Here is a 72089-nt window from a genome sequence, read left to right as displayed (position 1 = left end):
CTCAATAAGACAGATTTGAAACAAGTAAGTAAAGGGGATTGGGGTTTTGACGAATTTAAAGTAAAAACAGGTAATGTAAAAACTCAAATAAAGTTTGGACAAATTTGGGAATATGGATGGGTGATTAGCTACCTAGAGGATTCTTTTCCACACATGATACATTTGAACACAAATTGATTTCCAGTTGCTTTCTCAATAAACCATGAACCTCAACACCCCAGATTAACCGTGACATCACTAATTAACCCTCAGATTTTCCTTTAGTTATTGGATTGGATGACATCATTTGACAAGCAAAAACATTCTTCAAAAGTCCCCTACATGACATCATAATAGAGATACAATCAAAGATCATTACGTTCTATGAAAATCATAAGTATTGACAAAACACTTATAACTATGACATCATGATACTAATGCTAGGAATTTACTTAACATGAATGTGAAAACAACCTTAACTACTTGTGAATATAAGTTTGTGACGATTATGTGAAACTCCCTTATATTCTAGCACCAAATTCAAGCATGCAAATTAAGTAGACCTCCCTAATCAACATACAAGAATAAGTTATCCATCAAACGGTTAAGTAAATTGAATTCACAATTTATGAAATCACAATTGGACTTAATCAATTCATATCATAAACATAATCATGGTTTCAAAGCCTCCCCTAGCTAAAACGAGTTTAGCCTCTCATGTTCACAACAAAACAATGGAAAATTAAGTTAAACATTGAAAACAAAAGATAGATTACACCTAAAAATGCTTCAACACTCCAACTTGAATGCACAAACGTCCAAGGCTTCCTCTTCATCTCTTCTTCCTTGCAAAGTTGTGGCACAAGAGGTCTAGGGTGATTTGTGGATGGATTTCTGGGTTGTGAATGGGTTTAGAATGGTAGGGTGGTGCGGCAAAGGTTGAGGATGGTGTATGGATGTTTAGGTGAAGGTATGGAAGTGTATGAATGGTGGAAGGATGGGTTAAAGGCTGCGGCAAAGGACTTTGGTTCTGTGAATGATGGCAGATTGTGTGTAAGAGTGATTAGGGTTGAATGAAGGGTGCGGCTTAGGTATTGAGAGAAAGAATCCCTAGAGTTTATTACATAGTTTAAGAAAGGATTTAGACCCCAAATCCATCAGGAAAAGGAGTCATAAAGTCAGAAATTAAAAGGGAAAAGGAAGGAAACTTGCGGCCAATAAAGAATAGGAAAAGGGAATGTGGTTTTATGACATAGAATAGGAAACAAGGGCCTCCCTTGCACGGCAAGGAATGCTAGGTTGCAAAGAAGACTTGATTTGTGTCATAGAATGCATAAAAGTCTTCAATGTTGCTGAAACATGGAGTCTTTAAGGATTAGGAAAGGTTAAACCAAAATAGGAAACCTTGGCTTAACTTTCCTACTTCAAGTAGGGAACCTTCTTTGACTCGGATTCCTCTTGTGATTAGGAATCCTCTTGTGATTAGGAATCCTAACACCTTTAGGTCTTCTATTTCGTCTATTCCTTTTGCTCCAAGCATATGCTATCCATTCCAAGTCCAACTTTGCTCCAAAATGCACCTTTTTGCTTCCTTAGCCATATGAACCAATAAACACACGAAAATAGCTTAAACTACTAAAATAACTATGAACTAACAACATAAATGCATGAAAACAAGCTAACTAAGTTGCCTAAATATGCTCCTATCAGTCAGGGTCGGCCGAATCCTATTGTTAGGAGGATTGGTTTAGATAAGGGTGAGGTAGTCGAACCCTAGTGCAACAAGGAGTCTTAAAGCTGAAGATGCTTAGAATTAGGGGATGAATTTGGCTCATTAAGGAGCTTGGTTCAAAGTGCTATAGAGGTTAGGATTGGCTGAAACCTGATCAGATTGAATTGAGGAGTTCTAATCCGAGTACATTTCTAGTTTGGCCATGAGGGGGGTTCGCTGCTATAAATAGAGAATGGAACACATCATTTAAGGCCCCTTCAAATCAACACACAAATTGCCCTGCGCAATGCTTCTCAATAACCTTGAGATTTTTTCCTTTCCCTTTTTCTTCCCGCCAACACATCTTCAGTTTGGATAAACATTACTGGAGTCGTATAATTAGCTGACCGATGAGCACCTTCAGTTTGGATAAACAACGCTGCTTTGAGATCGACTGGTTATTATCCAAGTCTCGATCGATAAGGATTTCCCAGTCCTTGTTGGTAGAAGTCATCTTATCAGCCTTTTCGACAAAGTGAGGTGTTACCAGGTTACTAGACTCGGCACATTGGTAACCGAGTTTTATTTTATGATTAGATATTCACAAGTACATTTTAGAGTTCGGCATTCTGACTACCGAACCACTTTTACAATCAAGATATTTATCTCTTTTGAGTATTTGTGTCCGTACATTTTGGTGCCAGTTCGACATACTTATACTCTCATGAATATAATTACCAAGACCAAACCTAGTGCCGACAAGTTGTGAACTTTGAAGAGATTAGCAGCCTTGTCTTCATGCATTAGAACCCAAAGGCCAAAACGTGTTCCTTCCTCGGCCACAGTCCCATGATCAAGAAGTCAACAGTACGCCAGATGCCACATCAACATATTTTACTCATTGGCCAAACTCAGCTGATGAGTTGGTACGCCCCACACACAGCCGAAGGACGTAGTTAGCTTATTAGTTACTTGACATGCACGCCACATAAGCTTGGTAGTTTTTAGGGTCAACACATACATCAACTAAACACTTAAGGCATCCATACCTTATATTGCCATCTAAACAGGCGCTGAATTGCCTTTGTGAGTCTTCCCAGCCTCTAGAAGAGGTGGATAACCGTGGCTTGCCACCAGTTGTTCCCCTTAAAAAAATAAAAATTAAAAAAATAAAAATAAACAGGCGCTGAATTACCATCTAAATAGGCCTTATAGTGCAACCTACTAACTACTAAGGTGCCACTAAAATAAAATGAGACTTATCAAATTTCAAAGACCAAGAGTCATGTATTGGGCAATGGACATAAGTTCCACGGACCATGCTACCTAGCAGTTGGCATTTACCTAAGGTGGACATCGTTTGTCAAAACAGTGCCACATCCGTGAAGTGAAAAGGAAAAACACTTTGCAAGCTGTCAAGAGGGGTGTAGGAAGGATGTGGAGTGTTGTTTTGGTATCGTCCAAGCTCGTTGGGCGATTGTTAGGGGTACTGTTAGAATGTTTGATTTAGAGTCGCTTTGATCCATCATGATGACATGCATCATTCTTCAGAACATGATTGTGGAAGATGAGTATGATTATGATGCCGTTGATGAATATCAGCCAGACACGATGAACAATTCTAGAACACAAATATATTGTGCTCATGACGTCACCGAAGAACTCGTGCAACACGAGCCATTACAAAGGTATGGACGTTACAATGAAAAGCTCATTCAATGATATACTTCACTTCAGGACTCATACATTCACAATGCCTGGCAAATTAACTTGATAAAGCATCAGTGGGAATTGAAACAAGCTTAAGAAACTTAAGTTCATTTAGTGTGTTTGTGTTTATTTGGTGTGTTTATTTAATTTTATTTGGTGTGTTTTTTAAGTTCATTTAGTGAGTTTTTATTTTTTTTTCATTTGGTGTGTTTGTAATTTTATGTCATTTGAATAAAGATTCTCTTAGTTTAAATAAAGTACCAAATTAAATAAATATACTCTCAGTTTAAATAAAGTACTAAATTCAATAAATTGGAAACAACATGAAGTACTCTATTCAATAAATAAGAAATTACAACCCAACGGACGAGAAGGTGCCACGCGCCCAAGGAAACAGTAACATTTCAAACCTCTGGACCGCGAGCCCTACCGACTGAAGAGCTGCTGGTGACGTGCCCTCGCACACACGTATGTGACACGCGCCTGATGCAATTTTTTTAAAAACGTGGCTGACGTCAGCCTTACATCATCCGGCCTTAGGCGCTTGGGCCTGCGATTTAAAGGCCCTCCCTCAGCCCTATCGTCCGCATGGACTGGAGCAATGAGCTAGGGCAATTAGATTGAAATGGATGCCAGTCCACCAGGTTATCACATACGGTGGACTTGCTCTAAACCGCCAAAACCATGCGATTTAATTTACAAATACAACTAGAGAAAGACCTATTACCCTGACACCATTTGCCGGAATGTCGACCCCACCGATTTACTGCTACCTCCAGGCTACAGGTTCAATCCAATGGACGAGGAACTTGTGAACCACTATCTCTGTCGAAAATGCCAGTCGACGTTGACTTCTTTCTCGATGATTGCCATAATCGAACTTTACCATTACGAACCTTGGGATCTCCCTGGTAAAATTTCCCTCAATTTTTTGTCAAAATCTAATTTGGAAATTAAAATTTGGGGTTGTATAGATTTCTTCATTTCTATGTATTTGTAAGCGATTTCTTGTAATTAAGTTGTTTTAACTGATTAATTAATTTATATATTTCTTACGTTTCTTTCTCATTTCTTAATGTTTTAAGGATCTCTTGTCTATTTAATTATGTTAAATTATTTACGGTGCAAGTTTGGAGCGGGACGGAGCGAAAAAGTGGTATTTCTTTACGCAAAGGAACCGGAGGTACAAGAATGGTTTGATGTCGAACAGGGTGGCTGGAAGTGGTTAGTAGTACGCGAGCGGATGCAAAGAGTTGATTGGGCATCCGAAATCGGTAGGGTCCAAGAGGCCTTTGGTGTTCAAAATCAAAAAATGATCGGGAGGCAAAAAAACCAACTAGCTTATGGATGAGTATCGCCTCGCCGTCGGGAACCGCCCAATTGAGAAGAAGAAAGGCCAATGGGTACACTAACCTCTCTCTCTTTCTCTCTCTTTGTGTCCAAACAATTAGTCCGTTGCAATTGCATTGCTATGAGAGTTCGATTGGCATGGCACCACTGGAAAATTGATTTAACTTTTGCAACGGGGACAAAGGGTATTAGCATAATTTAGCATTGATTGATCAAGATTTAATTCGCATTAGCATAGTTTAAGGATTGATTAATCAAGATTTATAATTAGGTAAATTACACTTTACCACATCAAGTTTGGGGTCGATTTCAATTTCTTACAACATCTTTAAAACATTTCAATTTCGTACCTCAAGTACTATTTTATTTCAATATAATACATCCGTTACATTTTCCATCCATTGATCCGTTAAGAGCTGACATGGCTGCTACTTTTGTGCCATGTGGTTGCCAAATGTGTGCCACGTGGCAAAAAAAAATTTTTTTTAATTTTTTTTAAACCTGAACCTTCTCAACAAAAAAATAAATAAATAAAATAAATAAAAAGAAATGAAAAACGCAGAACCTACCCTCACCTCCCCCGCAACCCCTCCCCACCCTTCTTCTCCATCCCAAGCCTCCTAACCACCTCCCTTTCCTCACCTCCCTCAACCTCACACTCCACCTCACCAACTCCCAAATCCTTCGCACCCGATCCTCCCCCTTCGCCTTCACCCACCTCCTCCACAGCTGCTACTGCTCCAAAGACGACCTTAGCGTTTATACTGTGTACCCAGGGCACATGAGCGTGGTGAAAGAATCGGTCTTCCCCATCTGTGATGACATCATGGCCGTCGACTGGGTTGCCAACGACCTCCAAGGGCCTACAATCCCGCCATTGGGATTTGCAATCTGCCTAACGTTTTTGAAATTGAATGAGGGTTTGGGGGAGAAGTCAAAATCGGGGATGAAGAGAATGGAGGAAAGGGAGGTGGTTGGGAGGCTCGGGAAGGAGAATAGGGGTGGGGAGGGGTTGTGGGGGAGGTGGGGGTGAGAGGTATGGGAGGCTCGGAAGGGAGAAGAGGGGTGGGGAGGGGTTGCGGGGGAAGGTGGGGGTGGGTTCTGCTTTTTTTTTTTTTTGAGAAGATTCAAGTTTTTTTAAAAGGAAAAAAAATTAAAAATTATTTTTTTTGCCACGTGGCACACATTTGGCAGTCACATGACACAAATGTGGTAGCCACATCAGCTTTTAACTGATCGATGAATGAAAAATGTAATATATGTATTATATTGAAATAAAATAGTACTTGAGGTATGAAATTAAAATGTTTTAAAGATGTTGTAAGAAATTGAAATTTACCCTAAACTTGAGGTGGTAAAGTGTAATTTACCCTTTATAATTTCATATTGATGAGCACTTATTTTCCTAATTTAACATGGATGGATAGTCTAGATTTAGTAATTTATTCGAATTAGTAGTGATTGTTTAATTTGATATGGCCGGACGGTGTGGATTTACTTAATTTTCTTAAGAGTAATGTTACTTTTACCATCTATTTGTAACATCTCTCCAATAGAAGTGAAGCCGCCAACGCATGTGGGTCTTGTTTGGGTTAATATTTAAACTTTGGACTTAAGGGAAGGAAAGGCCAAAAGAACTAACATGAGAAGACTTACCCAAGGCCCAACACCAAGCCTATCCATCCATCTCAAGACAATATGATGGCTCCTCATTAATGCAAAGGCTATGTGCTTACAAGAAAAGTGACAACCGATGAAAATCAACCTACTCTCAGCCCGAAAGCACTAGCACTTTCTAAATGGCAGAACATGTAAAAAGATGATGACTCACTGAAGTGCTTTCGGGCAAGGCCTGAAACAGCCAAGACAGAAATGCTTATAAAAGATAAGACAGGGCCCAGAGATAAGGACACTTAACCAATCAAACAAACAAACATACAAACTCTGCTGTCAAGCTAGATTTGCATCTAAAAGTTGTAATTAGCCCGGATCTCAATCATTTTCAGGATTATTCCCCACAAAAGCCATCTTTTGTCTAGTTTAGAAGCTCTGTTATCACCCCTAGTGATGTAGTATCAATTTCCTCATGTAAACTTGTTTAATATCCATCACTTCTTAGTATATAAACCCTGTAAACTAAAAAAAGAAGTGATTGCAAGAAGTTAAACCTTGCATGACAAGGTGAAATCTTGCTCAAAGCTCTTTGTTTGTTTAATAAGTTAATAGATCTACTGCTTAATGTATTATCCAACATGTATTCAAGTCATATCCATCTTTTTTCCTACTTTAAGAGTCTCATTTGTGCCTGAATCTGGTCACCTAAGTGAATATGCCTCCATTTAAAACCAATCAAGAATTGAGTAGATGACTTCAAAGGATCTAGACTCCCCTCACTCGAACATACAAGACTATGAATTAAAAGTCCTTAGTCACAAGGCAAGAAAACAAACTTAATGTGGAGTTAACCTATCCACGACAATCATTTGATAACAAGAAGTCCGAGTAACTTGGGGCGCAAGTAATCGACTAAAACACATATTGTTTTACATCTGTTATATTGAGATAGCAGTAGCATGCCTAGCACTCAGTTAGTTTTGATTGTGAGCCTCAAGGCTTACACCTAAGGCCCTACAAAGGCACATTTTAAAACTAACTCTATCCTCTTCTTGTAGTACATCAGCAAGTAAGAGCTCGACTACACGCCTGGTGGGACCATATTAGTCTTGTATGCCAAGAAGAATAAGGAAGGAGAAAACCTTCAGGTGGAACACAGAGTACAAGCTACCCCAGTTTCTACAAAAATGAAACATGGTAGACTACACAGAGAACGTTTCCCTCTTACAAAGACTATCTGTTTTAAGAAGCTCGACCTGATCTGAGAAGTCGGGGGGAATGGTCACCAATAAGGACTTGCAAGCCACCATGGTGCAAATGTTGAGGAGTATGGAGAAGATTTCCCTGGAAACCAGGGAAGAATTCAGCAGACTTTATTCTTTGACAGGGAGTTTGCAGAGAATATTAGATTTGGAGTATTCTACTCCAAAAATGGTTATGCCAGGGGAGTAACGAAGGAAGCCAGCCCGGAAAAAGAACCAGTTATTCTATTCTTTCCTTTGCTTGAGGAGAAGAATGGTAAAGATAAAAACAACGAAGAATTTGGCACCAGTGGACTAGTGTTGGAGGAAATCCTAGAAGCAGAGTTGCCCGACCCTTTATTATTTCCACTTAATAGTAGGGGCAGAGCGGGCAAGAAAGAATGAAGTATAGGATACCCAGTTGATCGGGGAATCTAGTGGAAAAGGCGCGCTTACTAAGCCAGACAAGCTTCTTCCTTATAAGCCCCCATCATTGGCTAGTAAGGGAGGGGATGCCAGGTGGAGAAAGCCCGAGCCAAGAAAAGAGACGCTATCGGGCAATGATCGTAGCCCGAAATGGGAACTTCCTCATACTCTTCTTGATAATATAGCTCAGGGATGAGTTAGCTGAATTGAGGAGGATGGTGGCCTGGAATGCTTAGCCACAAGCTCGCCTGCTGTCTAGGATTACTTATCAGAAGCCTTATCTTGAGTACGTTGATGAGCAGAACCCTCTTCCAGTCAACTTCAAGATGCCCGCATTCCCAACATTCAGCAGAGAAGATGGCAATATGTCTTCCAGAGATCATATTTTCAAGTTCTCTAATCACTGTGTGGCATTTGAAGACAATCCCAACTATAAGTTGAGATTGTTTGGGAACTCCTTGGTGGGTTTAGCATCTCAGTGGTATTCTTTGTTACCCCTTAATTTTATTGCCAACTGGGGGCAAATAGAGATGGCATTCCATGAGGCAGTTTTACAGGGTCAAGCCTGAGATGTCTATCAATGACCTTGTAGAGGTGAATCAATACGAGAATGAGTCTACAAAAGACTTCATGATGAGGTTCAAAAGAACTAGGATGACGTGCCAGTTCCCTATAAATCATGCATAGCTCATATCCATCGCTCAGAAGGCGTTGAGATTGCCTTTGAGGAAGAAGTTTTATGACGTGCAGTTCAATGAGCTGCATGAGTTAGTAATTGCGGCCACCAAGCATGAAAAGTTGTTGCTGGAGAAGCAGCAAGTAAAACACTCATCTAAGGTGCCTCCTTTATACAAAAGCAAAGCTGCCATTCACCAAGTAGAGTTTGAATGAGGGCCAGAACAGAGTAATGGCCATGAAGGAGAAAAAATGAATGTATGTGCGGTGGAGATGACTACCCCCTTCAAACTGTTAAGTATAAAGGGGCTAGTACAGCTAGTTAAAGACCAGAAATGGTCATGAATGACGGTGCATTTGTATCAATGAAACCCCTTAAGTATCAAAGCTATTCTTTCGATCTAACCAAGGCAGCAGTAATCTATGAAGAATTGGTTCAGGCAAGGGTTATCGTGCCCGACAGCACCAAAAAGATGCCCAAGCCTGAAGAATTGAGAGGGAAAAAGTATTGCAAGTTACATTACACTTTCAATCACTCCATAACCAACTATGTCCAGTTCAGGGACTGAATACAAGGCCTTATAGTAAAGGGAAAATTGTTGCTGGAGAAACCGTAGACTAACATGATGATTGACACTGAACCTATCCCAGAAGTCCCAATAAATACGATCAACCTGACGTGGGCTGAAAAGGGGAAATGAAAAGCTACCTGGGAGGTGAAAGCAGAATAAAGGCAATTTGATAGGCCAACTGAAGGAGCCATCAAGTTGCTTAAGAAACCCAATGCGACCATAATCAAGGGAGTGGTATTGTGCAATAGATGCCAATGTGAGTGTGAGGTGAAAGTTCTAGTGTCAGGAGCCATTATTGATCAGGAGTTGATCAAGAGAAAAGAGAAAGAAAAGTAGGAAGCTCGTAGGAATGTCATGCGGGAAACTCAGAAAGAGACCTCTAGGAATGTTTTCTAAAGGTTGGGAGAAGACTCCCAACCAAAGGGTTTATCAGAAGTGTTTATACGAAGCTTCTCAAAAGGTAGAGGATAGAAAGGCTAAGGTGCCAAGATGGGTGGATGTGATGCCACCTCAACCAAGCTATGCCGGTGGAGATGTAAGAGTTAAGGGAATGACCGTGAATCCAGTCACAAAGAAGAATCATGCCCGACTCGGGCGGAAATGGTATGTGGTCGGAAATGATGGAAGACCCATTAAAGAAATGAGAGCTTGCATGATTAGGATAGTCCAAGGGCAACATAAAGCCCACATGAACTCATTAATGGTCGCCACTGCCTCAAAAACCTTTGGGAATGTAAAGTTTGAGAATGTACCCGATGGGGGAAGAAATCAACTTCATTGGAAAACCAAGAAGGAGGTGGAAATGGCTAATAGGAAGACTGAATGGGAAGGAGACAATGTGCCGCATAACCCCCATCCTAGGAAATACAGAATCTTGAGGAGAGCTCAAGAGGATATGGTGATGATGCCAACCCTAAGATGGAGCCCAAAACCAATATGCTTAGGAACTATCTTTCCTAAGAAGCATTGCCTGCACCATTATTGGTTGATACTCTCTGCGAGGTTCTAGGACATATGCCAAACTTTGGCATAAGCCGGGAAGAAAGGGTGCCCGAGCTGATGTTGCAAGAAGAAGCACATGCCTGGTTAGATAAGTTCATGAACCATATTGGGGGCAGGAAAGACTTATCTGGACCTAGCAACTTCCACGTAAACATGACATATGTTTTATCCGCCATGTTTTGTGTTGAACATGATCAACCTGCCATAATGGAGGATGACTACTTAGCAACAAAATATATGATGGCACATGTTAGTGTTGAAGATGTGGGAGAAGAGGAGTCGAGCAGAATATATGTGCCCAAGCCCACAAAGAGAGAGTCGGAAAGAGTGTACACAGACATGATGGTCTTCAGTCGTCTGAGTTTGACCCTAGCTAACCATCTCAAGCCCATTTATGTAACTGCTCATTTGGAGGGAGTGCCCTTCAAGAGGGTTTTGATTAATGGACGAGGCGCAGTCAATGTGTTGCCTTTCAAGCAGATGAAGCGGGTATGTAGAAATGAGAATGACTTCATCCCCACGGACTTAACAGTTTCCAGTTTCTCTGGAGTCATCACTAAAACCCATGGGATATTGCCCTAGGAGGTTGACTTGGGTTCCAAGCAGATCATGTTAGTTTTCTTCGTTGTGGATAGTACTTCCACATATGGAGCTTTACTGGGCCGGGATTGGATTCCTCAGAGTCTTTCGGTGCTATCCACCTTACATCAACAAGTGGCAGTTTATCACGAGGAATGAGCACAAGTTTCAACGGTTGCTTTAAAATGGCATGAGTTCCAAGTAAAAGCATGCGACGGTTGTTTAAATATGCGAAGATTATTTAATCATTATTAGCACCTAGGATTACAGCCTCAACAATGATTAAAGGGGGCATTGTTTGGATTAATATTTGAACTTTGGACTTAAGGGAAGGAAAGCTCAAAAGAACTAACATGAGGAGACTTACCCAAGGCCCAATACCAAGCCCAACCATCCATCTCAAGACAATATGATGGCTCCTCATTAATGCAAATGCTATGTGCTTACAAGAGAAGTGACAATAGATGGAAATCAAACTACTTTCAGCCCGAAAACACTTTCTAAATGGCAGAACATGTAAAAAAGATGATGACTCACTGAACTGCTTTCGGGCAAAGCCTACAATAGCCAAGACAGAAATGCCTATAAAAGAGAAGACAGGGCCCAGAGATAAGGACGCTCAACCAATAAAACAAACAAACATACAAACTCTGTTCTCAAGCCAGATTTGCATCTAAAAGCTATAATCAGCCTGGATCTCAATCCTTTTTAGGATCATTCCCCACAAAAGCCATCTTTTGTCTAGTTTAGAAGCTCTGCTATCACCCCTAGTGGCGTAGTATCGATTCCCTCGTGTAAACTTGTTTACTATCCATCCCTTTTTAGCATACAAACCCTGTAAACTCAAAAGAGAAGTGATTGCAAGAAGTTCAACCTTACCCGACAAGGTGAAATCTTGTTCAAAGCTCTTTGTTTATTTTATAAGTTAATAGATCTATTGCTTAATGTATTCTCTAGCATGTATTCAAGTCATATTCATCTGTTGTCCTACTTTAAAAGTCTCATTTGTGCTTGGATCTGGTCACTAAAGTGAATATGCCTCCATTTAAAACCAATTAAGAACCAAGTAGATAGCTTGGGGTGCAAGTAATCGACTAAAACACACTTGTTCTACATTTGCTATACTGAGATAACAGTGGCATGCCTAACACTCAGTTAGTTTTGATTGCGAGCCTCAAGGCCTACACCTAAGGCCCTACAAAGGCACATTTCAAAACTAACTTTATCATATTCTTGCAGTACATCAGCAAGCAAGAGCCCAACTACACGTCCAAAGTGCTAACCCTTGGGGAGCTATGCTAAAAGCCGATGAGCCTTTTTCGGAGAAATCTTCGCCAGAATAGGTCTCATCTCTATTAGAAAGATGGTACATGTACATGATAAGAATAAAATTTTTGTTTTCTTAATTAGCAAACGGAAATGGTCCGGAATTTTTTCATTTATAATAGAATCAATCAATATTATATTGATGAACGGTCTGGATTCATTTAATTTTTTTAATGAACAGTTGGCTGATCAAATTGATATTATTGGATGGTTTGGATTTTGCAGCAGGACGATTGGGTCCTTTGCCGTGTGCACAACAAGAAGGGCCATGTGGGTGTGGAGCTTCGGCTGCGGCAGCAACAAACGACGAGTCATAACATGAGCAGGGGCTCGGAATTCCAGCAGTGGAATCCGCAGAATCTGACGTGTCCTTTCTATCCGGTGGCATCGAGCTTCTCGTAGAAGGTGGTGTTGCCGGAGTGCACGGGGGAGGTGGAGAACGAGGACTTGTGGGATGAGTTGGAGAAGGGCCCGGGACTGCCATATGATAATTACATGGATGGGAACAGGGTGCCGGAGAATCTGACATGTCCTTCCCCTCCGTTTACCTAAAATAGCTCATAGCCTTTGTATAAATCAATACTTTCTAAGTTAGTTTGACAGTTCACATATCAATGAAATATACAATTCCACAAATTTTCAGTAGCCACTAAACTCCTAACATATGCTAAATTAGTAAATTTCAGCACCCAAACCAACACGTACAATCCCTTCAAAGGGAAAGTTAAGTCAAATTCTACAGGATTCAGTGCTTCACCTGGGAAGGTAAGATCTAACCTTGGTTAAGATATAATTAAGTCAAGGAGTAATCATTAAAGCAAGGGGATAAAAGATAATCCCACAACACAAACAAGCCTAGAAGGGCAGCTTTCCACATAAACCTGCGATTGTCTAAATTTTCCCGGAATCATATCATTCACCACCAGTCACAAAAAAAATGAATGAATGATGCTGCCTTTTTAGTGCTTTTAATGGCGTTCACTTCCATCATTACTTCAGCATATTTCTGGTTTTTAGTGGTATTAATCAACTGATCATTCCACTAATTGGGACTTTGCTCCCACTCAACATATAAAAATTCATCCACACTAGTCAACCTTTTTCTTCTTCTTAAAATTACGACGCTCATGAAATTACCACTCATTTAGTACTATGATTTGGTGGTATTCTTCTCCACTTGTAAGTGAGAGGTCTTAGGCTCGAATATCGTAGATGGCGAATTCGATAACAAATTTCGTTGTCTATTGTGTGGCTTAACCGAACTCCCCCTCCTCTTAGTGTAAAATATATCGTTGTACTAAAAAAAATTACGACCCTCATAAAATTATTCGACTTTTGTATTTTTAGTTTAAAGTTTAGCATAAATAAGCTTATAACTCCTTTTTTTTTTTATACGTGTGGCATTTTATTTTAAATTAATTTTCTCATTTTCTCTCCCTACACTACACACTTTTGCTAAGTTTTGGCATTGAACCGAATGAATCAAAAGAAAACCTACATACAAATGTGTGTGCAAAATAGAGATAAGATGTGTGAAAAACACTTTTCTTTCATCATATGATTAAACTACTATAAAAATGCAAGATAAAAACATGAGAGCTTCAACAGTGTATCACTACCATCGCATTTTATTCAAAACGAGAGTCATCTTAATCGCTAATTTATCTCATTTAATCATTCAACCACAAATTATACATCTACAAAAATTGTGCACCTTAAAGGCTACCATGGGCTATAGCCCAAGTAGCTTTCGGTGAAAAATAAATTTTATATGCAATTTTTGTGATTTCGAAAATAACTTGTCATATATTTAGTCATTAATTCTAATATTTTTAGTTTAATTATATAAAATTATATAATATAGTTTACAAACCATATCTTTTTCTTAAATCATTTTTCTCATCGCTTCTTGTACATATATATTTCAAGTTTGGATTTGTTTGAATTTTAACACCTATTTGTTTAGTAATGAAAGTTATTGGTTCAACTTGTAAAAATTTTCTTAAGCTAGCCGATACTATGAAAAATACATTATCAAGTTTATTTGGTTATAAAGAGTTAAACATTTAGGGAGGTGTATTCAATTGGGAATTTGAGAGATTTTAATGGATTTATAAATCTATAGATTTTTTACGGAGTTTAACTGATTTGTAGAGATTCTATGTAAAATTTTGATTTAATTCCCTCGAAATCTCATGGGAAGAGGTGAGATTTGTGGATGCTTAAAATACACTACAAAATCTCTCCAATTCCCTCTAATTCCTCAATTTTTCCAAATTCTCTAAATTCTAATTGAATATACTTGGAATGTTATAAACTTCTTTAAAATTATAATTGAATACATCCGGATTTTTAAGGATTTTAATAAACTATTTTAAAATCTTGATTGAATACACATTGAATTTTAGAGAATCACTTAAAATCCCGATTGAATACACCTAAATTCATTAAAAGAATTAAAATTCCTCAAAATCCCAATTGAATACACCTCTCTTAAGCTAGCTCACTCAATGAAAAATTCTTAACTCGGCTCTTATGTCTGTGGAGATCAAATAATTACATGAACGACAAATGGAACTTTTTATTCTTTTACCTTAACGACTGTTTGATCACGATGTTTCAAGAGATAGCAAGATTTGGCTGTTGAATAAACAAATTGTTTTGGTGACAGTTAACTAATAATTATATTATATATATTGGAAGATCTGTGGTCAGCTTCCTTCCAACAACAACGTGTAATACTTTGTTGTATCAGGTTAATTAACTTTCCCTAGTAATTAACCATTAATTAACATGCAAAGCATGTCTGTTATGTCTTGTATTCCAGACTGATCTACCAGTCCACTCATAAATCCAAATTCCAATTAAGGTCGATGCAAACTATGCATTATAACAACTCGTCAATAACAGAAAAGCAATTTTGTTGCGCGCGAGTAGGGCAATTTTCAGCTGTTGACACGGAGCCAACAATTAATTAATGCAACTGCTTGCGCATCAATGATTGTCTCTAACTTAAGTGTAATTCTATCGTTTTAAGTGGAAATAAAATAGCCTACGATAGTAACTCAACGAAAGTATCACAAAATATTGGTCATTCGTGGCAACATGAGAGTAAGACTACCTAGTTCAACAACCAAACTTTTGAAGATTGCTTTTTTAACTAAAATAAATCTAATGGTAAATAATATCTATCTTATTGAAAAATTTAACATGTTATCAAATTTTTCATCTAAAGCATTGAAGAGGTACATTTTCATTTATTAAATTATATAGTGTTATTGTTGGAGATTGTAGCTCATGGGATGGTTGTTCAAGATTGTATTCTCCTTGGGTCTACCTAATGCTTGAACAAATGGGTGATTAATATATCTACATTATTTTATATATTTTATTTATTAATTTATTTATTCTTAACGAATGTTGCATTTTCTAAATAGAATTTTTTTGAGCGCCAAGTATTTTATTTATTGCGTCATATTTATAATTATAATTATGTGTTGGAGTGTTTTCTTAAGATGGGATCAAGAAAAAATGTAACTTACTATAATATAGAGTTTATTTCAATACACAGCTGGTTCTAAGTTGAGACCAAATTTTTTTATAATTTTTAAAAAGTTATTTCATTATAGAATATTATTTTAAAAGAGTTTTACTGTAATATATTATGTCACATATAATATCTAATACATAGACATTGTTTTCAATACACATCACCAAGATTCATTTTGTAAATTGAGGATTTTGTTTGTGACACACATTATATATATATATATATATATATATATATATATAGGGGAAACTGTTATTAACATTATAAAAATCTCAATTTACATTCCTTATAAATGTATTTTTCTTTCTAATTATTAAACGTTTGGAGTGCAAAATAAGAGTTTTGAAGTGGCAATAACATTTCCCTATACATAACAATTACATATTTATAATATTAGATATTATTTTAGTAATTTTTATTAATCATATAGTAGATTCCAGACAATTTTATTATAGTTATCATTGATCTCCAGGATCAGATTTGATCTTGGCGTGCTTAATGAAGGTTTAAGGCACTTGGCTAATACTATTAAACACGAATTAATTTGTTGTAAAGTGGAAAAGGAAACCTTTATTAATCAACACTAACCTTTACTTGGACTAGCAATAACTTCCATCACACACATGAAAACTAGACAACTCACAAACCATCCATCAAAATGTTTTTATATAAACAAACGATAATATCTCCACTAAGGAGGTGGAAGAGTGGTACAATAGGTTTGCCATAATAATGTATTTCAACTTTGTTTTTAGTGAAAATCGAACTTAAAACCTCTCACCAAGTGAATAAGAATATCACTAGACTACAGTACTAAATGGCTCCATCAAAGTATTCTCAAGCTTCTAACCACGTCAAGTAATCTAGTGATAAGAACACAGACTGCGACTCCCCAATAAACAAAAAAATAAAAAAATCATGATTTACCAGCAATTATTCTCTTTTCAAAAAGAAAAAGAAAAAAGTATTCTCAAACCCCTTACGTTTACCATTTTATCCTTGTCCCACGTAGGGAACATTTTACCATACCGGTAACTCAAAACAAAATTTCACTAGACGACGACAACATGGCAACTGAAAACAAAAGTATCCCCATCAGAATTAAAAAAAAAAAAAAAAAATACAAACAAATTATTTAATTAGAAAAATCCAAGCTAGCACAAATTCCGAACAGCAAACAATTGGCTTAACTGACCGGCCGAGCCATTCATCCAATTGCCTTCTTCCTCTTCTAACCAACCTTCCTTTTGTTTTTCAAAAACTTCTAACCAACCTTCCTATTACCAAAAGATGAAAGGGAATTTTAATGAAAAGTTTCCGGTATTATTTACTTTAACGAAAAATCATAATTTTACATTAAAAAGTTAATCATGCTACTATTTACTTTACCCTTTATTTTGTCCTTATCGTTAAAACTCAAAATTTTTAAACCATTTTTATTAGTTTTCCTAAAATCAAAACTTTAGTATGCACCCTTCTATAATATACATTAATATTCAAGTGCCACATAATTATTTTTTTTCTCAAATAAAATTGTCAAATAAGTCCTTAAATTTAAAAGATAACTGTTATTAGTACTTTATAATTCTTATTTTGCACTCTTTTGAATTATATTTTCTTTTTCTTTTTTTTTTTAAAAAAAAAAAGAGGACAAGTGGTGTCAAGCCACTATTATTATTCACCCATTTGGGTTCCAGAGAGGTTATGGGGAATTTTAGCCTGTTTTTTAGCAGCAGTTAATGTGACATCCCACATCGCCCAGGGGAATGATCCTTAAATGTATATTCTCATCCCTACCTAGCACGAGGCCTTTTGGGAGCTCACTGGCTTCGGGTTCCATGGGAACTCCGAAGTTAAGCGAGTAGCGCGCGAGAGCATTCCCAGGATGGGTGACCCATCGGGAAGTTCTTGTGTGAGTTCCCAGAAACAAAACCGTGAGGGCGTGGTCGGGGCCCAAAGCGGACAATATTGTGCTACGGTGGTGGAGCGGGCCGAGGAAGTGATCCGCCCCGGGGCGGGATGTGACAATATGGTATCAGAGCCTAACCCTGGTCGCGTGTGTGCCGACGAGGACGTCGAGCCCCTAAGGGGGGTGGATTGTGACATCCCACATCACCCAGGGGAATGATCCTTAAATGTATATTCCCATCCCTACCTAGCACGAGGCCTTTTGGGAGCTCATTGGCTTCGGGTTCCATGGGAACTCCGAAGGTAAGCGAGTAGCGCGCGAGAGCATTCCCAGGATGGGTGACTCATCGGGAAGTTCTGTTGTGAGTTCCCAGAAACAAAACCGTGAGGGTGTGGTTGGGGCCCAAAGCGGACAATATCGTGCTACGGTGGTGGAGCGGGCCCGGGAAGTGATCCGCCTCGGGCCGAGATGTGACAATTATTACCTTCGTATAATTATTGTGAATGCTTGAAGTACCTATATGAACTACGAATGGCTTGATCCTTGTCCAGAGTACGTAGGCAGTCTAACGAGACGTTAGATGCAGCCATAAAATATTTGAGACAAAAGTCTTGCTTGGGAAATTGAGTAATGTGAAGGAAATTGGTAAAGGCAAGTTTTAGTTTTATGAATTAGTTTGTTAAATTAGTGTTAATTGGGTTGTCATGGATAATTATCCTTGAAAATAAGTAGTTTGGGAGTAGGGCGTTATTGATTGTACACTTCTCACTGTATTATTTATAATTGAAAATGCTACGACATGGTTGAGTATTAGATTGCATCATGGTATATCCATATGTATATTACTTGCATATAATTATTGGGAATGCTTTTAAGTGCTAAGGTGAACTCAGGACACCCAGGTAAGTTCAGGTGAGTTTATGGTATTAGTTGAATCGATTGATTTATAGCATGACTACAGTTATGTATTAGGCAACTTCAATACTGTCATACTAGTTGCCATGAGTTCCACATGTTATATTGAGATGCATTGAGAACTCATAAACCTGCACCCCGGTGTTAGTGCTCTCGCCCGTGGCCAGGGCACAGTCCTTCACGTGATGTTCACCTCCTGCACCTTACGCTCACCTTGGATTCAAGGTAGGTGCACAGTCCTGTCGTACAGACCACTTTAGGTGGTTCCGACTCGTAGGTGACCCGCGATTATTCGTCCAGTCTTCACGTGATCGTAGCACTTGAGCGTATTTATTTACACCCAGTCCTGTCGTACAAACCACTTTAGGTGGTTCCGACTCGTGTGCAGGTATACTTATTGAGCTATTGGCTAGCCAGGATTGATGAGATATGGATAAGTCGTACAGGTCACTATAGGTGACTCCGACTTATATGCTAGCCATGATTGATGAGATATGGATAAGTTGTACATGTCATTTTAGATGACTCTGACTGATATATCACTTTGTATTGATTTAGTTCATTTGGCCTACCTATTAATGTATGGTGGAGTTGATGACAAACTGTGGTTTTGGTCATTTTTTAGTATGGTTTGGATATATGTATATATGTTGTACTGTCTTATGGAAAACGATACGGGTTTTACATTTAGGGGCTTTACTTTTAGAGAGGTAATAACTTTGGGAAGCTTGGTTTTATTGCTTACTCACACCTTCTGTTTGGTGCCCTCCAGGTTTTAGCTGCTGAGTTTGTATCGACAAGAATATGTGGCGAATCTTAGTATTGATGGATATTTCTGAGGGTATGATTCTTACCCACACTACTGTACCTTACTTATGCTCTGACATCGCGTGTGAAATGGGTTCGCTCCCACTCGTAGCGCACTCTGGTACTCAGACACTTTTAGATTCAAATTTATTCACTTTTTATACACTATCACATTTTATGACTTCGTCACCTTCCAGGTGTCGGCCAGCACAGCTCGATTCAGGGTCCAAGTGAACTTTCTGGGTCGAGGTGTGTCAGTTAAGCAGACTCACTAACTCAGAGTATCGAACCCGGACCTCCCACATTTTTTTGTTTATTGAAGACCTCCCACATTTTTTTAAAGTATATTTTATTTCTAAATATAAAAAGTTTAAAATGCGAAATGAAAATTTTAGAGTACTAATAATAAATTCACATTAAAAAATCGTAACACTATAAATTTAGAGACACACTGTCTCACTTCTTTTTATTATCACTAGCATAGGGGCACATATAAAGTGTGTGAGAAAATTTTTTATTTTTGTTTTTGAAATAGAAGGAGAGAGGAACAGAGTGATAGAGAATGTGGGAGTAAGAATTTTTTTTTAATTAGATATATGTTAGGATTACATGTAGGTGAGTCTTTGAAAAAAAAAAAATTTGGTTGTGTGAAATTACATTTCTGCCCCATATTTCTTATTCATGTTCTGTTTTAATTAAAGGGTTAAACTGGTAATTTCATAAGATTTTTGTTGATAATGAATGTTTTATTAATTAGTAAAGATAATTAGTCTTTCTCTGTCACATCCCGGCCCGGGGCGGATCACTTCCCGGGCCCGCTCCACTACCGTAGCACGATATTGTCCGCTTTGGGTTTACCATTCCCTCACGGTTTTGCTTTTGGGAACTCACGAGCAACTTCCCAGTGGGTCACCCATCATGGGATTGCTCTAACCCCCTTCTCGCTTAACTTCGGAGTTCTTACGGAACCCGAAGCCAGTGAGCTCCCAAAAGGCCTCGTGCTAGGTAGGGATGGGAATATACATTTAAGAATCACTTCCCTGGGCGATGTGGGATGTCACAATCCACCCCCCTTAGGGGCCCGACGTCATCGTCGGCACATTTCCGGCCAGGGATAGGCTCTGATACCAAATTGTCACATCCCGGCCCGGGGCGGATCACTTCCCGGGCCCGCTCCACTACCGTAGCACGATATTGTCCGCTTTGGGCTTACCATTCCCTCACCGTTTTGCTTTTGGGAACTCACGAGCAACTTCCCAGTAGGTCACCCATCATGGGATTGCTCTAGCCCCCGTCTCGCTTAACTTCGGAGTTCCTACGGAACCCAAAACCAGTGAGCTCCCAAAAGGCCTCGTGCTAGGTAGGGATAGAAATATACATTTAAGGATCACTTCCCTGGGCGATGTGGGATGTCACATTCTCAACTTTTTTTTTTCAAAGTTAAAATATTAAAAAAAGCTCACATAATAGAAAATAGTAAAAAAATACTAAGATTTGTTGAATATGTTGGAGCAAAATTGTAACAAATTTTAGTTTTCAAATTGAAATTGCCATATGGTCCAACAAATTTGTATTTGTAGAAACTGTTGAAGATGATATAAAGGCTCGTTTACATATTAGTTATGAAAATAACCCAATTTCAAGAATTTGATTAACTAGAGGGAGGTGTTTATCCAATTCCCTTGCTTTACTTTTTCTCATTTCGAAAATATTTGATTTGTTAACTTCCCATTACTAATAAGTAAACGGGCCTTAAATTTTTAGGAGTTAAATATTCTTTGATTGCTAAATGTTAACAAATTTATAATAAAATGTATTGCACATTGACATGGATTTATTGGGCATCGAGTTCCATATATATTTTAGAAGACGATATATAAGTTTCAGGGAAAAAAAATCCACAAGTCAAAGTTAAACAAATTTTAAATTTCAGAAAATAAAATAATAATTTTTGAGTTTAATTAAAAAAATTTCAAAGAGCGTAATTAAAAATAATCTATCTACAAATCGAAAAAAATTGGGTAAAAAGACAGACAGGACAAAGAAAAAAAAGAAAAAACCAAAAATGCACAAACATGGAAAGGAAACGAAAAGACTCAACACTCTCTCTCTGTCACTCTGTGCTCCCTCCATTTCCACACTCACTTTCTCTCCGTCGGCTTCTTCTTCCTTCTTCGCGTAGCTCCCGCGTCCAGGTCGTTTGAGGGCACTGAATCTATTTCCAGGTATTTTTGTTTCGGGAATCACAATTTTACGCATTTTTGTTTCGAACAATTTGTGTAAAATTTGATTTGCAAATGGACAATTTTATTGCCCTAGATTCTGTGATGCTGCTGTGATCTGATCTTGGAACTTGTCCTTAATTGTATTTAATGCTTGTGTTTCTGTAAATTTGCTATTAGTTACGTTGTTTGTACTGAATTTTAGTTAATCCAATTAGTAAATTTTGCTAACTGTGATTTGTGGGCATGAAGATCTGATCATTTGGTTCAATTTTGGATTGTTTTTTGGTGTGCAGAGTGTTGGGTTCGATTTGGAGTGGGAAGTGAGTTTGCATTGTGTGGGGTTGCACTGTAGCATTGTACCTTTTTGAACAGTGTTAGTGTGTTTGTAAAGTATATGTGTTTGTGTTGAAGGAAAGCTGGGATCGGATGGTGAGGTGATGATGTGATGCTACTTAAGCAGAGAAACTGGGTTTTAGGATAGTCGGAAGGAGGGGAGTTCTTTGACATTTGCATTATTGGTAGACTGAGGTATTTTTCTTTGATCTCCGTAAGTTGTATTTGATTCGTATTTATCTGGTTTTTGAAAATTTTCTTGTTGGGCAGAGTACCTTTTTTATAATTTGGTTGTGATCTTTAAGGGCCATGATGATTTTCTTTTTCGTGCTTTTCAATAGGGATAAAAATCAAACAGAGGGAATAGAGATGAAAGGAAGGAGAGGAGAGGGAAGAAGAGAGCAAAAATATATATAGAATGAAACTAAAAACCTTATAGTTGTTTTTAGGTTGTGTTAAAAGTCATTAGATGTATTTTTCCGTATTAAAAAAACAAACCATTACCATAGTTTTGATGAAATAGTGTCAAGTATTTGCAGCTTCAGGTCACCCAATTTTAAGGTTGTTTCATTTGATGAACAATTAAAATATTTTAATTTTCAGGTGGGCAAGGAGAAATATGAAGGTGGCATACGGTGCAAATATCAAAGTCTCCCTCCCCTGAACTGCGATCCATATCTTCTTCTACTTCACAGTCTAGGTTAGACATGTTCTATTTGCTTGGTCTCTTTAACTGTGGTGACAAATTGGTCTTTGATAGTTCAGAAAATGAATGAAGCACTGATAAATTTTACTTGAGTGCTCTTGAAGTTTTGTATTTTTTTATTTTTATCCCAGTTTTTATAAATAAGCTGGAGAAACAAAATCGAATCATCTTTAAACTCTTTAGTTGCACAATTGTTGATTATTCCTTTGCAATATATTCAAATGGTTCATGTTTCACCCAGGGTTTTAAAGGAACCAGCAATGGATGATGAAGAAGGTACAATGGCAAGAGTTGCTCAATTTGTCGAGCAACTACATGCCAGCATGTCTACACCGAAAGAAAAAGAACTTATTACAGCACGTTTGCTAGGTATTTCCAAAGCAAGAAAGGATGCAAGAACAATTATTGGTTCGCATTCCCAGGCAATGCCATTGTTCATAAGCATTCTCAGGAACGGCACCCCTGCAGCAAAAGTTAACGTGGCTGCAACTTTGAGTGTCCTGTGTAAAGATGAAGACTTGCGTCTTAAAGTACTTCTAGGCGGATGCATCCCCGCTTTACTCTCACTTTTGAAGTCTGAATCAATTGAGGCTAGGAAGGCAGCAGCAGAAGCTATATACGAAGTTTCCTCTGGTGGGCTTTCAGATGATCATGTAGGCATAAAAATATTTATTACAGAAGGTGTAGTACCAAACTTGTGGAATCAACTCAATCCGAAGAGCAAGCAGGACAAAGTGGTTGAAGGTTTTGTGACAGGGGCTTTGAGAAATCTTTGTGGTGACAAGGATGGTTACTGGAGAGCAACACTTGAGGCTGGTGGAGTAGATATCATTGTGGGTCTTCTGTCTTCTGACAATGCTGCTGCCCAGTCCAATGCTGCCTCCCTTTTGGCCCGTCTTATGTTGGCTTTCAGTGATAGCATCCCCAAAGTAATAGATTCTGGAGCTGTCAAAGCTTTGCTTTGGCTTGTGGGTCAGGAAAATGATGTTTCTGTTCGTGCTAGTGCTGCTGATGCTCTGGAAGCCCTTTCTTCAAAGTCAACTGGGGCTAAAAAAGCTATTGTGAATGCAGATGGTCTTCCAGTTCTAATTGGGGCTATAGTTGCTCCATCTAAAGAGTGCATGCAGGGTGAGTGTGGGCAGGCTCTTCAAGACCATGCCACACGGGCTTTAGCAAATATTTGTGGCGGGATGTCTGCTTTAATTTTGTATCTTGGAGAACTTTCACAATCACCTCGCCTAGCTGCCCCGGTTGCTGATATTATTGGAGCTCTTGCATACGCACTGATGGTCTTTGAGCACAATTCTGGTGCGGATCAGGAATCTGTTAATGTAACAAAGATAGAGGATATTCTTGTAAAGCTGCTAAAGCCTCGGGACAATAAACTTGTTCAAGAGCGTGTCCTTGAGGCCATGGCTAGTCTATACGGCAACAACTATCTCTCCAGTTGGCTCAATCATGCACAAGCAAAGAAGGTGCTCATTGGACTTATAACAATGGCTGCTGTTGACGTGCAAGAGTATCTTATACCCTCTTTGACAAGCTTATGCTGTGATGGTGTTGGCATATGGGAGTCCATTGGCAAAAGAGAAGGAATTCAGTTACTTATTTCACTGTTGGGGTTATCCAGTGAGCAGCATCAAGAATATGCTGTTCAGTTGCTGGCCATCTTAACTGACCAAGTTGATGACAGCAAGTGGGCTATTACTGCTGCCGGTGGGATTCCTCCTCTGGTACAGTTATTAGAGACGGGTTCTCAGAAGGCAAAAGAGGATGCCGCTCATGTGTTGTGGAATTTGTGCTGTCACAGTGAAGATATTCGTGCATGTGTTGAAAGTGCAGGAGCCATCCCAGCATTTTTATGGCTTCTAAAGAGTGGTGGGTCAAGAGGACAAGAAGCATCAGCCGAGGCACTCACAAAGCTTGTCCGGACAGCTGATTCTGCCACCATTAATCAGTTGTTAGCTTTGCTCCTCGGTGACTCTCCAAGCTCAAAGGCCCACACTATCAGGGTATTGGGTCATGCTCTCATAATGGCCTCACACAAGGATCTTGTGCATAAAGGTTCAGCAGCTAATAAAGGGCTGAGGTCTCTTGTCCAGGTTCTCAATTCATCAAATGAAGAAACTCAAGAGTATGCTGCTTCTGTCCTAGCTGATCTATTCAGCACAAGACAAGATATTTGTGATACTCTTGCAACTGATGAGATCGTGCATCCTTGCATGAAGCTATTGACCAGCAACACACAAGGTGTTGCAACACAATCAGCTCGAGCATTGGGTGCTCTGTCCCGTCCTACGAAGACCAAACCAAGAAGCAAGATGTCTTATATTGCAGAAGGTGATGTCAAACCCCTTATCAGACTTGCTAAAACTTCTTCCATTGATGCTGTTGAAATTGCAGTTGCCGCACTTGCCAATCTTCTCTCTGATCCCCAGATTGCTGCAGAAGCCCTGGCAGAAGATGTTGTTTCAGCTTTGATAAGAGTACTGGGTGATGGAACTTCAGAAGGTAAGAAGAATGCATCCCGTGCGCTTCATCAATTGCTGAAGCATTTTCCAATAGGTGATGTGCTCACAGGAAATGCTCAGTGTCGTTTTGCTATGCTTGCTATTGTTGATTCCTTAAATGCATTGGATTTGGATGGGACTGATGCTGCAGATGCTTTAGAAGTAGTTTCCCTTTTGGCTAGAACAAAACAGGGCGTGAACTTCACTTACCCTCCATGGTCTGCCCTTGCTGAAGTTCCATCAAGCTTAGAACCTCTTGTTCGCTGCCTGGCTGAAGGGCCTCCCCCGCTTCAGGATAAGGCAATAGAAATTTTGTCTAGGCTTTGTGGTGAGCAGCCAGTTGTGCTTGGTGATCTATTGATTGAAAGATCAAGATCTCTTGGTTCACTAGCTAACAGGGTAATGAACTCATCTAGTCTAGAAATCAGAGTTGGAGGAGCTGCATTACTTATTTGTGCAGCAAAAGAGCACAAGCAGAAGGCACTCGAAGTACTTGATGTGTCAGGATATTTGGAACCATTAACGTATGCTTTAGTGGACATGGTGAAGCGAAAGTCTAGCTGCTCCTTTCCAGAAATTGAAGTCAGAACTCCTAGAGGTTTTATTGAAAGAACTGCATTCCACGAAGGCGATGAGTTTGATGTCCCTGATCCAGCCATTGTTTTGGGGGGTACTGTTGCCTTGTGGTTGCTATGCATAATTGGTTCCTTTCATGCCAAAAGCAAACTCACCATTATGGAAGCTGGTGGTCTTGAGGTTCTATCTGAAAAGCTTGCAGGTTACACTTCCAATCCACAGGTATAAAGTATTTAGCTTCATAGTTGTAGTTCCATATTTAGATACCTTTTGGTACAGATATTTGAAATATAAATTTTTGTAGCTTACTAGATTGGTCATCTTTATGAACAGGCAGAATATGAGGATACAGAAGGTATATGGATTAGTGCCCTGGTCCTGGCTATTCTGTTCGAAGATGCAAATGTTGTTCTGTCACCTGTAACAATGCGCATCATTCCTTCACTTGCTCTTCTTTTGAAATCGGATGAGATGATTGATAGGTTCTTTGCTGCCCAGTCAATGGCCACTCTTGTTTATAATGGTAGTAAAGGAATAATTCTTGCCCTTGCAAATTCAGGTGCTGTTGCTGGATTGATAACTCTTATTGGTTATGTAGAGTCCGACGTGCCTAACCTTGTTACTTTATCAGAAGAGTTTTCTCTGGTGCGAAATCCTGATCAAGTTGTTTTGGAGTGCCTTTTTGATTTTGAAGACATAAGAGTTGGATCAACAGCACGTAAATCTATACCTCTCTTGGTGGATCTCTTGAGACCAATGCCAGAACGGCCCGGTGCCCCTCCAATTGCTGTTAAACTCTTGACTCGTATCGCCAATGGAAGTGATACAAATAAGTTAATTGTGGGTGAAGCTGGAGCTCTGGATGCTCTGACAAAGTACCTGTCTCTAAGTCCACAAGACTCCACCGAAGCCACAATAACTGAATTATTCAGAATATTATTTAGCAATCCTGATCTCATTCGATATGAAGCATCAGCTAGTTCATTGAATCAACTCATAGCTGTTTTGCGACTGGGTTCAAGAAATGCAAGATATAGTGCTGCCAGAGCTCTTCATGAACTATTTGGTGCTGAGAACATTAGAGATTCTGATTTAGCCAGGCACTCAATTCAGCCATTGGTTGACATGCTTAACGCTGCATCAGAGAGTGAACAAGAGGCTGCCCTCATTGCGTTAATAAAGTTGACTTCAGGAAATTCTTCTAAAGCAGCTTTGTTGACTGATGTGGAGGGAAATCCAATGGAGAGTTTGTACAAAATACTGTCTTCTGCTTCATCCTTGGAATTAAAGAGAACTGCTGCACAACTCTGTTATACTTTGTTTGATAATACTGAAGTCAGAGGAAATCCAATTGCCTCAGAATGCATAGAGCCCCTTATATCACTGATGCATTCTGATGCTACTACAGCTGTAGAAGCTGGAGTTTGTGCTTTTGAAAAATTGTTGGATGATGAACACCGGGTGGAGCTTGCAATGGCCTATAATGTTGTGGATCTCCTTGTTGGATTAGTTTCTGGAACAAGCATGCAGCTCATTGAGGCCAGTGTCTGTTCTCTCGTAAAGTTGGGGAAAGACCGGACCCCATGCAAATTGGATATGGTCAATGCTGGAATCATTGATAAATGTCTTGAACTACTACCTGTTGCACCCAGTTCATTATGCTCTTCCATAGCTGAATTGTTCCGCATTTTAACAAACAGTAATGCAATTGCTAGAAGTTTGGCTGCTGCACAAATTGTAGAACCTCTTTTTATAGTTTTACAACATCCAGATTTCAGTTTATGGGGACAGCACAGTGCATTACAAGCACTAGTAAATATTTTGGAGAAGCCACAGAGCCTTGCAACGTTAAAGCTTACACCTAGCCAAGTGATCGAGCCTCTTATTTCATTTCTGGAATCCCCATCTCAAGCCATTCAGCAGCTTGGCACAGAATTGCTATCTCATCTTCTTGCACAAGAACATTTTCAGCTAGATATTACAACAAAAAATGCAGTTGTTCCACTTGTTCAGCTTGCAGGAATTGGAATATTAAACTTACAGCAGACAGCGGTAAAGGCATTGGAAATAATCTCCACAAGCTGGCCAAAGGCAGTTGCTGATGCTGGTGGTATATTTGAGCTTGGAAAGGTTATTATTCAAGATGACCCTCAGCCACCTCATGCCCTGTGGGAATCAGCTGCTTTAGTTCTCTCAAATGTTCTGCTCTTCAACGCTGAATACTATTTTAAGGTTCCTGTGGTGGTTCTTGTTAAAATGTTGCATTCAACAGTGGACAGCACCATCACGGTGGCCCTCAATGCGTTGCTTGTTCATGAAAGGAGTGATAATTTAAGTGCTGAACAGATGACTGATGGTGGTGCTGTAGAAGCCTTGTTGGACCTTTTACGGTCTCATCAATGCGAAGAAGCATCTGGAAGATTACTTGAAGCTCTATTTAACAATGTCAGGATACGACAAATGAAGGTCTCTAAGTATGCAATAGCACCGCTATCACAGTATCTGTTGGATCCACAAACCAAATCAGAGTCTGGAAAACTTCTTGCTGCTCTTGCTCTTGGAGACCTTTCCCAACATGAAGGGCTTGCGAGAGCCAGAGAGTCCGTTTCTGCGTGTCGTGCATTGGTAAGCTTGCTTGAAGAACAGCCAACAGAAGAGATGAAAATGGTGTCAATTTGTGCATTGCAAAACTTCGTCATGAACAGCCGAACTAATAGGCGAGCTGTCGCAGAAGCAGGGGGCATACTGATTATTCAGGAACTACTACTGTCTCCCAATGCAGAAACTGCTGGGCAGGCAGCATTGCTTATCAAATTTTTGTTTTCTAATCACACACTCCAAGAGTATGTATCAAATGAACTTATCAGATCTTTGACAGGTAATTCACGTTTGCATCATTATTTGGTTTCGAATGCTGATTTTTCCCCTATAAACTAAAAGACTGACATATGATATTCATGAACTTCCCTTTATTTCTTTCTTCTGTTGACTTTCTGGATCCAATGCCGTGTCTTGCAGCTGCATTGGAGAGAGAGTTGTGGTCCTCAGCAACTATTAATGAAGAGGTCTTGAGAGCCTTACATATGATATTCGTCAACTTCCCAAAGCTCCATATTTCTGAAGCAGCAACTCTCTGCATTCCCAATTTGATCGGAGTTCTTAAATCTGGTAGTGACACGGCTCAGGATGTTGTTTTGGACACCCTTTCCCTGTTGAGACATTCTTGGTCAACTATGCCAATAGATATTGCAAAGTCTCAGGCTGTGATTGCTGCTGAAGCCATTCCCATCCTACAAATGCTCATGAAAACCTGTCCTCCAAGTTTCCATGAGAGAGCAGACAGCCTGTTGCATTGCTTACCAGGTTGTTTGACGGTTACAATTAAGCGGGGGAACAACCTTAAACAGGCCATGGGAGGCACAAATGCTTTTTGTCGATTGACAATAGGCAATGGCCCTCCTCGACAAACCAAGGTAATGGTTCCATAGACTAGTTATGTACAACATGAAAAAAAAGAAACTGTCTATTGCATAACTTACAGGTATTAAATCTTTGTTCTTCTTTTCATTCTTTTCCTCCGTTTATGAGGTATGGTTGAAGCTTCTTTAGAGGACCTGACAAATCTTAGGGGCATACGGTACCCTTAATCCCATAAATACTGGATATTGGATAATTACCAGGGACCCCCTGGGGTTGGCTCTCAAGGGATTAGCACTGATTGTGTATGAAAATAAATTTATACTATTGCTACTGCGATGACTTTGCAGCATCTAAAATCTGCAATAGAATTTTGATAACATAGCAATGCCTGCAGGTTCCCTACCGTATATTGGTTTTGTGAAGATTTACCGATTATTATTTTTCTTTGAACCAAAATTTTATTTTATTTGTCTATTTATAAATAGAAAGAGTGAGCATAGTGCATTTGACTACAACTCCACTGTTTCAAATCCTTTGATAAAGAAGTCTCATGTTGTGCATATAATTTGTGATGTTTTATTATCCTCTCTATGCTTACAGCTTTATGTTATACACAATGTTGTTTCGACATTAGGTAGTGAGCCACAGTACCTCTCCTGAGTGGAAAGAAGGCTTTACGTGGGCATTTGATGTGCCTCCAAAGGGACAGAAACTCCATATCATTTGCAAAAGCAAAAATACCTTCGGAAAGGTAATAACTTTTCTTTTTAGATTTGCAAATCGCAAGCAGGATGAGTTAATCATTCGATTTTGTTATTTAATTTTTAATTATCATGAATCATTTGTGCTCGACCGATGAGAAAGAAGTTAAATGCTCTTGTTTCCTGTTAGGCTTTTGATTGTTGACTTATAGTTTTAATAGGGTGGGTTTAAATCTCAGCAAACAATGATGAATGGGCGATAACTCTGGTTTAAATCTTACACATATGATCAGTAAACTTTCCTCCCTTGATAGCAGCCATTGGTGCGCTAATTAGTTACACCCCACCGCTATTTTTGCTTTTCATTTCGTGATAGTGGTTGGTGAGCCTTGTGTTTTTCTTTTGTTTCTCAGACAACTCTGGGAAGAGTGACGATCCAAATTGACAAAGTCGTTAGTGAAGGAGTATACAGTGGATTGTTCAGTCTAAATCATGACAGCAACAAAGATGGGTCTTCCCGTACACTAGAGATCGAGATTATCTGGTCAAACAGAATGGCTGACGAAGAAACATGAACGAGTACTGAAGTCTGGTGCGGCGCAGTCTCCTCATAAAGCCGGGAATGCCGGATTGATAATCCAAATGGGGGAAAGGAGGCTGGCTTGCTTGTAATTAGTTTTTGCGTTTTGAAGGTCCAATTTTGTAGTTTGAAATATTTAAGCTGCTTCAGGTAATTGTAAATTAAATTTGATAGAGTGGAAACGCGTTCCCACGTTTTAAGGGAATCTAAAAGTTGAATAGAAGTTTGTACAGGTCAGCCTGTAGGTGCTAGCAACTCGAAGATTTTAATAAGATTGGAGTTTGAATTTCTCGTACGCATACGGTTTGAGAATTAGTTCGACATTAGACTCGTGCTCGTGCTCGACATGTTTGACGCTTACTCATGTCCAGATTCGCAACCATAAACACAACAGCAGACGTGTTATAGCTCTCAATGGTTTCCCAGGATTCTACTGAAGTTTCAAAACTAGACACAAGGTTATATAACATCCTGACATCCTCCTGACGTTTGCATTAACGGAGTAATGGACCAAAACCCGCATATTAGACGAGCACAATTACTTCGCAGCAGCGACAAGTGCAGATCGAGCTTTTGTGAAAGTGGCTATCAGTGATCCGAGTTGCAACTTATCGTTGCACCCAAAGGTCAACCTGTACCTGCAAACGTTTAAATACTGATTAGTGTAATTTCTGCTTATAGCCAGTTCCAGTTTTCAAGTTTTAACAGTCAATTTGCAAATTGAACAAAATAACAATCTTCGGTATCATATATTGGCAAATAATTTCCGCAATAAGCATTATTTCCTTCTCCACTTTTCTGAACAAAACCAATGTACGCTATTGTTTATTATGTTGTGACCAAGTACGGCCAGTACCATGTTGCAATGAACTTGGCCGCCTAATTTGTAGAGTCCATAATGAAGAAAACAATAAGCAAATGAAAACAGTGCAAGACCAAAATACTTACTCTATGTCAGCTAAATCGTTAATCAACTGAACGCGAACATCTGCTGGCATCTGAATCTTAAAAACGAACCTGTTCAAAGAAAGCAGTGTAGGTGAGAGATGAAGCAAACAAAATGACACGAGAAAACGTAGAAAAATGTGTAACACTTACATGGTCACTTCTCTTACAATATCTATCAAAGCCAATCCTTTTCTTGCTTTCATATCAGATATTGCTGCAATACATGAAGTGTGCAAAGTAAATACTAAATAACTCTTCCCAGTGACACTGTTCCTGCCTTGAGAATAGAATTATAAGTACATAAATAAATAAGACGGTTGAATACTTTTGAAACTCTCAGCAAATGATTCGTTCAAAAGCCAGTAAGACATTTGCTCAATATCTTTGGGCAATGGATTTCCTGTGCAAAGATATACTGCTTCTTCAGTTATCTGCTGTGAAGCCATATGAGTTGACTGCGTACATTGAAATAGGAATGACGTCAAGATCTATTCGTGAATTTAAAAAAAAAAAAAAAAAAAAAATTCAAATCCATGGGACAAGTAATTTGAGTTTCTGCTAAAATATATTTTACTTCTAGAGTCCTAATATTGGAGACTATTTACAATGCTCATCTGAAGGCATCAAGTAAAAAAGGGTTATTTCTCTATCCCACCATTTTATGAATCAATACATTGACACACAGATTTTGAACAGCAAAAGAGAAAGTGAAAAAGACAAATGTAACATCTGAGTAGAGATTATAACCTGCAAAATGTTCAAAGCCTTTCTCATGTCACCATTGCTAAGCCGTACAACTGCCACTAAACCAGTCGCAGGCACATCAAGCCTAGTCCAATCAATAAATGTCAACTTATCAATATATTTCTGACTGAAGCCAGGCATCAAAAGATACGACCATAATGCTTACTAGTGAACCACAGTTCTATAACTTTATTCGCCTTGACTACCCAATGACATGTTTAGAATATTTCATTGTTCTTGAAGCATTTCAAATCAATATACAGGGAAAAAATTGCTGGTAAGAGAACAGTGCTTACCCTTCAGCCTCTATAACATGTTTAAGTCTCTCTGAGACATGAAACTCCTCAAGTGGAGCAAATCGAAAACGAGTACATCTGGATTGTAATGCTGGAATAATCTTGTTGACATGATTGCAGATTAGTGAGAACCTAGTGTTCTTTGTGTATTTCTCAATCACTGCACCAAAACAAAAGTACAGAAGAGATAAGTATCAGTGAAATAACTTCGAACTGACAAAACCTACTGCATTAAAACAATTTATACCTCTTCGCAAAGCAAATTGAGCATCCTTTGTCATAGCATCTGCCTCATCCAGCAAGACCATTTTGACAGATGACTTTGCACTCTCACCCCTAAACAGACATAGTCAGACTATAAGTTTTGATTACAAGGCTAACTGTTATACATGCTAACACACAGAAATTGGAATCAAATAAGATCACGATGCATAGCCATCTTTGGGGGTCTGAAGTCTTATAAGGGAGATACATTCATTAGAGCCGGAAAACAACCAGCAGGCCAAACCCAGATACCACCGAAAATATTTCTATTTATAACTTCTAACTCTTAGAATTTTTTTTTTTTGAAGTCCGGACACGAGGTCTGACTATTAAGTATGAATCGTAGTTCTAATAGTAATCTATTTTATATATTCCGTGCTCCAGATACTAGAATGAATATCTGACGAAGTAAAACCATCTCTATCAAGATGACAAACCCATTCTCTGTACTATCCATAGGATCATTTATACCAAGTCACACACTCATTAAAATGGCCGTGATCTGTCATTATGTGCGACTATCTCCACTATAGAAATAAAAAAAGGAAAGAAGGAACAAATTCGTTAATAAATACTAGAAACAAAGGGTAGGCTTTCTACATATGTATCGTTCAAAACAATGATTTTTATCAGCTGTAACAAAGAAATAAACTTCATAAAAGTCGAAATATGAAGAAATAGGTATGCCTAGATACTTTATTCTATGGATAAAGGATCTAATTGATAGAAGAAGTGCCGTAAAGATCAATTTGCGAGGTTTTGGTCTGATACAATAAGAAATGCTTGCTTATGTCATGATCCCCTAAGGTATTGTGCAGCTGTGTAGCATCAGATCCCAATGATAGTAAGTCTTTTCCTTCTTACGAAGGAAGGTCTTTTTCAAATATTCTATATCAATTTATATATGAAACCGAGATAGTTACCTTTCAGAAAATTAGAATGATAGTGAAACATAGAAAAGCATAACATGAGTTATTTGGCATATTTTGATTCCTATACATCCACTCATGTGGTACTTCATTATATGATATATATAAGAATTATACGATATATATAAGATCCATCTGTATAGATATCATCATCTACATCCAGAAAGTCGTATGCTTTGACAGAAGCTTGTACAATTTGGGAAGGGGTTTTGATTGATCAAAAAGAAGAATCTACTTCAACCGATATGCCCTTAGGCACGGCCATACATAACATAGAAATCACACTTGGAAAGGGTGGACAATTAGCTAGAGCAGCAAGTGCTGCAGCGAAACTGATTCCAAAATACAATTAGCTAGAGCAGCAGGTGCTGTAGCGAAACCACATTAAAATTACCTTCTGGGGAGGTCCGTTTGATATCCAAAAACTGCTCAGCAACAGTCGGACAAGTGGGGAATGTTGGGGTGAACCATAAAAGTTTGGGTAAAGCCGGATCTAAATGTTGGCTAGGGAATTAGGCCAAAAATTAGGATACATTCTGGGAAAATAAAACTTTCATCGAAGAGAAGCAAGTGAAAGGCTTTCATAAAAAATCTCGTAGAATCGAGAATGAAGTTTTCATTTTGTACATGCCAGATCATGAATTAGTAACTACATCCAATCTCGAAAAAATCCCAATTCTTTCGAACTTTCTCTTTTTGGAATGGAATTTTTACGGAATCCCCATGAATAGGATCAAACCTTATTCCATGGTATTTACATGAGATTCCTCTTTCTTATTCTTAAACAAGTCCCTGAGAGGGCTTAGTTGATCCACGATTTATGTTTTGTCTTTCGTTTGTTTCGAGAAATATATCGATCAATTCCGATTCTTTCTTTTCTATTGATTCTTTTCCGATCAAGATAGACATTAACAAAATGATGATCACAAATTGAAGTCTTACCCAAACGAGAAACTCTGCGTGCTAGCAAAATCTTGAATTTGTTGTCGCACAACATCGATCCCCCTGTCATCGGATGCATTCAACTCCAAAATCATATTGTGGTACTGTGCTCCATACAGCTTGCGTGCCACAGCAAGTATCGTTGAAGTTTTGCCAGTTCCAGGAGGACCATACAATAGGAGGTGTGGCAATCGGTTCTCACTAGTGAGCCTATCAACTATTCACCCCAACAAAAAAACATGAGTGAATGTATAACTTTAACAATTAAAAATGAATGATAACTACATATAGCACTAAGATTATCGAAAATGACAGACTCCCATAATTGCTGCAGCTCATGCCGAAAACCGAAACATTAGGAAAATCAAGCCGAAACCCTAGGCTCTCTTTACATTCATGGCAAGCAGGGGAAAATTAAAAGGGAAAGCGAGCTGCTTTTCTCTAATTTCTCCATCTCTGAAATATATTCATGCATACGAATGTATACACACAAATCAACATCTTTTATTCCCAGATTTTCTCGCCAACCAAACACTACAGTAACTAATTATCTCTCTACCGAAAAAGTAAAATCAACATAAACCCTAAAAAGTTCCAACATTTGACACCAACAATCATGGGAAGGAGGAATTGCTTACTGGTGTCGACAATGTCGCGGTGAGCAGCGACGTCCGCGAGGGAATGAGGGCGGTACTTCTCGACCCACGGCGTGGCTTTGCCGTGGGAAGGGGCAGCGACGGCGACGTTTTTGCCTTTGTTGTTGCTGGTTTTTAGAGATGAATTGTCATCTTCGTCGATGTCCATGAGAGTGATTGGCTCCGCCATGGTTGAGTGTGGAGTCCACTGGTTAGCTGCTCTCCTCTCGCAGTCACTGTGAAGAGAATCGAGGGTTTCAGTGACCTCAGCAATGGCGCCAACTTGAATTTTTTTTCATATGGTGGGCGGGATTTACCCTTTCTAGTTTCTACACTGTTTATATATTTGTTTATTATTTATAAAAATTGATATAAAGGTGGACGACCCAGAGAAGTAGGCATTGACCGTCAATAGATGTTGCATTTGTGTTACGCCCCTCCTGTAGCATGTGATACCCTCGCTATCGTTAGCCTTGATAGGAACCATATATTTTCCTATATAAATGCCTATTTGTAGCATAGAGAAGAAGACATAATTCGTTTGTAATTTTCATTTGATAATAAGAGAGATTACTACTGATGTCCCGATGACGTAGACACATTTACCGAATTTCCTAAATATTGTGTTTTCTTCACTTTATATTCCACTGCACACATATCATCAATGTCACAACACGTTATCAGCACGAGAAGTTCTCGCGTAGGTGGAAAGCACAACGCCTTAAATCCAGTGAAACATTACTTACCTCTCATCTCTGTCGGCTGGAATCTCACATATGAGAAAGTTCTTGTACTTTATCTTCATACTTCTATGCGACTAATTTTCTTAAAGCAAATATACATCTGATTATATAACTATTATTATTGGCAATGAAAAGAAAATTATTGATTCAAAGTTAGGTGGCATGGGTCTACACAAAAGTCAGCAACTTAAGACTTGAACAAAAATCTCTTCGGATCTCATTTATTCAAAATTCAAAAGGTGGAAATCACGGTGCCATGAATTCAAGGAAAAAGAAAAGAAAATTTTGACGTACTAAATGTTGACAAAAGAGGAAGAAAGGGAAGTACAATAAGTTAATATTTAAATTTTCCTTATCATTATTAATCTTGTTATTAATGTGATTGGTGCAGAATAATTGCTCATCATACAATAATATATATGTGAATCTTTAAGTTTTGATATTTATGTGAATGATGCTGAATTAAAACTCTTGTCACAAACATTACTTTTTTAAAGCAATTTATTTATAGTGGTTGAAATTACCACCCTCTGCTTTAATTTACTAATTGTACTACATTTTGTTATGATGAGTATATATAGGACATGAAGTTCCTTGATTCTCATCATATAAAAAGATCAGACCCGAAGTTCCTTGATCAAAACCAAAACCTGAAATTTTTGAATCAACTGAGAGAGTAGCAATTCCTTAACTAAATTAAAATGACGGCCATAAGCGCCTCAGTCCACAGACTATTAAATGAGGGCCAGAAGTTCCTTGATTCATGTAAATGAGGAACAGATTAAGTATGGACATGAATTCCAAAAAATATGAACCTAAAGGTTTTAATGATGATGATATTGAGAATAAATTTTGAGTACATATGTATAATGTTTTGACCTGAAGTCCAAAATACATATAATGTTAAGAACTTAAAGTTCTAACATTTTGTGTAGACGTATGTTTATATGGTATGAATTAATTATTGCAAGTTTCATCATACTTGAAATTCTTCCTTTTGCGAATAAGAAAATGGTGAACTTAGCAAAACTCGATATGTTACCATTGACATCTTCTACAAGAGACTTTTATGAATTCATAATACCAAAGAATTCATGTGGAAGCATATGATATTATAAAACATCTTTACTTAAAAACTCATTGAATCATATTCATAGAACCAGAAGTTTCCACTGTTTCTTCATTGATTCATATTATTGGAACAAGAAGTTTCCATAGCTTCCTATATCTAACAAATTGAATCAGAAGTTTCAGACATGTAAAAAAGCCAGAAGAGAGGGAACTTTTCTATACATATGTGTGCATACACATGAATTAAAACTACAACAACAACAAAAAGGGTGGGGGGGGGGGGTGAGGAAGGGAGGGGAGCTTTCACAAAGGTTGCTCTTATGAAGCCTCGTTGGCAGAATCATAGAAGAACGAGGCACTAGAGATTGATTATGTGAAGCCTCAGTATTTGGAGGAACTCTATAAGGAAGAGGCATCAGAGATTGATCATTTGAAGCCTTAGTACTTGGTAGAACTCTAGACGGTGGAGGTGAATAGAGCCATAAATATTTGATGATCACTTTGAATCTGACTTTTGGATTATTGCAGTTGATTGAGCTTTCTTTTCATGTTCGTCGAGTAATTATTTGCAAGTATTTGCAACTCTCTATTCTCATGCTTGAGCCTTCTAATTTCTTATCTAAGGCTTGCTACCTTAGCCATTAGTGATTCAACTTGGCGAGTTTGAGCAAGTAGACGTTGGTATATGTTGGATACAGAACTAAGACATTGAATACTGAAAGCCAAAGAGTCTTGAACAGCCAACTCATCAAACCTTTTTGAAAGTATTCTTTTATTTTTGGGAGTGAGAAGGTTCTTAACTACTACTGTGGCGATTATATCATCCTTCATCAAAGAGTTTTCAATCGTAAGAAGGCCATGAAAAGATAAAAAGGATGGGTGCCATATATTATCCTAAAGAGGCACATCTGCATCTTTCACAACATTCAAGTCAAATCGAAACAATGGTCAGTCGAGAAAGCCATTTTCAGAAAGAAAAAAAAAAAAAAAAATTGAAAGAAAAGGAAATCAGATAAATTGAAATCTCAGAAGTGCAACAGAGGCAATTTCCACAAATGGCAACCTTTTGGGTGTGCTTTTTTGATACAATTGATGCCTCTATATAAGAAGAGGCAACACAACTACTTGTTCAAAAATCGAAGAGACACCACTCTTTGAATTTCAAAAGTCGAATTTTCCTGAATGAAGTTCACTGGCATTTCTTGGACGTAATCTTAGCTTTTCAGATATCAAGGAAACTATATTAAAATATCTATAACAAAGTTGAAACGTTTTTTATTGTTCCAACTACACCATTGTTCCCGACAAGCGGAAATGGGCCCAACAACATCATTACCTGCTATTGGGAAGTCCCTTTATATGTTAACCTCCGTCCTCTATGGCAAAGCAGAGCTCCAAAAATGTCTAACTCTTCTTCCTTGCCGAGAATGCATCTTTAACCAAGCCTCTCAAAATACTCAGCTTTCCTTTACTATGAGAATACCTTTTCAACCCAGTCCCTGAAAATGCTCAATTCGTTTCCTCAGCAAGAAAATATTTTTGATCGGGAAGTTTTACATCAACATTAAATCCTTCTACTGTTTTTCTTAAAGAGAAAAATGACCTCATATCATCAGGGTTGAGAGCAAAAGTATCTCATATCATATTTTTCTCTGTTTTTTACTTTGCCATTGTCTTTGCGTGCAAGACAAAGAGAAAGAAAGCAATCAGTTGGAACCTAAAATCAAACTTCAAGTATGGAACTGATTGCTTGGAACCTTTGCTTGATTTCTTACCTTCCATTGTTTTCAAGTAGTTATCTTTAACTGTTGTTGGAGCTGGGTTTCAAGTCACCAATATCGCAGAACAATTGGTATGCTACTGGCTCTTTACATTGAAGCTGCCAAGCATGGATAAATCACCGAGAAGTGATGTTTTGAATGATCATTCAAAGGCAAAGGTTGTGCACCACTTCAATTATGCAGGAGGCTGAAGGATAAAGGATCAATGATGAAGCCATATAAGTTCAAAGGGATAAAATGAGTGGTTGACTAAACAAATGGAAGACCAAAGTTTAATGATGAGAATCCTACTCATAGCCCAAAAAAACTCTACCTGAATCTATGACGACCAAAAGACAAGATCGACTTCAACTATTATTCTATCTTAGCAGTTTATATCATTCCGATGATGTAAAGGTAATACAATCTTCACGATTACTAATAAACTATCAAATGCATCAACAAGTCACAAAGATGCCTCATGGATTGAAGTCTCAATAATGCTACCCATGGACTTGGCAATACTAAAACTGTTGCATCCTAGAAGCATGACAATCTCTGCTTGGATTCGAGTCCTAAAAGGTTAATCCATGGACATGGCAATTTTAATGTATGTCATGCCTGAAACATGGTAGACGTATAGGTTCCAATGATTTGACTCCCTAGAAGTGGAGATTAAAAATCCAAGCTCAATAATGCTTTAGGAGAGGTTATAATCCAAATTCTCCAAACAATTAATCTGTTAAGAGATGATTGTCCTATAAGAGACAATGTAAAGCCTCTGAAGAGGCAAGAATATCCAAAGTAATGAAATGCTCATAAAATATGCATGCGAATGTACATGAGAATTGTGGATCACGAATGGATGATAACCAATATTAATTTTGGTTTTATAGTAGCTACTAAATTCATCAATGAATCATGTTGATATTGAGCCACGTTCTTTTGTTTGTTGATGAAAAAGAAAAATCATTGACAAAAATGACTAAAATGGAGAAAGGCAATTCCATTACAATTTAGTAAGAACGTGGAAAAATGGACTTATAGTACAAATCGCCAAATGATGTTGAACTTAGAAGGTTACATATGGGCATTTGTAATACAGCGAAATGCAAGGTTTCTAGTTGAAACCTGAGATTGTAATATACTCCTGGAAACGTGATTTCACATTCTAAAACTTGTTTATTTAAATAGAGAATTATATATTACACGAAGCTTTGTGAAACGCGGGAATCTCCATAAGTAAATCCCTCAAGCGTACATAGAAGCAAATTGCTCTATATAAATTTGAAAGGAGACTATGTCAGGAAGTGTAGAAAATTTATGAAGGATTCAAATTGTTTCAAGAAAGTCCTAGAAGGGTAAAACATAAATTATGTACTCAATACCAATGGATGACATAAATTGCTTTAATGAGTACTATCATTATGACCTTGTTACGACATACTAAATCTCTTGCAAGAGTTGATATTAGATTGAGACTCCTGAAGAGTAGGGATGGGCAACGGTTATGACGGGTAGGTAACGGCAGTTATTTACCCATAATTGTTTATATTCATACTCGCATAACTGTTTACCCGTTGGGTAATTGCATAAACGGTTAAACCCATACCCATAACCGTTTATAAATGGTTAACCATACCCATAACCGTGTACCCATTTAACCATAACCGTTTACCCATTTAACGATAACCATTTACCCGTTTACTTGTTTTTGAACTTGTTTATCATTTTTTTTTTTTACCTATTTACCTCTTTTTTCACCCGTCTACATGCTTTTTTTTAACAACTTGAAAATTACAAAAGAAAAATTTGTCATAATTTTCATTTTATGACAATTACACGCCGTTATATGTACATTTTAGCATGCATTTCCCTATTTTAATCATTTAAGTCCTTATACAATTCCAATAATTGAAATGATAGTTTACGAACGATATTTTTCTGCTACATCCATGCAAGTCTTTAATTATAGTAGTGAAGAAGGAGATATGTCCCCGTTTCTAAACATAGTTTTATGCAATAAGTAATTGATCATAATCCCCCAATATACACACACACACACACACACATAGAATCCCTCCCTTACTATAACCAAAAAATTGAAACCCTAATTTGCATCTTTCGTTCCCTGAAGATCGAATTTTAAGTAGAACTGTAGAACCCAGAAACGTACCTAAGCTCATAAATTTATGCAGAACCCTAGCTATTTTGCATCTTCAACAGATGCAAACATAAGAAAAGAAGAAAAACATATAAGACCTAAGCCAGCACAAAAGAAACGCACCTGAAGTCATAATTATCTTTTTCCCTAAGAGAAAGATTGAAGGTTGGGCGGCCGTTAATCACTTTGGACTTTGGAGGAGCTAATTATAGCAAGAATATTTATATACACAACTTCTCACATGTCAATGTTTGTAAAGGATTAATTAGCGAAAATTGTTAATTTAATAGATGAGCGGTAGATATGAGAGAGAGGGCAGCGAGGAGGGAGAGATGAGCGGGGACGGGACGTTTGAGACTCTGAGTCTGGTGGAGAGATTGAAAATTTAGGGTTTTTAATTTTTTTTTAATTTTACATATATTAAATTAAATGGGTAAATGAATACCCATTATAACCGCGCGTAATACCTATGACCGATGGATACTCGTTATAACCGCAAGTAATACACATAACCGCCCATTTAAATTTCACGGATAAACGATTATACCCATAACCGTTTGTTCACTTAAACGGTTACCCATAATCGTAACCGTGAACCTTAAATGGGCGGGTAACCGCAGTTACCCAAAACCATGGGTATTTTGCCCATCCCTACTGAAGAGTCTAGAAAAGTTATTAAGTGTTGAAAGGAATATTGTCTTGAGCTGCAGATCAAACAATATGCTAACACAAGTTCTTATCCACCGAAAGTTTATGGTATTAAAAAACTATGTGGTCTGAAGATCATGGGTTGGACACTAAAATGATTAATTAATTTTTAAGCACTAAGAAGGGTCATTCATCCTCGTGAAGGAAGAAAGGTCATTCATCCTCATGAAGGAAGTGATGAGTTGATATTTGGTCTAGAAGTACCATATCTTCATGAAGTATGTGCCTTCCTATATTTAGCACAATACACTGAATAAGTTATTACATTTCATGTGGAGCACAATATCAACAAATGGGTATTGCAATGAAATAAAAATTATCTATTGATATCTCTAGGAAATTATATACATGTGCTTGTTCTACTCCAAAGAACTCAGTAATAGCCATGGTCTTATTGGGCAAGCAAAATCTGAATATCTCTCTAGCCTACATTCAAATCGCTCTTAGAAAGGATTTGTATTTACAAATGGAAATAGATTGATCCTGCAACAATCAAGGAAACAAGTATTCATTGTTACATCTTCATATCTCTTAGAAATACATATGTTTAGTTAAGACCTGTGGCCCATCAAAATTTGGGCGCATGTGATGCACCTTAAGGAGCAAGCGCTCAAACTATTGTGCATTAGCTTGATGACAAATTAGTTAATCCAAGCTTATTTTAATCAGAGAGAGATATCATCAGGAGAAGTGTCTAAGAGTATGCTACATTGGCCATATGAGCAAAGTACTTTTGTTTCCTTAGACCACATATTCATATCATGAAGTTCTAATGAAGATAGTCAATTAAAGACTTGTGGTCATCCAAGAGGAAGTGTTATAAAGGTAGATGATTCATTAGGAGAAGTAAACACCGACAACCAATAGATGTTGAATTTGTGTTAACAGTCTCGTGTAGCTTGTGATACTTTCACAATCCTAAGCCTTGACAGGAACTATTTATTTCCCTATATAAAGGCTTATTTGTAGCATAGAGAAGAAGACATAATCCATTGTCTTCCATTGTTTTGTAATTTCTATTTGAAAAGAAGAGAGATTACTACTGCTGCCCGAGGATATAGGCACACTTGCCGAACCTCGTAAATATTGTGTTATTCACTTTATATTCCATTGCACACATATCATCAATTTCACAACAAAAATATAGAATTTGTAATTTCTTTCCTTGAATTGCTTTTGCATGTTTTTCAAACACTGTTTAGGTTTCTTTACGCTGTGTTCGAATCAAATTATTATGGTATGTATATTGTGTAGCTTACATCAAGTTTCAAACTCTTTACTTAAAACATTTCGTGTATTAAAAAATTCATATTTTGAATGGTATCAAAAAGTTAAGTTGCTACTTAGTATTACGGTCTAATGGTATTCCTCTTCACTTGTAAATGAGAGGTCATATATTTGATTCTTGCCACGTTACTAGCCCACTATGAGGCTAAGCCCACCCTTTCCTCCTTAGTGTAAATGAGATCATTTGTTAAAAAAAAAAAAAAAGTTAAGTTATTATTGTAACGGGAAATTGTTGTGGTGGATAGAATTTATTTTCTTTGACCTACCAAACTCGGGTACTAACTCTCAATCGATGAAAATAATTAAAAGATTTTCCATCTCTTTAGTGTAGCATATAATAGTAGTATTATTTATAATAGGGATAATTATACAGAGTTAAATTAAAAGACTATATTTTGCATAGAGACTAAAGTTTTTATTGGGTAATTTTTTATTAACCCAATAAAATGTTATAATATTGACTATATATCTAGGGGAGAAAAAAATACTGAAAATCCCGAACTTAATCGAAAACGTCCCGGACTGAAAATCCCAAACTGTTCAGTATTCGAAACTGAACTGATCCTGAAAAGTTCGATACAAAATTCGGGATCCCATATGCTTTTGTTCAGTAATCCTGAACCGAATTGAAACATATTTTATAATATATTTAATTTTAAATTAGGTTTAGGAATTATGTGGACCATCGGCTTGGTTGAGATTTAATCTCAACCGTCCAATCTAATTTAGGTTTTTAATGTCTCTCTCAGTCTCTCACATTCTGTCATTTAGTGTTCGAGAATCCTCTCTCATCTCTCTCGAGTTCTCTCCACCTTTATCTTTCATCCGCCTCTACTCTCCTCCCTCCACCTTCTCCAAGTGTCAACTCTGGCTACCACACCATACCCTTTCATTTCACCTCACTCCCATTACTACGTTCCACACCCTACTCTCTCAGTTTTGGACTCTTATATCTCTCTCTCAAATTCTCTTTCCATTTCCTGTTTAGTTTTTACATATATAATCTGGGATATTTTCTGCTTCTTTGATTTGGGATTTTGGGGCAGGTTTGAATTGAATTAATCAGGGGTCTCCATTTACGAGAAGGCAAATAGAAATTGAATTGAAATCTCAAACCGTATTGAAATCTTGAAATTTTTTCGAGAATACCGAAATTTCGGTTTGGTTTCAGTTTTCAAAATCACAACTAGAAATGGATTGGTTTGGGATTTGGGTTACCATTTTTGGATTGGGAACCCGACCCAAACTACCTTAGAATATATTAATCAAATTTATTTCAATTATAAATAGATCAATGAGACTTCGAGGTACACTATAGCACCTTAATCTAACAAAATTTACTAATTTATGCCACTACAGTTGACAGCTTGCAAATTATTTTATTTCGAATCAGGTTAATCTCACACTTCAATTACATGTCTCATACGCTTCACACCTCGCACGACTATGTGGATTCAGACACTACAATGTAGAGTCTGTTTCCTAGTTATGTTTTTTACATTTGGATTCAGACGCTGCGTTGCAATGTCCGTTTCTAGTTATCTTCTACATTTGGAACTAGACTTTGCGTTGTAGTCTCCATCTTTGGTTCATCATTTACATTTGAATTTAGACTATGCAATGTAGTGTCCGTTCCTAGTTCTACTTTTACATTTAGATTTAGGCTTTCCAATGTAGTGTCTGTTTCTGGTTTTGCTTTTACATTTGGATGCATACCCTGCAATGCATTGTCTATTTTTGTAGTTCTATTTTCCTATGGGTTGTCTTTAAGTTTCCATGAGATGCAAGCATTGCCTTCCACCAATGCAAACATAATAGAATTTTATGGCTTAATTTTCATGTATTCCAAAATTCTAAATATAAGTACATATAATCCTTGTTACATAAGGAAATAATAAAGGACACAAATATATCCTTCATAAAACATAACTCTAATATTTACACAATATTTACATTCCCTTTCTCCAAAATATTGACTCACTACTCCCCCTCAAGTTGGTGCATAGATATCACACGTGTCTAACTTGATAAGTGAGTCATTAAAGCTCCTACTACACACGACATGAGTAAGAACATCTGCAAGTTGCTTTTCCGATTTCACAAATGGTATTGACACAATCTTATTCTCAAGCTTTTCTTTAATAAAATGTCGATCAACCTTAACATACTTAGTCCTATCATGTTGTACTGGATTCTCTACTATTTCTTTTGCCGACTTATTGTCACAATACATTTTCATCGCCTCTTTTTGCTTGAAACCGAGACCCCATAGTAACTTTCATAACCAAAGGATCTCACACACTCCATGCACCATGCCTCTATATTTGGCTTCTGCGGAAGATCGTGACACCACCTTCTGTTTATTACTTCGCCAAGTAACCAAATTATCTCCAACGAATGTAAAATACCTAGAAGTAGAACACCTCTCAATCACATCACCTGCCCAATCAGCATTAGTAAATCCCTCAATCCTCAAATGTCCATGATGTTCATACAAAACCCCCTTCCCGGGAGCAAACTTTAAACACACCAAAATTCGAATAACTGCAGCCATATGATCCACACTCGGTGAATGCATAAACTGACTCACCACACTCACTGCATAGGCAAAATCCAGACGAGTGTGGGACAAATAAATTAGTCTCCCTACTACTATCTGATATCTGCCTTTGTCAACCGGTTTCTGATTTGGATGAATGCCTAAATAATGCTTCTCTACAATAGGAGTGTCCACAAGTTTACATCCAAGCATACCTGTCTCCTTCAAATAAATCCAAAACATATCTACGTTGAGACAAGAAAATACCTTTAGACGAATGAGCTACTTCTACTCCAAGGAAATATTTTAAATCTCCCAAATTTTTCATCTCAAACTTAATAGCAAGACTCTCTTCCAATTTTACCATCTCTTCTGAATCATCACATGTTATTATCATGTCATCCCCATAAATGATTAAGGCTGTCACTTTACCACTTCTCCATTTTACAAACAACGTGTGGTTGGAGTGATTCTGGTAATATCCATTCCTTCTCATGACTTGAGTAACTCTTCCAAACCATGCACAAGGTGATTGTTTAATCCCATAAAGCGACTTTTGCAACCTACACACTCCGGTTTTCCCTCTGGCATTATATCCCAAAGGAAAATCCATATATACTTCTTCTTCCAAATGCCCATGAAGAAAAGCATTTTTTTACATCAAATTGTTTCAGTGGCAATTTAAATTTGCAGCTAATGAGATAAGAACATGTACCGTATTCATCTTGGCTACTGGAGAAAAAAGTTTTCTGGTAATCAACCATACGTTTAAGTAGGATTGAAAGCACACCACAAAGTAGCACACAAATGTCCTATTAATTTTCCTTATTAACAATAAGATTTGTCAATTGTAGCATATGAAAATAAAGGTCTTTCCTGCAGAAGATTGTTTTATCTAACTACTTAAAATGTCACAAAAACTGGGCTGTTGTCCTTACTGACCAGCCACCGAAAAATAATTATTAGACCAACTTACACTTATCTAAAGTCTACGAAATTTTATAAGCAGATACTAGACACACAGAGCTACACTCACACAAATTTTTGGGATTTTTGGAGTTGATTTGCTATTTAAATTAAATCGAACAAAAACAGATTTTAAGTAGTTCGCAAATTAAGAAAAACGAGTTAGGGGAATTGCTATCCACCACCAAATAATCATGCAAACATGTTATGTTTCATTCAAATTCCTTTCATTTTCGGATGAAGATGCTCAAGTTGGCTCAATGTTAGAACTCAACCTATTACTCTTTTTTATGTAGTATGTTAAGAGAATGGCATTTTCAACTTAACTTAGTCCCTAACATGCAATCTAGAATGGTGTCTTCATAGATTTAACAAGTAGAAATCATTAAGAACGAAAAGAGTTTGAGTCATCACAAGGCATCGTAAGTACTAGCGTTGTCTTACTTATCCTCGCAATTGATTCACATGTTAATCGCAATTAACAAGTACTACTCTAGAACATATGTAGGTCCTCATTCGACAAGGGTAGGCACACACATATTCATAGCATTAGAATCCTAGATATGCTTACTAAGTATGCATCCGTAGAAAACACATAAAGAATTCATCAATGAGACAAGTAGTGAACCAATTTTCATCCATTCATAAAAGTAATTCAAACGAAATGTCATAACAAACTTGCAATCATATTCGGGGCTTCAAAACAGCCCCTAATTACTAAAAATTAGTCACACATAATTCTCAAATTAAACCAAAAGAAAGACATGAGTTTGAGAAGATAAAACCGAAAGAAGAGAATGCCAAGATTTCCTCCTTCATTTCCTTCCTTCCCCAACACAGCAGCCTTGCCTTTTTTCCTTACTTTCCTTCCTTTTTTTCTATCTTTTTTTCCACACTTTTTTTCCACTCTTTGCCGCTGCAACCTGCAGCCCTTTTCTTTTTTTTCTGATGCCACAGTTTTTTCTCCATAACTCACCCCACTAACAGCCATTTAGTGATGACAATAAGTGAGAGGAAATGCTAAAACAATTGTAACTCTTTGGGCAGCCTTTATGCCCATTACTCCCACTTAATTTTCTATTTCGTCTAATATTTGAATAGGTATCAGCTGGCTTGTTCTTGGCTGCATCAATTTTGGCTGCTAGTTTTATTGGATTTATTGCTTTCAATGCTTTCTTGTCAGTTACAAACTACTCAACCTCTTGAGAACCTTTTAGTGTTAAAACGGCCATAACTTCTTCTAGAAAAATGATATTAACAATCCGCAAAATGCTCCAGAAAATAGACATCCGTAGCTTTCCAAACATATAAGGCTCATTCTTAATTCATTCTGAGCTGTCCGAAACTTGCTTCCAAAGTCAACTGACCTGCACAGGAAGTTTTGACGAATTTGTTACTTAAAATTCCACTTGTGCTATTTTTCTTTTCTTTACTTGACAAATCCTACAAAACACAAAAACAAAGTAAATAGCTCAAAAATATAAGGAACTAACTAAGAAAAGACAAGTGAATTTGATGTCAAATTTATATAAATATGAGCTTATCATATAACCTTTTGCTACTAACTTTGCTTTATACCTGTCTATCGATCCGTCAACCTTGTATTTAATTGTAAAGACCTATCTACACTCAACTGATTTTTTTCCTTTTGGTAGTTCCATTACCTCCCATGTATCATTCTTATGTAGTGCCATCATCTCTTCATCCATTGCAGCAGCCCATTTAGGATCCTTCAAAGCCTCCTCAACTCGGGTTGGTACTTGGATTGTTTCCACATTATTCACCCATGCTTGGCGTTTAGGCGCAAGGTTCTTGCATGACATATAATTTGCTATTAGATACTTTACTTTTCCTTCGGCAGAAAACCTACTAGGAGGAACACCACGACTTTGCCTTGGTGGCACTTATACGTACTTACAACATTATTTAGATTAGTTACATGAGCATCTGTAGTACTTACCTCAGGGATATCAGAGAAGACACATTGGATGACATTATCGAGCTAGAGAGAGAGGGTGATGTAGGTTCGACAAGAGGCAATTCTCCCCTGATGTACTCAGTTCGGCACTAGCCAGTTGCTGGACTGTTGTAGTTTCCTTAGCAGGACCTTGCCGATAACCTACACCTGTCTCGGCAGGCAACAATTGAAGGCCTATATCACTCTCGGCAGTTTCTTGCTGAGACACTATTGCCCCATTTTTATCATTTTTGTCAATACATGTTCCCCCTAAACTACATATCACATCTTTTGGTATCTTTAACCACCCAAGATCACCCTGATCACCACTAGTGTTCTCCCCCTGGTGATCTCAAGGTGATGGGATCGAAGAATAAAAATACTCTGATTTAGAAAAAGTAACATCCATGGTCACATACATATGTCTAGTTTGAGGATGGTAGCGTTTATACCTTTCAGTTGGGAGGTAAACCCAACAAAGACACACCGAATGGCACATGGATCCAGTTTGCTATGATGAATCTTGTGAATATGAACACACGCTACACATCCAAACACACAAGGAATAAGGGTATTGATGGATACTACGGGCCATCAATACTTGAAGAGGTGTACGAAATTCCACAACCTGAGATGGCATACGGTTAATCACATACATGGCATCGGTAACGGCTTCAGGCCAAAGCCATTTAGGCACGGGCGCACCAATAAGCAAGGCACGAGCAATTTCCAAGATATGACAATTCTTTCTCTCAGCAAACCCATTTTGTTGCAAAGTATGGGGACAAGTAGTTTCATGGAGAATTCCTTGATCCCAAAGAAAAACAGACAATTTAGAACTAATATATTCACCTCCATTATCATAACGGAGAATTTTAATAACAGAGGAATATTATGTTGTGATCTTCTAAGAGAAAGACCGAAACACCACACTAACATCACTTTTATTCTTCATCACATATATCCAAGTCATACAGGTGCAATCATCAACAAGGGTAATAAACCATTTAATTCCAGAAAAAAGTATTAACAAGAGAGGGACCCCAAACATCAGAGTGCACAAGATCAAGCGAAAACAATCTTTTATTCATACTAGGAGAAAGCGAAACGCGATGACTCTTCACGAGAATACATACTTCACAATGTAAGTCTGATTCTTTTATTTCATGAAATAAACTAGGCACATACGCCTTAAATAACTAAACGAAGCATGTCCTAACTGACGATGCAATAACCAAACTTCTTGTAAATTTTGGTATGGGATGCTTGAACTGCATTAGCTCTGCCAGGAACGACGTCATCGACATAATATAACCCTTCTCTCTTAGTGCCATGCCTAATTATCTCCTTGGTCTGAATATCCTAAAGTAAAAAAATGAGTAGATACATAAGTACAACACAATCTAATTGCTCAGTAACTTGAGGAATAGATAACACATTATGAGACAACAATGGAACAAGCAAGCAATGATGAAAGGAGAAGCCGGTGTGAGGTCCACAGTACAGGGCCTAATAACCGGTGCAGTGGTGCCATTTACCATTGTTACACACTTCCGATAAGTCGTTGTCATACAAGTCAACAAATTTTTTTTATCAAAGGTCATATGGTCTATCGTACCAGAGTCCAGAATCCAACCTGTATGATGTTCAATGTCAAAGGCTAAAAGAACATGCCCCATACTACTTGCATTAGACAGTGATTCACTAAGATTAGTCCTAATTAACAAGCTTTAACTTGGATCTCTAGGGGTAAGCATGGCTTCCTTGGTACTAGGTGTGGCAGTAGCAATGGATGCAAGGCTCCCACTTGCTCCATTAGCAACTCGCTCCTTTGCATGTAACTTTTTCTTCAATATAGGGAACCATTTAGGGACTCCATGGTTTTGGAAATAAGTATCCTCAGTATGGCGGGTTTAACTGTAGAAAGTACACTTTAAATCATCTTTATTTTTACAAGTAAAAGGACGGGAAGTTGTCGATGAAGGTGAGACATACAGTTAGCCAGCAGAGAGTGGCCGTGACAGCATGCCTACGGACGGTGTCGGGATTCCTCCTTGGCTGCCGACACTACTTCCTCCCATCATGGTAGCATGACGTTGGGCTTCACACCTAACAATAGAAAACACCTCATCAACTGATGGTAGAGGTTGAGTTCTGAAAATATCACTACATACGTTATCAAATACGTCATCAAGTCCCGCCAGGAAGGCATAAATCTGGTCCAATTGGATCTTCTCTTGAAGCATCTTCAAGCCAATAGCACACTCCATCTTAATCGATCTTTGATCCAGTTCTTGCCATACTACTTTGAGATCGGCATAGTACACACTAATAGGACGCCTTTCTTGACGAAGTCGAAACGACTTTACTTTCAACTCATAAATCTGAGAAATATCAGAACCATCATAATATGTCTGAGCAACTTCTTACCATACTTCTTTAGCAGTACGAAGATGGATGAAAAACCCCATGATGGTAAGATCCATGGAATTAATCAACCACCATTTCACAATTGCATTCCCAGTTTCCCAAGTTTCATACTTGACACTTTCTTCCTTGGGTTCCTTGATACTCCTTATCATGAACCCTTTCTTACCACGCCCAATGATCTGCATCTCCAATACTTTGGACCAAAGAGGATAATTTGATCCATGGAGTTTTATGGTATTCGGTATGTTTGAAGCATCATTATGTATCACTACAGGGCTCACAACTGAATTGTTGGTGGTCGCACGTGAACCACCATCCAACTTCAGCAGTGGGTTTTCTTCGACCCTAGCCATCGCAACAGCACGCATAAGCAACAAAGAACACAACAGTAATCTCGGCTTGCTACAGGATGCAACAAAGAACAAAAGACTTGCTGTTTTTTTTGCATGACAGTAGCAGCACAGTGGGAATTTTTTTCTAGGGTTACAACTCGACTCTGCTGCCAAATAGAATTTTACGGCTTAATTTTTCATGTATTCCATAATTCTGAATATAAGTACATATAATCCTTGTTACATAAGGAAACAATAAAGGACACAAATATATCTTTCCTAAAACATGACTCTAATATTTACACAATATTTACATTCTCTTTCTCCTAAATATTGCCTTATGCCAATAAATTCAGATACAAAACTAAATAGCAAAAAGAGCCTAAAATCCAAAGCACAAATTGCATAGATTTGATCCACTTCATCAATTTCATCCTTCCATGGTGCCTTCTAAACCTCATTGATACTCAGGCTCAACTTCTGCTAGCCTAGCCTAGACAAACTTTGTTCTAGAAACTCTTTCTGGCAGCTCATGTGCGACCACTCCTTTCTGAACTCCGTCGCTACCACCCACTTCATGATCTCATGGAGGCAGATGGTTCTGAAAGGAATCGTGTCAATCACAATGTTATGGTCGCTGATCGATTGATTTGTTGGGATCTGGTGCTACTCGCCATCACTAATGATTGCTTCTTCATTGCAGAGAAAAATGGGAGATATGGGAGGAGAGAAGGACAAGAGAGAGTGGAGAGAGATGAAAGAAAGCTAGGAAAGAAGAGAGTAAACAAGGACAAGAGAGAGTCAGAGAGGAAGAGGGAAGGAAAATAATAAATTGAAGCGAAAGAAGGATAGAATAATTATTTTCTGACTAACCTAACCCATGTGGCATGCTTCATTGACCTATGTATAATTATTATAAATATATTTTTTGATTATGTCCAAAATAAAACCGGACAATTTTTATATGGCTAAATTATTAAAAATTCTATTGACCTTTGGCTAAATAACCTTTATTATAGAGTAGTGTTATCCACACACCATTTTTACTTTTCACACCTCTATCAAAATTTAACCGTTGGATCAAATGAATTAAAGACGATTAATAAGAAAAAATTAACAAGGATATGTGGGAGGCAGAAATGAGTGTGAATAGCACTATCCTTATTACAATGCCCCCGTTACTGTCGGTTGAAAACGTAAAACTCCATCTCGTATGATCCCTGTAAATATAAATACGGGATCAGAATATGAAACTTTGAGAAGAAGGTTCATATGCCAAAGAGTTGGCTGCAACAGCTGCAGCAGTTGAGCTTAGAAACTTGGTTGAACAAGTAACCAAGCCCTTTTATCAAATGCTGCTGCAAAGGAGGTTCAGTGCCTACCAAATTGTCACAGATCTACTTCATCTGATTTCAAGAGAAATAGCTTAAATGGTCCTCGAGGCCAGGAAAGGCCAGATGATGTAGTTTTGGCCGCCAAAGAGAAGCTTCTCTCTGGAAAAGGAAGCGTCCGAGACAGATCAGACAGACAGAAGGTGATTTACGATGAACGTTGGACAAAGTAAAACGTCGATTTTATTTGGAAAATGAGCTGACAAATATGAAATCGAGAAATTCTGGAGATCACTTGACGTAATGGCTGGCGATTCAGATGTTATGTTCAAAGACGATGAAATCCGTGAAAACCTGAATGAGATGAGATGAGATAGGTACATTACAAGATTTAAACCAGCATCATTCTCAAATCCAGGAAGAGCTTTGGAAACGATAGCAGACGAGATGAACCTTTCTTGTAACTCAAGATTCATGCAACCAGTTCAGTAGAGATGGATCAGGGGTGTAGCTATACATGAATAGAATCTATATAACGGATACCTGTATTATCGGGTACTACAACATACAAAACTAACCTCTCTTTTCCTTCTCTGCTGGAGTAACAGACAAAATAACTGTTGTAAAACTCCTAGGAGCATATAAGTGTATGTATCGGCTACATGAACTTGTACAAAGCTATTTCCCTTTCAACGCTGTCAGTCTCTGGACTGAAGCCTTCACTGTGTACCACCTTATTGATCATAAGCAGGACAATGCTGTTCCAGGATACCCAAATTGGCAACAAAAGGCTGAGAAATACCGTCACAGAGTTCACGATCCACTCTGAAAAAAGAGTTTTCCAATGAGAAAACCCTCACCACATACATTAAACGAAAAACAAATTTATTAAACAACAGGTCACGACTTTGGAAGTCTTTTGCAATTTGTAGGAGCCCATCCAATTCTCTGGTTCTCGTTGTCATATATCACCATTTTATCTTGCATAGTAATATCTGTAAATAGGAAACAAAAGATAAGATGTTGAACACAGAACAAAAAGAAAGGGCCAAATTGCACCAATAGTCTGTGCAGTTTACTCGGATTTTCCAATTTGTCCCTATAGTATGTTTTGTTAATTTTTCATCCTTGGGGTTTCGTTTCAATTTCACTTTAGTCCAATCTGTCAACAAAATGGAAGGACTTCTGCCTCATTTGACGGATTGAACTTACGGTGGCAACAAAATGAAACTACAAGGACAAAAATGCAACAATAGAAACTACATGGATGAAAGTGGAAAAATCCAAATAAACTAAAGGGACTAATAGTAAAATTCAGCAAAAAAAAAAATTAAATAAATAAATAAAGGACAGAAGGTATTTGTTTTGTTAGCATTAGCTACCTCCAATGATGTTCATATTTCCCAGTCCCACTTCAGTGCCATTCAAAATCCCCAAGCATACATTGCCATGTTTCTGACGACAAAGAAATTGTTAAATGTTCCTTTTCAAGTAATTTTTTTCTCAATTACTAAGCGAAAGAAAAAAAAAAAAAAAAAACACAAAAGGAAAATACTCACTGTAACTATAAGATAAGCTTCGGGCGATAACTGCAGCTGAACAGTCTTAGCTTTAGTAAAGCTCAGTGCTAAGGGCTTGAAAAAGTTCTTTGCGTCGCCAACAGATTTGAAAGGTTTGCTACCTTTCCAGCAAATTGGGAGGGATTGATCCTTAGTTGCATCCTTCAGAGGCTTCCCATTTAAATCATTTCGCACCTGATTGCATGAATTGATGGTTAGTTTTATGTACAAGTCATTAACAAGTAACTAAACTAAGAACGGTCTCCTTTGTTTCTTTCTCACCAGATTAATGAGTGCCTTGTAAGCTTGTGAATTGAAATAAGTGTAAGAGCTTCCACTATCAAAAACCATGTTAAGGCCCTTTACACCGGTAGACTTTCCATTAAAGACAAGTTCCGCTGGTCCAGATGAGTAGTGCTCTCTATGAAATTGGCAAAGATGGATTAAATACAAATTGAAATGGTATGTGATCATTCAAAAGAACGACTAATCCTATATGAGAAGGTAAATAGGATTTACTAAGAGCACTCACTGGAATGAATTCTGCAACATTGGTGTCCACATGACTCCAGAAGAAGGGACAAGATCATCCCCAAAGAAAAGAAATCCTCCGCCTTGCCCACTTAGACAGTGACCCACAACATTTCGCGTTAAACCTAGGCGACTTAGTTGTGAAACAATGCTGGCCTTTCCATTAGCTAGGCCAATGACTCCTGAGGTGGCAGGTGTGTTTAAACCATTAAGTTTTTGATCATATCCACACCTACGGACAACAGGAACAGAAAAGATTATAAGACCTTAACTCAGAAATACATAAGGTGCCAGTATAGTAGCAAGTAATTGACTTAACATGTTCTAGGCATTCAATTTCAACCTTGACACATTAGATTTATTTATTTGGGCATTTCAACACCAAACAACCTGAAGTTTATAAATGGGATACGTAACGAAATTTCAAAATTCAAATATATAAAGGAAAAAACATGATCATAACCAGAAGAAAATGTTCAGTATAAAAATTCTATAATACTGCTAAATGATATACAAATCAAGAACTGAATACGCACCCAAAGGCCAAACGAGGACTGAGTCGAGAGCCATTGGTGAATTTCAGGGGGAAGTAGTCATTGACCAGCACACCAAGAGATGACCCGTGATCAGCATATTCGACCTCATAGTCGCATTGATCATCTGGGGTTTTGCATGGGTAGCTTGAGTTGAATGCAACACAAAGAGGGTGTCCACATCCCAGAAGATTGTTGCTGGGTTTATAAAGATGCTCACGGGGCTGCAAATGCGCGCACATACACACAAACGCATGGTGAGAACAGTCATTAAAATGTTAGTCTCACGGTTTCAGAATCCAATAAAGTTTTACCTTGGTACAACCAGTACAAGGAGCATCACATTGGACCCAGGTAAGGTCACTGCCAGTATCAATATCGAGGTCGAAACGCTTGGCTGGGTGGCCTATGGTGATGGACACAGAGTAGTAACTGTGGAGTGAAAGTACAATCAAATCTTGAAACCGTTCACACGCATCAAAAAAAAGAAAGAACAGATAAAAATGGAGGCAGAAGAAAACACAGAATACCAATTCATGGCATCCAAGTCCAACAAATCTTACCCTAAGAGATTACTGTAAAGCATTAAATTAGGGAATTGTTATTGGCTCTCCAAAAATCTCATTTTGCACTTCAAACTTTCTATAATAAGAAATAAATATACGCTTGTAAGAAGTGTAGAATGAGGTTTTTTGAGTGCTATTAACAGTTCCATTAATTGAACTTTTTTGAACAAAAGATACATGCAGGATGCAATAAGTGGAAGTAAAAGAGATCGAAATTTTTTAGTACAAAATTAGATAAAGAAAAGAAAATGAAAAGGGGTTGGCAAATTTTCACCTTTTCTGCAATAATAACTTTAACTTTTGAGCGAGAGAGAGAGAAAGTTCAGGCAACAAAAACAACAAATCAGAATTTGGTGAAAAGGGCATTCGAAGGACAAGCAAAGAGACTGAGTCAAAATATGAATCAATCAGTAGATTATGCCAACGGCTCATCAAACCAAGAAAAACCCAAAAAAACCCAATATCCAAATGGATAACATATATCCAAGAACTTGTAAAGATTTGAAAAATACAGAGTTAATAACCGACTTGGTGAATAGGATTAAGCATTAATCCGAATTAATCAACCCCAATAACCAATAAGAGAAATTGAACCAACAAAACCAAGACAACCCCACTAAAAATCTGATAAATGCAATGACTTAGATAACTAAAAAAGCTTAAAAGGAACAAGATTTGAAAGCCTAACAAGAAACAAACCAAACGAGGGTGCGAAAAACAAATCATACCCAAGAGGATAAACGTTTCCGTGAAGGGGAAAAACAGCGGAAGAACCAGATTTCTGCAACTGGGCCGACTTTCTATTGGTTGGGGGCTGATTGGCTGCCGAGAAAACACAGGGAATAGTTGCGGACAGAACCAGAAGGAAGAAGGCCGTCAATGGGAGCAGTCTGTTGGTTTTCTTCGCAGCACCCATCAGAATCTGTCCTCTTCCTCTTCCAATCGGTGGGTTACGATCGAAATTCCAGAAAAGAGTTCGAAGGTTTTGGATCAGAGAAACGCAGGAATTCAAGAAAAAAGGAAATGGCCCTTGAGAGCTTCGAGTCTCAGGTCTACTAGTCTTAAAGTCAACTGGCGTGTCAGCGTTGGAAATTGGGTGTTTGGAAGTTTCAGAGAGAGAGAAACACCCGCGTCGAAAACGCGGTAGATGCGAAAATGTCCAAGTGGTATATGTTAATGTGACTCGTAGTTTCCAAAGGGCAAATTGATCATTGGAATTTTTTTGGGTCAATATCCAAAGACTCTTAGTTTTTTATGAGTTTCAACCCCTCACCAAGTTCAAGACGAGGATTCTAACCACGAGAGGAAAATTCAACTTGTCTTTCACTTTGTTTTAATTTGTCATTTGATATTTTAGTCTTTTAGTTACGAGATTGATGGATAAAAAAAATAGGTCGGTGGGTATAAAAGCTCTATATTAGATTCATTTACCTATTACTTGTTGGTTTTCAATTTGAGAATTGTTAGTAACAGTTTAAAAGGTCATCAATATTTCTTTTTCTTTTTTTGTCTTTAGTGGATTGTGACTTTTTTACCGTGTTTTTATTTTAAATGTTGTTGAAAGTAATACTATTTAGACACAAACCGATTACATGGTTAATAATCTCGATAATATAGATGAGTCTTACTTGTATTAGAGAACATTTTAACAATGTGATTAATTTTGTGTCTAAATAGCAGTATTACTATGTAAAAATGGTTAAAAGTTGAAAGACTCTTTAGATGCGATTTAAGGCAAGAGATTTAGATGTTTATTTCCCTTAATGTAGTCCCACTTTATAGTTCTAAAAGACTACTTAAATCAAAAGTTGGGTTAGGTTCAATATTAAGAAAAAAAAGTGTGGTCAACATCAAAAGGTGCACATTTCTTCTTCGATTGTGTTGTTTTATGAACCAATTAAAATGTAGTGGGTTAGAAAGTTTTGTAATTGCACGAAATGACATGCCAATGAAGCTTTCCTAGTTTTGCAACGGGTCAGTAGAAAGGCTCCCATCCATTTCCCCTTTTGCAAGGAGAGCAACACATATATAATTAGTTTATCACTGCGTAGCGTTCCAATTTAATAATACATTGTTATATGGAACAAAAAACTTGCGCATTACAATGCATTATTGGACAAAAATGACTAAATGACGATAAACCTATTTCATGTAAATCAATGCATTATTGGACAAAAAAGGCTAAATGACGATAAACTTATTTCATGTAAATCATTCTCCTTTGCAAGATGGGGTGGATACTTGAATTCTTATCATACATGGCACACATATATAGGGCCATTTTGTATTGTAGGTAAAGACCAAAAAATAAGTTTGACCTAAAACTAAAAGACCTAACAAAATAAGCGATTCCAAAGGAGTTCTTGTATATTATATATTTATATATATAGAGTATACTTATGTTCATCTAAAATGTAATGGCTTGGATGAAAGTAGAGAAGGCCTGTGATAAGCAAACAGAAGAAGAGATCAACATAGGGGCAGTTTTTCTTCATGACTACATGCACCGAGTGCCTTGCACAATTGATTCTTAGATTAATCTACCAGTTAAAAATTAATTATTGGTGATCGTTGTAATTGATTTAACAATTAAAAAGTATCGACATTCAGTGCTACTAGACATCAAAGAAAAATGAGAATTTTAACGGAACATTTCTGGTACTGTTCACTTTTAACAAAAATGACATTTTTAATCTAAAAAGTCACTCCTTGTACTATTCACTTACAACACATGTTTGTCCATTTGATTAAAACTCAAAATTTTCAATTCATTTCCATTAGTTTTTCTAAGAAAAATAGGCTTAATGAGGCTTACCTATATTAAAAAATGAGAAGAAAGGTACAAATCTAAAATGTCATGTCATTATGAAAAGTTAGGTTCTTAGTGCAGAAAATCATTAGTTGTGTTTGCTTATGGTCTCTTATTTAAAGAGAATCTTGGCACGAGGATATTTGGGATTTTATCTGGAAGATTAAGAATATGTTTAATATTCTATTTGAATTTAACTTTTTAAACTTAAAAATAATTTTTAAGTTTTAGACTTTAAAAACTTGTTTGGTATGACTATTTTCAAAAACTGAACTTAAGACTAACTCAAAAATATAATCTATTCTCTAAAAACATAAAAAAATGTTGTAGCTTATTTTATCTGACAAAAAGAATAGGGCCGGCGGAAAGGGTAGATAAATAAAGAGACATGTGTTTGTAGAATTGTTGGGGAATGTGTGTGTTATCCCTCTTACATAGTGCCTTTATTTATAGTAGTAAAAGGAGAGAAGATATTCCTACATCCCCAAGGAATACAAGTTGTAATAGGAAAAGATAACTAGAATTAAATCTAATCTAGGATTTACACAATCATACTCAAACTAGGAAAGTTTACAACACTCCCCCTTGAGTGTGTAAATACTCAAGGTAGATTTCGCATCAAGCAGAAGTTGACGAAGTCGACTCGTCGACATTGATTCTAAGGAACAACGCTTATTCTCAATAAGGTAGGAACTTGCATAAGTAATTAAGTCTCGCTAAAAAAACCGTAAGGCTATGACAAAAACCCGAGGAAGGACAAAATCCATAGTTTAAGGAAAAATGCGTGAGAAATGCAAAGTCAAAAGAAATATCTACGTCATCAAGGATATGACCAACCCAAGGTGGGTGCCTCTTTAAAACCTAGTTAGGTAGCAAAAACCCAATGGGAAAAATGCTCCTAATTGTAGGGAAAAAGAGTACATTAAGATCAAGCAAGTATCTTCAGGAAACTCCCCCTGAATTTGACACAATTCCAAAGAGAAATAGCAAAGTTACAACTCAGAAAGTTTACACATACCAATTCCATGAACAAGCTTCTGAATCGTCGTCTTCGACAGTGATTTGGTGAAGAGGTCGATTAAATTGTCTTGTGAACGAATTTGCGTGACTTCAATCTTCTGATGCTCTTGTTGTTGATGTGAAAAGAAGAACTTCGATGCAATGTGCTTGGTCTTGTCTCCTTTAATGTAACCCTTCTTTTGTTGTTTGATGCATGATGCATTGTCTTCAAAGATCGTCGTCAAGATATCAACGCGTGGGATAAAGATCACAGGAGCTTCGAATATGGCCCACAACTACTCTCAACCAAAAGCATTCCTGAGTTGCTTTATGCAAGGCGAGAATTTCAGCATGGTTAGACGAAGTGGCAACTAAGGTCTGTTTAGTTGACCTCCAAGAAATTGTGGTGCCTTCAACGGTAAAGACATAACTTGTTTGAAAACGCGCCTTGTGCGGATCAGATAAGTATCCTGTGTTAGCATAACCAATAAGGCGAGAATCGACTCAAGAAGCAGGGTGTGCGGCATTACTCAAGGATCCGTAAGGATAGAACAAACCTAAATCCGTAATACCCTTAAGGTAATGGAAAATGTCATTCACGCCAGTCTAGTGTCTGCGTGTAGGTGCATTATTGTATCTTGCCAAAAGATTAATAGCGAAGGAGATGTTGGGTCTAGTGCATTGAGCTAAGTACAATAAAGCACCTATCGTACTTAGATAAGGAACTTCAGGCTCCAAAATTTCTTCATCATCCTCTTTCAAACGGAACGGATCTCGTTTTGCATCTAGCGATCGAACGACCATAGGAGTACTCGAAGGCTTCGCTTTATACTCATTAAAGTGGCACAACACCTTCTGGGTGTAGTTCGATTGATGTACTAGGATTTTATCCAAACAATGTTCTATCTCGAGACCGAGACAGTATCGAGTCTTACCTAGATCGTTCATCTCAATTTCTAACTTTAGGTGCGCAGTAGTTTTTGCGAACTCTTCAAGAGTTTCGATGAGGTTCATGTCATCGACATATACTGCAACAATCGCAAATCCGAAATGTGTCTTCCTAATGAACACACAAGGGCATAGTTCATTGTTCACATATCCCTGACTAGTCAAATACTCTCTCAGACGGTTATACCACATTCTTTCGGATTGCTTCAAACTGTAGAGTGAACGTCTCAGCCGAATTGACAGCATGTTCCGGGGTTTGGAAATATTTAAGCCAATTAATGTAAGTCTTTCGAGAACTTTCATATAGATTTCGGTATCAAGATCCCTATAGAGATACGCGGTTACTACGTCCATTAGCTGCATATCTAATTTTTCGGAAACTACCAAACTAATAAGGTAGCGAAAAGTTATCACATCCATAACAGGTGAATAAGTTTCTTCATAGTCAATCCCAGGGCATTGTGAGAAACCTTGTGCAACAAGACGAGCTTTGTAACGCACAATTTTGTTCTTCTCATTACGCTTCCGAACGAAAACCCACTTGTAGCCAATGGGCTTCACATATGGAGGAGTAGGAGCTATAGGTTTAAACACCTTACGTTTCACAAGCGAATCGAGTTCAACTTGGATTGCTTGGTTCCAGTTTGACCAATCAGTTCTACGTCGACATTCATTAACGGAACGCGATTCAATATCATCGCTCAACATGATCTCAGTAGCTACTGTAAATGCTAATACATCGTCGACAGTCATCTCATTTCTACGCCACACATCATCTAAGCTAGCATAATAGACCAAAATCTCATGATTCTCAGGATGAGGATTCATCTCTTCAAAGACGCTTCTATAATCTAGAATTTCCTCATGAGTTAGATAAAATGAGTAAGCAATAGTCAAATTCACGGTAGGTTCCTCGGGACCTTATGTCGGGGGTTTCCCCTTCCGGAGGTGTGAATTCTTTGAACCAAGAGGTCTGCTATGCTTTTGTGTAGGGGCGGATGATTGGCTAGCCGCTAATGTACATGGATCACCAAGATTGGCGTCCCGGACCTCCAGGAGGGAAGTTCGTCGTACATTTGGTACATCCATCTTTGTAGGCGTATTTGCAGCTAGAATATATGATCTTGGCATGCGCGCTAGATCGATGAAAGTATCTGGCATACTCTGAGCTATGCTCTAGAAATCTAATATATGCTGCACTTCAATTTCAGACTGAGCGATGTGGGGATCTAAATGAGACAAAGTGGGAGTCACCCACGATAATTCACGTCATTTTTCAGGAATGTTGACATTCTTATCTCCCCTAACAATGGGAAGACTGTCTTATAAAAGTGACAATCCGTGAAACTAGTAGTATGCAGATTGCTTATCAAAGGTTCTAAGTAACGAATAATCGAAGGAAAATCATATTCGACATAGATTCCCATCCTTCGCTGAGGCTCCATTTTTGTATGGAAGGGCGGCGAGATCGGCATATATACTGCATAACCAAAAACACGCAGATGCGATATGTCAGGTTCGTATCCGATAACCAACTGAATGGTGTTATATGGTTATGTCACAATAGGCCTCATGCGGACCTACTTTGTTGCGTGCAATATTGCATGGCCTTGAGCAGCAATCAGGAGCTTGGTACGTATGACCAACGATCGAGCAATCATTTGTAAACGCTTAATGAAAACATCTGCCAGGCCATTTTGGGTGTGAGCATGGGGTACATGATGTTCAACTTCAACCCTAACCGACATGCAATAGTCATCAAAAGTTTTAGATGTGAATTTTCCAGCATTATCCAATTGAATAAATTTAATCAGATAATCAGGGTGGTGAACCCTGAGCTTGATAACCTGAGCCAGCAGTTTGAAGAATGTTGTGTTCCTTTTGGACAACAAGTACATGTGTGGAAGCGTCAACCAAAACCATAAAGTATCTAAATGGTCCACAGGGAGGGTGAATCGGTCCACAAATGTCCCCCTGAATTCGGTATAGAAAAATGGGAGGATTCGAATGAATCTTGTCATAATAAGCTTTCCCATGGAACATGTTTGACATACGATTCCTTGGATCGAACCTAAACTTCGGGTTAGTGGATGCCTGTGTGATGATTTGAAGATACGACACATCGTTATTCGTCCAGGATGTCCCAAACAATCATGGTAAAGTGTAATTTCGTGCACGGTCCCAGCAGTAGGGCTGGCCACATAGTGGCTTTCTATGGGGCGCATAGCGGTATATAGACCACTCGGGATACGCTCCATCTTTTCTATAATACGCTTCTAGCCATATTCATAGGAAGTTATGCACAGAAATTCAACTATGTTTTCTACGTGGGTTTCAGCGTAGTAATTGTTATCTCTAATGTCCTTGAAACTCAACAATGTTCTTCTGGAACGCAGAGAATAGATTGCCTCAAAAAGGGTCAAGATTGTACCTTTGGACAACATTATACGTGTTTTACCGTATCCTTTTATCATGTTGGATGTGCCTGATAGGGTTGTCAGAGGTGCATTCTTAAGTATGAAGTTAGTGAAATAGATGCGTTCATGCAAAACTGTGTGCGTGGTTGCATTATCTGCCAGACAACTAACTTCTCTGCTAGTCATACCTAGAATGAAAAATTAATTTGAATTGGTCACATGCATAAAAGTTCTAAAAACAAATATCAATTCAAAATAATTTCATTTATTCAAGGATGGTAATTAATTAAAACTTAATATCCAAAAACAAATCACCAACAAATAATCCAAACATGAAGGAAAATTGTTAAAAAATCGACCAAAAACAAAGGAGGGGTTTGGCCACTAGGTGGAATTCGGCCCCATTGTCTTATTTCAACTAAAAAAAAAAAAATTTATGTCTAAGATTCTAATCTTCCATAGGGGTGGTATCCTCTTGAAAGTCAGAAACCTCCATCTTCGTAGTCTCCGGTTCGTCCCCTTGCACAAAGTTTGATTCAAACTTCTTATGACGAGAATGATATTCATCTACAACCTTCTTGGGAGCTTGACAAACACAGGACCAATGGTCTTTTGAACCACAACGATATCACATATCCGCATCTATGGTTTCAAGTGCTTTGCCTTTATTCTTGAAGTTCGGGGCCTTGGGATCGAGGTTTGAGCGCTTTTGGGCCTTGTTTCCTCCCTTGGATGGGCCTTGACTCTGTTGACCTTGGTGGGATGGCTTTTGGCAACCCGTACCATGCCTCTTTTGGCATTTTGGGCGTTGGTTTGTGCTATAATGTGCTTCAGGCACATAAGTTGCCCCAGTAGGTCGAGCTTGATGATTCTTCATCAACAACTGGTTTTACTTTTCAGCGAGAAGTAAAACAGAGATCAAATCCGAGAACTTAGTGAAACTTTGAGCTCTATATTGTTGTTGCAGGACAATATTAGAAGCAGAGAATGTCGAATAGGTTTTCTCCAGGAGATCATCTTCGGTCAAAGTTTCGTTACAAAACTTGAGAAGTGATCGGATTTGACAAACTTTATAATTATATTCATTATAGACTTAAAGTCTTGGAAGCGCAAATGATGCCAGTCATGTCTTGCTTTAGGCAAGAATATGTCATTGTGGTGATCAAAACGATCAACCAAAGTGACCCATAGTGCACGTGGATCCTCCTCAGCAAGATACTCAATTTGCAAGGTGTCATAGATATGTCTTCGGATGAAGATCATAGTAGTGGCTTTTTCAGCTTCGCCAACAGGGTTTTTCGTCTCTTCTTCAATAACGGGACACAAGTTCTTTGCAGTGAGATGGAGCTTCACATCTTGGACCCACTTGAGGTAGTTCCTTCCAAAGACCTCTAAAACGGTGAAGTCGAGTTTGTTCAAATTCGACATGTTCCTATCACAAAATAGATGGACAAGATGTGGTTAGTGTAATGGAGAAAAAAATCAATCCATTCGCATAGGAGTAGAACATACATGTTCTATTAGACATGTATTAGTTTAATTTTGCATGAAAAAAAACTTCAGGTTTTCATGGGTGATGTTTTTAAATGAAAACTTCAGGTTTTCAAACAATGCATGTTTATAAGAAACTTTAGGTTTCAAAATAATTTTGAACTTCAGGTTCATATATTCATGCAGGCAAACATAAATATATACACAAAAATATGCAACAAAAATAAGCAAAATAGAACTTTAGGTCTATAATTATAATTGAATTAACTATTTGGGCCTAAAATATAAAACCCATTGGGCCTAAAATAATTAGGCAAATAAAACTCGGGGCCCAAAGGAAAAACCTAAGCCCACGGGTGGCTTAAGAAAATGTGGTCCGTGTGGGGTTTCTCAGGTGCGGCTTCATGCCTACGGGGAGGAGAGGAATGAAACAGGCCGCAATAGGTGAGCCCCAAAAAAAAATCCACAAAGGCTAGGGAGATGGGCTACTGCAGGCAAGCCCAAAACAAAAGTAAAAAAAATTCATACGGGGCTGTTTCAGGCAAGCCCAAAAACAAAATTTTTTTTTTTTTACTTTGCAGGCCAATGAAATAGTTGAGCCCAGGGGAGGATGTGATCCAGTGCATCGCATCGTTTGGGGACACCATAGCCCTCAAGCTGGTGTTTCACGTGGGCTGAGCCAAAGGGTTTTGGGTCATTGCGGGTGAGCCCAAAGAATATAAAATGTTTTTATTTTTTATTTTTTCAGTTTAATGGTCCGATTGGGCTTGGAAAAACAAGCCCAAAAAGAAAAAAATTCTAGCCCGAGATTATACGTGGCCCAGATTGGGGTCGGGTTTTGGATCAAGAAACCTAGCAAAGCTAAGGAGTGTCGCCAGGGAAGAACACCAGTGCCGCCACTATGGGTGGCCAAATATTGGACCTATGTTAGGTGGTATTGACCATAATAATGAATTGAAGATTGGAAATCTCAACAATTCAACCAAAACCTTGAAAATTAGAATCGGAATTTCAAAAAATTCGATGGGAGTCGAAGGAATCTTCAACCAAGGGACATCGTGGATGATTTTCAGGTCATCGGGGGTAGCCGAGGTGGCTGGGCATGGCTGCAGGCCATGCAACACGGTGGCTGAAGGCTAGCGACACCTTCTGGGTGTCAGGTTCGAGGTTTTAGGCTAGGAGCAGAAGCTCCAACTAGGTTCTTGCCTCGGGGAAGAGGCCTATCTTCATGGATGGTGGAGGTCACGAGTTCGAAAAAACCCTAGGTTTCTTGATTTTGAATTTTTTTTTTTTTCCTTTTTTTCAATTCAATTCATATATGATTTAATTTGATGCATATGCAATTCATTAATTTGATGCATGTACATATATTTGATGCAATTCATGGCAAATATCAAATTCACATCATTCAACAATTATGAATATAATGCATACACAATTTATGTAGAATCTAAAATTCGAAAAACATAAAGTTGGGTCATGCATTGTGGTGAATGTTCATGTTATCAGGGCTGCAAAAATATCGAGATAAAAATCGTTGTTTTGAAAGAACCTAATTGCATGATGATAAGGATGAACTGATTTGATGTAGAAAAATTCTTCAACGACAAATTCCTAAGCGCAGTGGCAGGAGCGTGCTGATAACGTGTTGTAGCCTATTTTATCTGACAAAAAGAATAGGGCCGGCGGCAAGGGTAGAGAAATAGAGAGAGATGTGTTTGTAGAATTGTAGGGGAATGTGTGTGTTATCCCTTCTACATAGTGCCTTTATTTATAGTAGTAAAAGGAGATAAGATATTCATTCATCCCCAAGGAATGCAAGTTGTAACAAGAAAGAATAACTAGAACTAAATCTAATCTAGGATTTATACAATCATACTTAAACTAGGAAAGTTTACAACAAAAAGTGAGTTTTTAGAGTTTTTAAACTTAAACACACTCATTTCTTTTGTCTGTCTCCTCCCCTCTCACTCCAAATCTATCTTTCTCATTTTCTTCTTTCTCTCTTTTTTTTTTTTTTTTTTTACTTTTTTCGTCTCTCCTCTAATCCACTCTCTTCATTCTCTCATATTTTTTTCTCTCACTCCTCTTCCTCTCTATCTTGTCCTCTCTTCTTTCTCTTTCCTTCAATCACCTCTTACTTTCTTTCATCCTCTCTCCTCTTTCTCCCTCTCATGCGACCCTCTCTTTTTAGATCTCTTTGTCTAGTTTAAGTCATAAGATTTAAATTTTTTAAATTGCAAACCAATAAAGTTTTTTAGTTTTAAAGAAAATTATTTTCAAGAAATGTTCTTAAGAAATGTTTTGAGAAATAATAAAAAATTTCAAATAGAATGCCAAACAGGCCCTAACGTGCCTCCTAAGTTGATGACATTTTTCTGTGGCTTATTAGTACAGGTAAGTTACTTTGTAATGAACAATGTGCTAGAAGGTGCTTAACCTCTGATTCTTCATGCAATTTTTGTTCTTGGCCTGTTGAGTCTATTCTCCATATTCTCAGGGACTGTCAGAAGGCTAAAGGTATTTGGGAGCTTCTTCGTGTGTCGTCAAGTGAAAAACTTTTTGAACTGAGCATTCAAGCTTGGTTGCTTGCGAATATGAAGGTGCGTAATAAGGTGATCAATCAGAGTCCTTGCTTCATTTTATTCCTCTTTACTTGTTGGCATATTTGGAAATGGAGAAATCAACCAAATTTTTATACTAATTTTTTTTTATGCCAAGATATCCTAAAGCTATTGTAGTAAGGGTTGCTTCTGAATGGGTAAAGGCATCCTGGAAAGCTTCTGTGAAGCCAACTAGAATACAAATCTTTCTTGCTTAGGAGCCTCCTGCTATTCGATGATGCAAGCTTAATGTTGATGGTTTAAGAAGAATGAGTTCTAGGAAAATTGGGGCTGGTGGAGTTCTTAGATATCATTGTGGTGATTGGTTAAAGGGATTTTCTGCTAATTTGGGGCAAAGACAAGTTATGGAGGTGGAGATTTGGAGTTTGTATTTTTGGCCTTAAACTTGCTTTGGACAGAGGTGTATCTAGACTTATTATTGAGACGAATTCAGTAGGGTGCAGTTAATTTGATTAAGCAAAATATGACAGATGATTTTCATCGTCTTCATATAATATTGAGCAAATGCAGAAATATGATGGATTTGGAGCATCATCAATTGATTCATATTTTGAGGGAGAAAAATTATGTTGTTGATCAGTTAGATAGCTGGAGCTATTACATGGATTTGGGGGTTGGCATTTTTCATGATCCTCCTATATGGATTGGGATAATGCTGATGAATGACTGCTTAGGGATCTCCAAGGCTTGTTATGTCTACTCAGATGTTGTTTTTTAGTTTTGGTTGAGGTTTTTGGCCCCTTTATTATATATATATATATAATTAATTAATTAAAAAAAGAAAAAAAAGTCAGGTTCTTAGGTAGTTGGAACTCTTCGCAAAAAAGGAATATTGATTGAAATATAAGGAAAGAAGAAGCAAGGATGACACACAAAACCCTAACAAGTGTTTTAGATACCCAAGCAAATCAAATCAAATAAATCCTAATTAATCAACTTGTATGTGACACACCTCGACCCGGAATGTCTACTTGGATTTTGAATCGAGCTATGATGGCCATGGAATATTCTGTTAAGTTAACTGTTAACCCTTTTTCAAAATTTTCTCAGAAACCCTCAGAAGTTAATTTCGATGCCCCGAGTCCATTTTTGGCATCCATTTGATGAAATTTTAAAGTTTTAATGTAGTTGACCGCCTCGGCGGCTCGGTTGACCTTTTGGTTGACTGTTGACCTTTTAGGAAAATTGCCCGGGACCTTTCTTAGGGTATTTTGACGCCCTAGTTCCAAATCCGCCGTTCGTTTTGTCAAATTCAAACATTTAAATTGAGTTTTACTAATGGGTCTCTATTATGCTTAGGTACAATTAGCATCAGCGATCCGTATTTACTCGTTTGAATGGCTACGACTTCGCAAGTAGTTGTGAGTGGGTCTTTTCTTTTATGTAGTATATATATTTGTTTAGTTTCCACATACATATTTAATAATGAATTTTCTATGTGATGCCAAAAGTAAATTAATATCTATAAGAAAAGTCGAAACGTTAAGAATTATGAAATTATTATGAATTCTACAGGATGCACAGGTATGCGTACTATTATGGGATGCCTTAATTATATTTGTGGCCATGAATAGTGTTATGTTGACTAAAATTATCCATTTACCATTGCATGATCATACTTATGTTATCTGCTCATCGTGTGCTACATTGGTGTTTGTACTCGCCCGGGCCAGGGCCAGTCTTCACGTGTATGTTCACATCACACCGTATACTCACTTTGGATCCATAGTAGGTGCCAGTCTTGTCCTAGATTGCTATAGGCAATTAGGACTTGTATGTGATGCGCATAACACCAATCTTCATGTAATTGTAGTACTAGAGCGTAAATTATTTCTTTACACCCAATCATGTTCATGTCAGAATACCTCTATATGAACTCTTGTACCAGCATATGTTCATGAGTGATACATCGATTTTATGCTATATATTTTACCTTAATCTTAGTATTAATTTATTGGTTATTTTGTGAGAATTTTGATACTTTGAATTATATTTCCAATGTAGGACATTCGACTTCCTCTTGAGTAAAAATTGATCAAATGGATAAAATTGGGAGTAATTCCAATTGGAGAATGTTCGTGAGTCTTTCAAGATGATTTTATCAAAGTTTTAGATTTTTCTAGTAAGTCGTTTGATTGTGGCAATGAAACAAAGGCCCAGCCCAGTTTTCCCATATTGACGTTTTTGGACGTTTTGGGTATTTTGGAGGTCAAGATGGCATATTTTGAGGAAGATTCCTTATAAGGAATTATTGGAGATGACTTAAGCTTTCAAAAGAGATCTTTTGCAACCAAATCAGAGTTGATTTGGTCGGTCAAAATTCTGATTTTGTAAGAAGTTCGACTTTTAATTCAAATAGGAAACCTTTTATTTGTTGTTAAGGGTGGGCAAACGGGCCCTAAACCTGCGGGGAGGGCCGATTCCATGCAGTTTGGGATTGGTACGAGATGAGTCTAAAATTTGTACAGAAAAAACAGGGCAGACCGGAGCAGGTTCACAAAATTATCGGGGCAGGGCGGGTGCAAAAGCCTGAGGAAACAAGGCCCCTGTTGGACCTGTTTCTCCCAATTCTCACAAAATTATCAAAATATTTGTTGTGGTAGCCTAGGCTTTTCTGCATTTAATAGTTATTATGCATCTGCATGTAAATCTGACACATCCACCTCAAAAGGAACTCCCTTTCTCTGTCTCATCAGCTGCTTCCACAAACCTTTAAAGGAGCTCATTTTCTTTCTTTTTTGGCTCACTATTCCCTTCTTTTATTCTTGCTCCTGTTTCTTTCCTTTTTCTTTTCTGTTTTTCATTTTGCTTGCTTTTTCTTGCACTTTCTCTGTCACTTTTCCTCTTAATAAGTATGTTTTCACTCATCATTCATCCTCAATGGCTTTAGATTTTATCATCCTTTGCCCTCCATCCTGATCATCGATTTCCATCCAATTTCATCATTCCATTTCCTAACCTTCCCACTTGGCTCCTTCATTCCTCAGCACCACATCAATCTGGATCTGTGGAGCAGGGGATTAGCAAATGGGTTACAATCTGGAGGATTTGCTTAAGGCGTTGGCAAAGACATTGGGGAGGGGAACAAACAGGATGACGAAGACCAGACTTAGGCGTGAGTGAAGATTTGGACCTGTGAGGACATGTAGGAACCGACCCGTTTCAACGGACCGGGTTAGGTCCAAATCCCATTTTGAAAAATCCAAAACCCGCTCCGTTTTATTTACAAACAGGTCATGTTCGGTTCCTTCAATTTTAGGCCCGGCTCGGCCCATGCCCACCCCTATTTGCTGTTTTATTATTTTATTATGTTTCCTTGTTTTATTCAAAGACCTTTTCTAGGTAGGGTTTTATTTTCTATTAGTATAAATAAGGCTATTTAGCCATTAGGGAAAGGGGGGAGGAACGCAGAAATTTGGAGAACTTTGCTAGGCTTTGACGTTTTGTATTTCAAGGTGTTTTCTATTCTTGTTTTTAATAATATTTTGTTTTATGATTGTTCATAACTAATTTTCCATTGCTAGGGTGAGGCCACGAGCCTTAGCAAGAATATCTAGTGTTTTTTTTTTAATTATCAATTTACTTATGATATTATACATGCAGATTTTGAATTATTAATCACCGACTTAAACTATCTTCTTGTCTTAATGCTTGATCACCATTAGGATATATATTTAGAACGTAATTTGATGCAATTTTGGTTGGAGGTTGGTCCCTAAAATTGATGAATGTTTCTTGTGGTTAATATGTGCAAGTTCACTTAGGATGAATACCACGTCTTAAGGGTTGCATGATTTTTCAAACGGAAAATTTTTGAAATGTCATATGAACTTGTACGTATTTTTCAATTTGTCATATAAACTAAAATTTTAAGCAGTTTGTCATACCAACTTTTTGAAATCTTTAATTTATCATCTCCCCTTAACTCCGTTAAGTCTTCCATCCAATATACATGACTATGTTTAGAGTAATTTCGGTCATTTTAATAACTTACTTTCCTTTTATTAAGTTGTATTTGACAAAAAAACTGTAGGGTTTCGTAGGCAATGTAACAATATTTTTTATATGATAGGACTGTAATGATCATGCAATGCACTATCTTCTGGTTATTCTAAATATGTAATGATGCACAAGCGGGAGTTTGCATTTTAGCATGTCACGAAGACTATATTTCATACGGGCTCTATAAATGAGAAACAGGTTGACATTTTGTGTCATAAATGAAATTGTAAATGCATATGCGCTAAGGAAAAGTAAAAAATTTAAGTGTTTGTACTAAAGAAATATAAAAACTTGTGAAAGATGTTAAAATGACCTATATAACCCTTAACACAAGTCATGTGCGAGGAACATGACTTATATTTGATGGAAAACTTAACGAAGTTAGGGTGAGATGACAAATTAATGATTTTGTAAAGTTGGCATGACAAATTGCTTAAAATTTTAGTTTATATGACAAATTGAAAAATATGAACAAGATTATATGACATCTCAAAATTTTTTCCCTTTTTCAAAAGGTTTCACAAAACTTAATGAGTCTTTTATGTTTAGATTTGATTTGAATACCACAGACGTGTTGCATGTTTAATATACACTCTATATTGGGAGTCCAAGTAGGCATACTTTAGGAAAAACTAACCTTCAAAATATGCACATGTAAGTCATAAGTAAATGGAAGAACTACGTAGGATTGTTAAGGTAACGGCGGAACCCTAGTACTCTTACAATTTAATTTCCAAAAGTCCTTTTCTTTTAGTTTAGTTTATCTTGCCGATTAGTTAATTATTTTTCTTAAATTCGTTTTTAATATTATAGGTCATAAATCAACCTTTTCTAAACCTTGTTTTTAAGTAATTAATTAAGATTTGATTTGACATAAATTATTCATCCAATCCCTGTGGAGAAGGACTTTGCTAGAACTTACTATACTACAATTACCTTGTTCTCTTGCAAATATTTTTAAGTGTTTTTATCCCTACTTTTGCAGGTGGTAAAAATCCTATCAATGAGCACTCGATATGATATTCGTTTATGCGAGATATTGTGGTTGCCGGATGTTATGGTTTATTTATGAAATATTGTGAAGTATTGCACTTTCAAGATATTATTGTTTATGGTAAATATTTTCATACTATACGTAGTATGCTAT

At 37.7% G+C, this 72089-nt stretch overlaps 3 protein-coding genes, 1 long non-coding RNA gene and 1 pseudogene across 5 annotated transcripts; 1 reads left to right on the top strand and 4 right to left on the bottom strand.

Annotated features, from left to right (window-relative positions):
- Positions 1-21437: 21437 nt before the first annotated feature.
- Positions 21438-30712, top strand: LOC137744488 (CELLULOSE SYNTHASE INTERACTIVE 3). Of its 2 annotated transcripts, XM_068484293.2 has the most exons (8): positions 21438-21591; positions 21885-22119; positions 22528-22624; positions 22872-25938; positions 26050-28594; positions 28735-29189; positions 29771-29887; positions 30251-30712. In XM_068484293.2, the coding sequence occupies exons 4-8, from the start codon at positions 22891-22893 to the stop codon at positions 30410-30412; spliced, it is 6327 nt and encodes a 2108-aa protein (XP_068340394.2). In that variant the 5' UTR covers positions 21438-21591; positions 21885-22119; positions 22528-22624; positions 22872-22890; the 3' UTR covers positions 30413-30712. The 2 variants fall into 2 exon arrangements, with proteins under 2 accessions (XP_068340394.2, XP_088541685.1); XM_088685559.1 differs by lacking the exon at positions 21885-22119 and having other exon boundaries at positions 21454-21591.
- On the bottom strand, positions 30664-35542 carry LOC137744504 (replication factor C subunit 3). Its single transcript, XM_068484307.2, has 9 exons — positions 35179-35542; positions 34541-34757; positions 32653-32741; positions 32406-32565; positions 32113-32194; positions 31691-31820; positions 31516-31579; positions 31366-31434; positions 30664-31055 (listed from the first exon to the last, which is right to left on the bottom strand). Exons 1-9 carry the CDS (start codon positions 35363-35365, stop codon positions 30956-30958), a joined length of 1098 nt encoding a protein of 365 aa, XP_068340408.1. The 5' UTR covers positions 35366-35542; the 3' UTR covers positions 30664-30955.
- A 16584-nt stretch (positions 35543-52126) lies between these two features.
- Positions 52127-52650, bottom strand: LOC148690512 (uncharacterized). The gene is made up of 2 exons (XR_015956723.1): positions 52515-52650; positions 52127-52352 (listed from the first exon to the last, which is right to left on the bottom strand). It is a non-coding gene; the product is annotated as an uncharacterized LOC148690512 (long non-coding RNA).
- Positions 52651-52992: 342 nt separating this feature from the next.
- Positions 52993-56795, bottom strand: LOC137744522 (aspartic proteinase Asp1). Its single transcript, XM_068484321.2, has 9 exons — positions 56381-56795; positions 55401-55518; positions 55090-55310; positions 54555-54785; positions 54305-54443; positions 54023-54217; positions 53846-53918; positions 53371-53458; positions 52993-53288 (listed from the first exon to the last, which is right to left on the bottom strand). Exons 1-9 carry the CDS (start codon positions 56566-56568, stop codon positions 53198-53200), a joined length of 1344 nt encoding a protein of 447 aa, XP_068340422.2. The 5' UTR covers positions 56569-56795; the 3' UTR covers positions 52993-53197.
- A 6478-nt stretch (positions 56796-63273) lies between these two features.
- LOC148690511 (uncharacterized) lies at positions 63274-64253 on the bottom strand (annotated as a pseudogene).
- Between the last annotated feature and the right edge of the window lie 7836 nt (positions 64254-72089).

Source organism: Pyrus communis, chromosome 15 (assembly GCF_041283825.1).
Source record: "Pyrus communis isolate YQ-2024b chromosome 15, ASM4128382v1, whole genome shotgun sequence".
NCBI lineage: Eukaryota > Viridiplantae > Streptophyta > Magnoliopsida > Rosales > Rosaceae > Pyrus > Pyrus communis.
This window is presented reverse-complemented; position numbering and strand designations above follow the sequence as displayed.

Bases quoted from the DNA above. Each gene is read 5' to 3' on its own strand.
- LOC137744522 (XM_068484321.2), bottom strand. From the start codon at position 56,568: ATGGGTGCTGCGAAGAAAACCAACAGACTGCTCCCATTGACGGCCTTC. The intron at 55,311-55,400 runs GTAAAACTTTAT...GCGCATTTGCAG, and splicing joins CTTGTACTGGTTGTACCAAG to CCCCGTGAGCATCTTTATAA. The intron at 53,289-53,370 runs GTCGTGACCTGT...CTCTTTTTTCAG, and splicing joins AATTGCAAAAGACTTCCAAA to AGTGGATCGTGAACTCTGTG.
- LOC137744504 (XM_068484307.2), bottom strand. From the start codon at position 35,365: ATGGCGGAGCCAATCACTCTCATGGACATCGACGAAGATGACAATTCA. The intron at 34,758-35,178 runs GTAAGCAATTCC...TGGGGTGAATAG, and splicing joins CCGCGACATTGTCGACACCA to TTGATAGGCTCACTAGTGAG. The intron at 31,056-31,365 runs GTAAGTATTTTG...AAACGTTTGCAG, and splicing joins AACGATTTAGCTGACATAGA to GTACAGGTTGACCTTTGGGT.
- LOC137744488 (XM_068484293.2), top strand. From the start codon at position 22,891: ATGGATGATGAAGAAGGTACAATGGCAAGAGTTGCTCAATTTGTCGAG. The intron at 25,939-26,049 runs GTATAAAGTATT...CTTTATGAACAG, and splicing joins GTTACACTTCCAATCCACAG to GCAGAATATGAGGATACAGA. The intron at 29,190-29,770 runs GTAATGGTTCCA...TTTCGACATTAG, and splicing joins GCCCTCCTCGACAAACCAAG to GTAGTGAGCCACAGTACCTC.